The sequence below is a fragment of the Brachionichthys hirsutus genome, chromosome 8 (genome assembly GCF_040956055.1).
Source record: "Brachionichthys hirsutus isolate HB-005 chromosome 8, CSIRO-AGI_Bhir_v1, whole genome shotgun sequence".
NCBI classification, from domain to species: Eukaryota; Metazoa; Chordata; class Actinopteri; order Lophiiformes; family Brachionichthyidae; genus Brachionichthys; species Brachionichthys hirsutus.
This window is the reverse complement of record NC_090904.1, coordinates 4,658,648-4,730,736: the sequence shown is the minus strand read 5'-3', so window position 1 is coordinate 4,730,736 and position 72,089 is coordinate 4,658,648. Positions and strand designations below refer to the sequence as shown.

The 72,089-nt window shown below is 41.0% G+C and overlaps 3 protein-coding genes across 3 annotated transcripts; 2 read left to right on the top strand and 1 right to left on the bottom strand.

Moving 5' to 3' along the window:
• Window positions 1-18,633: 18,633 nt before the first annotated feature.
• Window positions 18,634-20,201, bottom strand: LOC137898856 (inhibin beta B chain). Its single transcript, XM_068742908.1, has 2 exons — window positions 19,823-20,201; window positions 18,634-19,415 (listed from the first exon to the last, which is right to left on the bottom strand). The coding sequence occupies exons 1-2, from the start codon at window positions 20,199-20,201 to the stop codon at window positions 18,634-18,636; spliced, it is 1,161 nt and encodes a 386-aa protein (XP_068599009.1).
• Window positions 20,202-38,894: 18,693 nt separating this feature from the next.
• On the top strand, window positions 38,895-57,136 carry LOC137898004 (R3H domain-containing protein 2). Its single transcript, XM_068742000.1, has 24 exons — window positions 38,895-39,053; window positions 39,618-39,659; window positions 40,383-40,469; window positions 40,651-40,771; window positions 41,227-41,305; window positions 41,766-41,825; window positions 42,340-42,480; window positions 42,795-42,903; window positions 44,000-44,095; window positions 44,284-44,333; window positions 44,909-44,962; window positions 47,318-47,551; window positions 47,945-48,113; window positions 48,520-48,618; window positions 49,397-49,663; window positions 50,288-50,423; window positions 51,161-51,318; window positions 52,643-52,782; window positions 52,980-53,080; window positions 53,253-53,422; window positions 53,615-53,750; window positions 54,431-54,525; window positions 54,847-54,931; window positions 55,673-57,136. Exons 1-24 carry the CDS (start codon window positions 38,895-38,897, stop codon window positions 56,032-56,034), a joined length of 3,150 nt encoding a protein of 1,049 aa, XP_068598101.1. The 3' UTR covers window positions 56,035-57,136.
• A 1,234-nt stretch (window positions 57,137-58,370) lies between these two features.
• Window positions 58,371-65,892, top strand: LOC137898463 (SH3 and cysteine-rich domain-containing protein 3-like). The gene is made up of 13 exons (XM_068742503.1): window positions 58,371-58,901; window positions 59,381-59,450; window positions 59,584-59,662; window positions 60,558-60,714; window positions 60,843-60,940; window positions 61,040-61,121; window positions 61,432-61,529; window positions 61,702-61,765; window positions 61,890-61,942; window positions 62,096-62,199; window positions 62,346-62,397; window positions 62,815-62,952; window positions 63,440-65,892. The coding sequence occupies exons 2-13, from the start codon at window positions 59,434-59,436 to the stop codon at window positions 63,536-63,538; spliced, it is 1,041 nt and encodes a 346-aa protein (XP_068598604.1). The 5' UTR covers window positions 58,371-58,901; window positions 59,381-59,433; the 3' UTR covers window positions 63,539-65,892.
• The last annotated feature ends 6,197 nt before the right edge of the window (window positions 65,893-72,089 follow it).

Here is a 72,089-nt window from a genome sequence, read left to right as displayed (position 1 = left end):
GACGCCGTTTGCCTGATGGGGCAGTCACCTTTGACCCACAGCAGATTCATGTCAGCGTATCAGTGACGGCTCGGCCTGCATTTGGCTTGCAATGGTAGTAAGTTATGTGCGCGCGTCACCGTGCATGTGCACCCACTTCCTGTTATGGCATCTGATCTGGTTAACGTGGCATCAGCAGGCCGCTGTAGATTCTCACAACTGTCACTTACTTACCAGAGCAGTGAAACAGGAATAGAAAGAGGTGCCGGCAGCTGAGCCGCAGAGGACGGCGATGAAGGGTGGGAACGCTTCTGAGGACGAGGAAGAGGAAGGAGAAACATTTGGAAGAGAAATAATAGAGGTCTTGTTTTTAACATTAACTTTATGCAAAGCAACAACACCGATGTTGTTTGGATCATTCCATTGTTTAACAAATCAGGTTTGTAAAAAACAAAATGTGGAGATGTTCTTCTTTTCATTTCATACTTAAACTCTTCATTTCTCAAGGTCTGGATTTGCTTTTTATTGTTAGATCTTAGATGTGAAATGAATGAGAAAACTCTAAATTTTTATCTTGAGCTCTTGAGAATTGTCTTTATTTTCACAACTACTGTACAATCTTGTTCTAAAATTACAAATCCTCTACAGTAAAGCTACGGACACTGTTCTCTTTGTGAGCATTGATTGAGGGGAATCCTTAATATGCAAACAAGTGGGTTTTTTTTTTACTTTTTGTTTTTATCGGAACAAAACATCTGAGACAGGTATGTAGGTGAGCAAATAATGAACTAAAATAATAAACAAAAACAATGTATTTATATATTAAAATAATGAAAACAACGTGTATTACTAATAAAAATAAATTAAATAAAAGACAAATAAAATAAACATTAAATAAAAAAACAATTTGCTGGACACGATGTGAGTCACTATCAGAACTGAAGTGGCATGTTTGAGCACATTTATCTGTGAGGTGTGCTGCATACAGCCCTAGGGACAATCATTAATGCTTGTTCTTGTTTAAATATCTAGATTCCTTCTGTATACATCAGGGAAACATTCTGGAATGTCAAACTGCAAGTTGTCCAAGAACATCTGTCGAGCCAAGGATCTTCGGATGTTATCTCATCTCAGACGATAGCGTTACTGTCTATAAACACATGAAACCTGGATGTGGCTCCACACTCGTTCTCAAACTGATGGGTGAGTCTCACTCTATTTCACTCTCTCTCGCTCACTTCAGAAATAATTATTCCAGCTGTAAAATATAACAGTCTATCACATAAAACAGTGCCGGAAATGAAGTGGCTTGCAAACAAAGTGTTAGAGAGTAACAGAACTTTTAACTTGGTGTATCTAATCTCAACGCAAAGTTAAAAGGAGAGAATGCACTTTTGTAGGTGGTAGAAATGAGAACGAAAACATTAAGTGTGCAGATTGAGAGACGCGTTTTCCTGGTTAGGGTCGGCGAACTCAAGAGGCTTCAAGACCTCATCGAATCTAAAAATCCAAAATGCTCAGATACCACGCAGCGTAAGGGAAACACAGGCCAGAGAGCTTTCCCTATTGGTGGACACCAGAGAGATGCAGGCGGTAGGGATGACTATCAGATGCTGTAATTACACGAATGATGGCAGCAGACGAATGCAGCGTGGCTATGGAAACCTGGTGAAATAACAAACACCGCCCCCTCTTGCTTTCTGCCTGCAGACAGGAGAGTGCACCGTGAGTCACCGGCGGCTGGGAACACACACACACACACACACACTGAAACACAGAAGCAGCTAAAGACAATCGCACATGCAGGTACAAAACCATGCAAGACTGCACGGGCAATGCATTCATCAACTTGAGTTCCAATCAGCAGCAAGTCAGTTAACCATTTCCAATGTAATGTTTTGATGCAACTGGGAAATGAGTAAGACTTGCGTGGGGTGTTTTGTGCACAATCTCACCTGGATGCTATTAGCGCTAGTTTGATTTCTAATATCAACCACATGAGACGAGAGTTAGCAGTTAGGAGGCCTAACTGCTTTTACACACAAGGTAACATATTATGAACCGCCACCCTCATTCAAAGGAGAAGGCGGGACGATGGGGGAGGAATGGACTCCGCCTGTTACACTCAGCTGCATGCTTAAATCTGCATCACACACGCAAACATATTCCCTCAGGCATGGGCTTATCCAAAAAACGAAATGCAGCCAACATCATTCTTGGTGTTCCTGCCGCTCCACATGTGACTCCTCCTTTCTTATAAAGCATTAATGGTATCAGTGTTGGTGGCTGAAAAACAGGACCAGGGATCTGAGTATAACTCATGGCATGTGGTCAAAGGTTAGGAATATGGTTTTGGGGGGGATTAGATTAGGGACAGCACAGTTTCCTTTAAAATAAATAAATAAAATGATACGTGTCATGCTTCAAGTCGTTTTTTTTTTAAATCACACAATCAACCGGAATGATTGTGTTTACTCCTTTGAAAGCAGCATATTTCCATAGCCTTGATCACTTGTTTTCCTTCCTTATAGCTACAACCATACTGTAGCCACAGTTCATTTGTCAAAATCACAATAGTTTGCTCACCTTCATCCTGCTGAAGTTGACACAGAACAGGGTTTATGTGGTGTCATCAGTGCTCTGAACGCTGATGATTTATGTGATGTCCTGTCTCGGGTCATTTCCTTTACATTTACAGCTACATTTTGTCTGATGTGTTTTTTTTATAGGAAAAGAAGCTCAAAATGACCACAAAAAGATTTTCCGAATAACTGCATTATATTTTCTTTCTATCGTGGACTCCTTAAAGCGAATACCAGTCAATCTTTCTGAACTTTGAATGTCGTTGTTGTCGCTCTCTCTCATTTCCCGCATGGTCTCATGCGTTCAGTGCCCTATTTATAAGGAGAGGGATTATCTAAAAGAAACATGATTGAAAATCTGACGTTATGCAAATTCCAATTACTGGCATACATGATCATTTGGGCGTCATGTGATATTCACATGGATGCAGTGGCGATAACTGAAACAGAATCCATAATACACTCCAATCTCAAAGACGTGTCGATGAATGATGACACACAACGTGAATAAAGCCCTGCTGCAGTTTGAAACCGATGCAAACTCAACCCGATGAACCAAAATAACCTTCAAATACCAGACCCTGACCCGCCGATCTGACTGTTCATGAGCCTTGAAGTGGGCCAGAAAAACTAGAAAACCGGGAGAGAGAAAAGTAGGAGGGGAGGGGGGGAATGCTTGTGCGTCCCTGCTTGCGTGTCCTTTGGAGCATCCCCAGGCCTGTCTCCTCTGTCCTCCTGGCGGCTGAAGCCGATCGGATCGGCGCTGTGAGCCTCCATGGTTTTAGCACAGACAGACAGCTGCTATTAAACCCTGATTGTTTCAGGTTCACAGGGTGTGAAAGGGTCTGATTGAGGGACTGTGATCTCAGCGAGGGTGGTCTTTCTCCCCCTCGCTCCTTCCCCTTCCTCACCTCCCTCTCTCTCTCTCTTTCTCTCTGTCTCTGGAAGGTGGGAGGAGGGCGTCAGTGCAGGGGGGGGGGGGGGGGGGGACATTGGGGATGGGGGTCGCAGGCATCACGTGACTCGTGTTTCTTGCTGAGCGGACCAAAATGGAATCTGGACTAAAACACACCCCTTGTTGCTGCCTACCTCTTGGTACCCGTGTGTCACGTTACCGGCAGCCCGCAGCACCAACGCAGAAATGAAACACGATGATCGTGTCGGTGAAACAACAACAGAGCGCCACACAAACTGCACGGTGGCAACTGTCATTGCTCACCTTGCCTCTAATGTGCATAATACAACCCACCTGAATCCCCCCACCTACCTTTTGCTAACTCTAACCCAATGGGAAAAGGAACACATTCCACTAAATCCAATTGTATTCGCTCTGAGAGAGACTTATCAGCAGCCTGATATGGTGGTGATAAAGCAGATCAGTCCTCCTCTGTGACTGGACAGGAGGACACTTGCTTCCTGAATGGCCTATTTGTTTAAGAGCATTCCCATTAAGGAGCCTTTTGGCCTTAACATGCTAGATAAAGACCAGAGAAGACAAGGAAGCCCCCCCGTAGAGCTTTTCACACGTGGCCAAAGGACAAGTGCACTTTCTTCCCTCGAAAACCGTCCCCCAGGGTTCCGAGTGTTTCTCGATACCAAAAATGCTGAAGCCGGGTCGCTTCCCTGTCATCCCACGAGATGTCTGAGGTGTTCTTAACAGACACAAATTAAACCTTCAGCTTTTCATCAAACATCAGATTTGACCACACCTTTTTCCTTTTTTGAGAAATGAAGAATAATGAATAATATAATAATCAATCAATTCAAATAAATGTGTTCCCAAAAATGTTTGTCTTTGCCTTTTGTGCTTTTGGAGAGTTATTAAGGCACAACTCTATGTTTGTGTGTGTGTGTGTGTGTGTGTGTCTGTGCAAATTGTGTTTGGGGCGGCCGTGAATTTGTGTACTTAGCACTTGCCTCTGTCACTTTGGGATAAATAAGTGTTTGGCTGTTCTATTGAGTCCAGTGTTAACACTCTTCAGTCCGCTGCCTCTCCTCCAGGTCTAATCTTCATACATTAACAGCTACAGCAGCCTCTTCCGAGGATCATCAGACTGACTTCAACAGAGTTTGTTTACAGGTAGATTACTGAGGGCTTGAATCCATGACAAATGTGTCAAAAACTCGGGTTCGGTAAGTTGATCTCTCATTATATTAGAGATTTAAGGACCTTTCTGCCTCAGGGATGGCTGTGCTGTCCTGACAGACTCACGCTTGGAAAAGGATAGTGGCACCTCAAAGTATTTCAGGTTACAAGAAACAGCTGTTCTCGGAGGTCCTGCGCCCCTCGACTGTGCCAGATGATTTTAAGATGTTGTTCGAGGACAGAATTCCAAAACGAAACGCTTGTCCGACAAGACGCGCGTCTCACGAAGAGAACATTTGGAATATGGACAAATAAAAGACAAGACTCGGGGCTAGTCTGCGTACAACAAGTCCGAAAAGTATCTCAAAGGCAGAATGGAAGTATGATGCGTACTATCCATTTTCTTACATGTTACCTGATGATATTTGGGCTGCAGAGGGAGAGAATCGCAGCATATTTAACGCGAGGCAATGCGTCATAGCGTAAAAGTCATGCACAATCACCTGAAGGGATGGATCCAAAACAAGGCAACTTCTGCCCCCCAACCATCCGTACTAAGAAAACGTATACTGCCCCCCCCCCCCCCATCAGAAATAACCACATTTGGCATCAAGTAATTAAACAGAACATCAAAAGCTTCCCAGCCACAGTTAAAACGTTCCATTTGCTGTTTACAAAAGAGGCGCACTTACCTCTCTCTAATGAACGCTCAGCATTAAACTCTTCACTTGATTCCCCGGAGCCGGTGAAAGAGCTCCAAGCGTCCACGCACTGAAAACTGAGAAGCCTCCGTGCTCGTTCCCTTTCAGACTCACTCGGATGGAGATGGCTGGACTTTACGCAGAAACTTTACGCGTTATCCTCCTTCAAACGCGCTTTTCCATTCAGTCTTTTTGATTTATGAATGTACTTATTTTTATTTTATTTACATCGGATTCACTTTACGCAAACGGTGACAAATCCGAACCCCATGTTCGGCTATGGAGTCCCGCAACGCGTCCTGGAGTTGGTTTGCACAGCCAATGTGGGAATGCGCACCCCCTTCTCCTCCTCCTCCCACCCTTTCTCTTTCTCCCCAGTCTGTGGACCACCCCGAAACAGGAAGTTCACTTTTTGTTTTTCTTAAAAAAAAAAGAAAAAAAAAAGGACCACGCTGCAAAGTTGCCATGAACCACACGTTACCCACCCAGCAAGAACTATTTAACATCCATCCATCCCTCTCTCTTCTCTGAATGTAGGTTCAAATGTAGTTTTGCCGGCACAATGAAGTTATATAAAGACATCACACGCACGCGCTTATAACATGCTTGTGTGCTCATTGCTTTGTCTATATAAATCGTGCTCCTATGAGGTTATTGGGATAATGCATCTATAAATGTTTGTGTTTACTTAAATGGTGTAACTTCATAGCAGCAGCTCGGACAGCGTGTGCATGTGCGTGTGCGTGTGCGTGTGTGTGTGGGGATGCTGCAGATTGCTTCTGCCTCGCCACTGAAAGTCCACCAGAAAACCTGGACTGGATTTTATTCTGCAGAGCAGGACCAGAGCCACAGGTCCACGGTACGTCGTTACTTGGTGGTCCATGTTTGTTTGTTTGTTTGCATCTTTTTTCTTTTTTTGCATGGTTGTTTATTGTTTGTCAACAAGAGAGAAAACAAACAAACAAACAGTTGTTAACAAATGTTTGGTTTTGTATTTAGCAGTATTTGCCCTTACAGATACTTAAAGATGCAACTAACTAGATGCATGAATTAATCTTAGTATGATCTGTCTTAAAAAGTGTTTTTGTTTGATAATATTTTTTTCCATAACCTATGATGGGAAAAGTGAAGTCGCATAGTGTGTACTACTACTGTACGTTCGGCTTGTCCCGTGAGGGGTCGCCACAGCAAATCAATGTTCTCCACTTCACCCTGTCCTTTGCATCGTCCTCCCCAACACCAGCCACTCTCATGTCCTGAGTGCGTTTCTCCTTTTCCTTTGTATTCCTTGATGTTTCTGCTGTTTGTTGAAGCTCTAGCATGAACAGGCTGCAACTTGTAGGGAAGTCAATTGATGAATTACCTAAAAATAATCATACAAACAGAATTAAATCTCAGAATCAAATTTTTTTTAGTTACTGTATAAGAAATAATGATTGCTACATTTTCACATCTGAAAAAAGGGGAGTAATTGTTACAAGATGTTCATTAAACATGTTACCAAACAGTAATTTATTTAATCAATTCCAACTAATGTGTTTCTCTGGTAGAAGCTAATCAACCAATAACACATCAATGAAGTCAAAGTCTGAACAGTTGGTGACCTAAACACTGGCAAGAGTCCATTGAGAACATACGGGCCAATGGTTCAATCTGATTTTGTCAATGAAAGTCTTGGTCTTTATTCCTATTATAGCTACTGTAGCAGCCAAGCAGGGAAGTCTTGGATGTAAATAGGTCCACAGATGCCAGGACCATATGCTTCATCTGACACCAACACAGGCTTCACTCAAGATTATCACTGAGAGGGGATAAAAGGTGAAGAAGCAAATCCAGAAAGCCCACTGGTCTTATTGGATCATGAAAGACGCAGGTGTCCGACTCATGTCTTATTGGCAGAATATCTGCGCAGCTTGAATAATTTATCAAATTTCTGTCATAAATACATTCACTCCTGTGTTGCATGGGTGGAGGATGATGAAGCATCCAAGTCTTAAAGGGGTATTTAAGGCCTGTTAGTGGAAGATGAAGCAAATCTGTCACTAAGACTTTGGGCAGCTGGACACCATTCTCTCGTGCAGCAAAATCCAGAAAAACTTTACAGGATTTGTTTTTCTTCCCATTGGTCCAGGGTCGCAGGCTGACAGCACTGCAAGTAGTACATATAAGTGTGCTCACCGGTGTCACCTCATTCTGTGCACACTGAAGAGGCGAGATAGCAGGGGAAGCAATGCAAGAGGAGTTCTGCACGGATGCTGGGTACCATCAGACACTGGATGGTGGACAGGTAAGGGATGTTTGTGGTTTACTATGTAGCATAATATATCATGCATTTAGGTTGCATTAAAGCAGGTGCATGTTAAATTGCATTGAATTGACATGACTGTTTGATAGCTACAGCTTGTATAGCGATACATATATCCCATACAAGTACAGAAAGATTATTCAGTGTTACTTTATCATGCTCCTGCATCCAGTTTTATAGATTTTCTCCCATTTATTTTGAGTCAATTGAAACATTATTGCATTATAATAAATTTAATCTAGTTCGAGATAGGAGACTAAATCACCGCACGAGAGACAATCATGTTTACAACCTAGATTGTAAAGTTGATTAAATCTCATGCAGTGTTCTCATTTACTTGCTCTAGAATTTGATGTCAGCTGATGATCAGTGTAATGTTATTGCTTCTTTATTATTATTATTTTTTCAATATTGATTATCTTGATCGGGAATAACTTACAACAAATTGAAAACAGACAACAGTGTGAGAAAACAAAACCATAACAGAGTAATTATGTCGCTATTAAGAGGAATACTATTGTATCCTTTGAAACCTGCTTTGTTTCTTTGTTTTCTGCTCCAACAGGAGTAAAAGTATCTAAACTCTCTACCAGTGTCTCAGAACAGAAGAAGCCTCTTGGATGAGAGGTGTAACATATTCAATCAAACTTGAACAAGTCCAGTTGATGCTTTGTTTTTTTTAATCTTCCTGATTTAGATCGACTTGGATGACTGAGAACACAGATACACATACTGTATAGATCCAGCCAGGAATTCATAATAATAATGTTTAGCTGAACAATATTATATTGAACATGCAAAATAATAAGACAATAATGGGGGGGGAATAATGTAATAATAATGTAAATGCTTTTTTATTATAACTTTTAATATAAAGAGAAGGAATAGAGGATGTATTTTTATTTGACTCACTGTCACCAGAGGGCAGCATAGTACAAGCCAGAAGAAAGAGCAACCCAGAAATGTGATATAAATATTCAAGTCCTCTCAGAGGACTCATATAAATTTTAAAATATGTCACACTGTGGTATGATTTACTGAAGCATTGGAGTAATTCTCTGTTGATTTATTTGTTGTCCCAACAGATATATGGTGTGATATCAAAAATAACCACAAATGTAAGAGGTTTTAATTTGAATTTAGGATTTAAAATAAAGCATTTATTACGTAAAGCTTCATTTTCCATCACTATAGAGCAAAATGTCTAAATGTTTTCGGTATTCATTACTCACATATTAGCTTCTGTTTACAGACACATGACTGCCGCCTTCACTGGTTGGAAGGTGATCTCTGCAAATCCTATTTTACATTACATTACATTGAATTACCTTTCATGTCCTGGGCTACGTACGCCATAAAAACTAATGTGCACAATAGCGATGGACTTACTTTTATTTATTACATTTTAATTCAAAGATACTAGTAAAGTTGACTAAATAAACCTATTTTTATGATCACATTTATATCATCTAACTATTTCAATTTATTACCTTTAAATGAAAGCTATTCAATCTTTAATAACATTATCTAACTTTTCTAGACAACTTATACCTTTACTCAAATTCAATGACTTTCACACATATTTATTATGACTCATGTTATTCAGACAGCTACATTTACATCCATCATTGTATGTGAACGTGAAATGAATAATATAGCAAGTCACTTTAATACAGCAAACACCCAGGGGGGGGGGTCAAAGCATGCTGCTGGTACATCTGTAAGCTGTCATATTTGCATAAGAAGCTAATTCGATGGCTCATTGACAGAATTCGATCGCCACAGCAAACTGTGTGTGGTAAGACTGGAGAGAGGGTAAAGGTGGAGCAACAAGGGCTCTGACATTAGTTCCCTGAGCTGTTCTGATGCAAGCTCCTACTGGATCAGGAACTATTTAAGTCAAGCTGCCCCTGTTTTTACTGCAACATGCAAAACAACAAACACATACTTGTTTGTTTGTTTGCTTATCAAAGAAATTATATGTCTACCTGAAGGTCATGAATGATGTGTTTTTTAATTATTTAATATAACTATTCTTTAATATATCTATATAATATTTTTTAGTAAATTTTTTTTGATAGTTGTCGTAGCAATAGCAGCAGAGTTGCTTCCATCTCACTGAATTTCTAAAGCCATTTTTACAGAGGTCATAGGAAATCTGACTTTGGTTCCCTCTGAAGGTGCTAAAAGCCTCTTCTGCCACCTTTTACCCACAGATCCAGTCACTGGCATGAATGGGCTTGAAAAAGCGCACATTTGCCCCAATATGGCTGAGTTTGCACAAATAGCACGTCCCAAACTGGGTTTAAGGGTTAAGTCTTGTCTTATTTCTCATTTCTGTCAAGTTTTGTCTGTAATTTTGGTACATTTTGTCTTTTGTTTTAGTTTAAACATGTGAACATGTCTGCCCCAAAAGCAATTACAGAATTCAATCTATATGGTGCCTCCCAGTTTTCATCAGGTGTCTTTGCTACATTACATGACAGAACAGGTTAATATCACATGAATCCGCCGACTGCCTGAACTATGGTGCTTAAAGCAGCTTTACTTTGAGATGAGTTCAGGTTCGTTTTCAGGACAGCTTTTTCGATGAAAAGACAAGACTCAGCAAGTAGTCAGTGAACAGCAAGAAGGAGAGTGTAGAAGTTGAAAGGATAATTCCCTTTGTGAGAATCCGCATGTAGCTACAATAGTGTTGGCCATTATTATCGTTAACATCAACCAGTCCAGACCCGCTGGTGATGATGATGATGATGATCAATATATTTATTAGATAGAATGTTAGAGTACAAGTACAGTCAAACAGTAGCATGTATTACAGTACAAATACAGTCAAACATCATGTCTAAGAGGAGCATTTCAAAAAAGCCCTTGCGGTCTTGTGTCCGTTGAAAGATAAATCATCGACATTTAACAATACATATAAAATAACAATAAATTACTCCACAGATGCAAAATAACAATAAATTAAAATTAAAAAGACACATAATATGTAAAACGTAGGTGGACAAAAAAGGTGGTGGGGGATTGATCCGGAGAGAGTCCTGATGACTATCTCCGTTTCTGCCCCCCTGAAAGGTAAATTTTTAGGGCCGTTTTGAAGGAGGCCAAAGAGGTGCATGTTTTGAGGGCAGGAGTCAAACAGTTCCACCCTTGGGTGGCCGTATTGTAAAAAGATGATTTACCCATGTTTGTCTTATAGGAGGGTGTAATCAGGTTGTTGTTTGAGCTCCCTCTAGTGGTGTGGCTGTGGGTGTCACTAAATCTGTGGAGGTGTTCCGTCAGGTATGCAGGGATTGAGGGGACTGAGGGCAGAGCTGCATTGACTATTTTAAATGCCAATCCCATTTTGAGTTGTTTAACCCTGTCTTCTACCCTGAGCCATTTTAGGCTCGCAAAATGTCTAGGAAGAAGGTGGGTCATGGGCCCCAGATTGAGAAGTATCCGAATCAGTTTGCTTTGGGAAGTTTGGAGCTTGGTTTTCAGGGACATTTTGATGTTGGAATACCAGGAGGTGCTAGCATAGTCAAAAAGGGGCTGAATGAGGGCTCCAGCAAGCGTCCGGAGAGCACTTTTGTTGACAAAAGTAGACATTCTGCCCAAAAATCTCGTTCTTTGATTGACTTTTTTGATCACCTTAGTTGCCATACTATCACCAGACAGGTATTTGTCAAGAACACAGCAAAAATAGGTAATGTCTTCTATTTGGGCTGTGTTCTTGACAAATACCTGTCCACTAGATGGATGCAATGTGCTACAGCTTAGATCTGTTTCATGTGTCCAACCAGTTCGAATGGATTGTTGGCACACTTTACTGACCTGAGAGCCCAAACTCTACCTAGTCGGGATTTGTCAAGAATTTATGGATGCATGTTTGTGGTTGGGAATAAATGCTCTTCAACGGCACTCGTTTTAGAGATTTGGGACAGTGTTTCAGACCGGTTTGGGTTTGGGTTATATAGTGTGCCATTTTTTTTTTTGCCATCAGCATGCATCATGCATCATGTGTATTTTTTATTTTTTTAATTTGTTTTTGCTTTCGATGTAGGATTTATAATTCTGAACATTAAGTAGATATAACAGAAGCCACACACACACTGAAGCGATAGCGTGATCATAGAACCACAACGTGCAAGTCCTCAGGTACACCCTAATCTTTTGAAATACTGTGTACGTGGTATTTTGTTATTACATGTTATGTGCCAGTAATGTGTTGCCTGGGGAGTTGAGTTGTACATGTGTAGCTTTTAATCGAATTTTTTCTCATGTTCAAAAGATCCCTGCGGGGGTGAAGATACTTTCAAGTATGAGACTTACAAGGTCTTCTTTTGCTGTCAATTTCTGAAATCAGATAGTGCAACTCTCTCAAACTAGCATAAACCTGTCTTTGGTAGTTGGGTGTGACATAATCCACACTGTTATTGCTCTCGGCGTTTTCAATCATGCATACTTTTGGTGCCATTGCTGATTTACCTGAGGCTTTTTTTGTCTTAACAATTATTCCTAATATCTTGCTCTTTGTGTAGATGAGGAGATAAGGACATAAGAGGGGTTTTCATTCTTGTACAAGTCGGGAAGTATCCCAAGTTCTGCATACTTCTACAAATCCAGTAATTTCATAAAACTGCTCAACCTGAAGGCTGGAAGGTTGTTCACTTTTTTCTTTTATGATGCAAAAGCTGTGTCTTAGTACTACCTGAGTACTACCCGAGTACTACGTATAGTGTGTTAAGCGAACAATAAAACTTACCTTTTAAGCAGATACAGAATTGACTGCAAACATCGACATCCACAGAGCCGTTGTGTTTTATGGTTTTACTCTTTTCTTCCAGCAGCAATCTCAGCCTTGTTTAAAAAGATCACAAATCTTTTTTTTTATGAGACATTATCCTGGCAGCACAAAGATAATCCAATTATTTTTTTTTAGCTACAAGCAGAGGCCTGGAACTTAAATCCTAAGTGGGAACCAAACAAAGTCGACGTGCTTGAAGGTCATCAAGCGTACAAACTTGACAGCCCTGATTGCGATCCAATCCTTAGACCCTTTGGAGGGATACGTATACTCAAATGATCTTGAAAAAACACATTTACTACAGCATAACCAACAAAAATACGATGAAAAGAAATGGGCGTTGGTCTGTTCTTCATCCAGTGGGATTATTTTGCTTGTTGATGTAGCCTGAATATTATTTTACCCCGGCGTGTAGGGTGTTTTCATTTTGGCATCTTACATTGTGCCACGTAACCAGATCACTATTAGAACATGCACGGATCAGCATTGGCCTAATTTTCTATAACTTTGCATGTGTTTACAGGTGGGCCCAACTGTTACGGGTGTTAGTTCTTACTTATACTATATGGAAGGGATTTTAGTTTGGTGTTATGCAGAACGTCATGATCTTCTCACCATCTTCAGCTTTATTACATGCAGTTTAAACCGATATAGTATTTTCAGACAGCAAGTATAGCACCCAATCTCAACAAACGGTAAATAACCCTAACTAAACTAGAGGATATTTACAGCCTTCTTTTTTCTAGCTGGCCTTAGTTCATTTAACAGGATACGCTGTGGTCAAGCAGCAGACAAGCTTGGATTGTAAAATTAATGGAGGTAAATGTGACCAAGTGGCAAAATCTCACTAAATCAGGAATCAGCTTCTTAAACAGGCAAAATTAAGAGGATTTTATTTCCAAAACACATTTTGATATATATTTATTCAAAGTACAAAGTTCTGAGTAACACAACAATCATTATTTGATCATGTGAGGAATAGAATACCTTGAAAAATCTACTAATTTCAATTTCTACTGAATGATATTAAGTTCAATTTTCTTTTATTACCGTTTGATGTATTCAGTGAGAACTACTGAAGTCGAATGGCCTCTTAACGGTGGAGACTACCTGATGTTAGAGTGAACAAGCCCGATGCCATTCTTTAACAAGCTGCTTCTGATGTAACACAAAGATAACCAGTAAATAGGTCGGAATGGGATCATCCTGTGGACTTAGACGTATTTGAAGAACTGTCCTTTCGAACGTTTGTGTACACAACATTAAAGGTCTCAGCTCTGGGAAATAGGGAACTTCACAACAAATAGCATACTGTAATCCCTAATTTATAAGGCCAATGCCTACATGGCATATATTTTATGGCGTGTCCAACAATATTTTACCTTTATAAGCAGAGGAAAAGATGCCTCTGCAGTGAAATGTACTTCACCATCATCTGCAATGGATACCAGTTCATTTTAAATCGGCTAGCCTACATCTTTGTTAATTGATTAACTCTCTTCTTTTTAGGGATTTGATACGACCAAGACAACAGCAAGTCTGACCTGACTCGATTCCCTTGTTTCTATATTTACTGTACATATTTAAAGGACATTTAAAGGAGTTCCTTTCCCCGGATGGTACGTGCCGTTTGGGAAGGTGTGAAAGCGCATCCGAACTCTGGTGAGGATCGAACAAGTCCGCCTGAAAACATCTCACCTGATCACATTAATTCTGAAGTGAAGAACCGTGTCCAGGCAGCATGAAACGGGTGGAGGAAAGTATCAGGTGTGCTCTGTGATAGGAGAGTGTCAGCGAGGATGAAGGGAAAGGTCTACAAGATAGTGGTGAGTACAGCCATGATGGATGGCTTAGAGGCAGTGGCTCTGAGGGAAAGACAGGAGGCGGAGCTAGAGGTGGCGGAGATGAAGATCCTGAGGTTCTCCTTGGGAGTGACCAAGTTGGATAGGATTAGAAATGAGACAATAAGAGGGACAGTGAAGGTTAGACGTCATAATGATTATTCTCCCTAAGGTTTGAGTTTCTCGTACTTCTGTTTGGAAGGAAAGACATGTTCTGTCATAATTCTGTAGTGATGGGTCAAACACACGTCTGCATTTAAAGCTCTTTGGTAAAAAATAATGTAGCTTCAAAATGTTCACAGTTACATGACATCATCATTGCAAAACACAAGATACTGCAAAACCCTAATGAGTATTGCATAGGCACCATTTCATCACAACATGCAATGAAGTAATATTTGTTTTCAAATTCTTGTCTGAATGACAATATCCATTTTGGGCATGAAATATGTTTGTATCCATATACTGAGTTAGTGGTAATGACTGGCATATAACCTGCAAAGTAAAAGGAAATAATTGTTCCACAATAACCTTTGACACCAATAATTGTTTGTTCAGTGTGGCGCAACATCGGATGTAGCAGGAGAGTTGGCAGATTTGAACAGGGAGATAAGGATGATCGATTTTTAGGACTTTCACTAAGAAAGATTTTAAACCATAAAACAATGGATTCTGTGAAAGAGTATCTTGTTTATAGTTCGTCTTATGAATGGAAGTCTTTATCTGTCATTGTTTGTTATTTGTTCGCAATAAAAAAAATATATGTCAGTGTGCTTGAAAAACTTAAAATGGGCATTCTTTACTTTACTTTGTGTCATTCTACAATTCAAACGCCTGCTACAATTTAATTTAAAATAGTTGATTAATATTTATTTATTTTGCGTCTTTGCTATTGTCTGAACTTCAAAATGTGAACATTAAATACTTGATTTAATGTTCACAAACTAAAGTACCACGGGAACTGTTTACACTATAAACCAGTTAAAGTCCAACAAGTCACTTCCTCTTTTTTGCATAAGCAAACAAGTTCTTTGCCTTTAGACAGTTCTAATGTGTTGACATAGATGAAAACTGGATCAAATGAAGAATATACTGACTGTGCATTTTTTAAAGAGGCAAAAAATACTTTTAACTTAAACCAATAAATCTGAATCTATGCATCAGTGTGTGTGGACTATTGCTGACTTTTAATAATGAATCAACATTTCAGCATTTTGTTGGAACATGTTTATTTATGCTGTGTACTGCAGAGAAAAACACATTGAAGGCAAAACTTTATAAACTAGAAAAGCACTCAGAGTGCAGACCTCCTCCAAGCCGCTCATTCCCCTCCTAATTGGATTTACACCATCCACATGGTGATCTGGATCATCACCAAAAGGTTCTTAATTCTTCTTTATTCTTCTTTATTGTTATTGGTATCTTTATACACCATCTATGAAAAGTAAAAGTGAATCAGAGTTGATGTGTATTTTTAACTGATTTTTGAATCCGTAAATGGAGATTTCAATGTTAAAATGTTATATATTTTCCTAACGTCATTCTGGATCCGATCCGGAGGAAACTCGGTGATGAGATAGAAGCCCTACATGATTGTGTTAAATTAACACATCGGTCAATAATCGACAGAGAAGCTATTGTCTGCAATGTTGACAAAAATTTCAAAATGATCCAGAATCCAGGATCTCTTCTGGATCATCAGTGAAATGTAATCATCTGTTCCTGGTAACATTCCCAACATTTCCTGAAAATGTCATCACGATCTGTGCAGAACCTTTTGAGTTATCTCGCTAACAGACGGACAGATTACATAACCTCCGCCCTGCCTTCACCTGCAAAGTATTGTAATTCAACTATATCCCCTGTAAAAGTGAATATATTGTTGGTTAAACATTTAATATAGTCACAGAACTTTATAGATTAAGAGATTATTAATAGATCAGATTAATTTCATCATGCGATGCGCTGGCGACACGTCCAACGTGTACCCCGCCTCTCGCCGATAGCAGCAACTCGGCAAAGCAGCAAGAAAATAGATGGATGAATTCATTTTTCTATGTTCATTCGGTTCCAAAGTGCAGTGTGTCATGACTGTGACAGAACAGGTGAAATACTATTGATAAAAATAAATGGAAATAACTGAGACGATTTAAAATATGTATTAATTTATTAAAAATATAATGTAATTATAAAATAGCATTTAATAATGACAAATGTTATATATTTATGTGGCAAATCATTCATCACTTATAAACTTTAGTATGATAAAGAAAAAAAGGAAAATAATTCAAAACTTTAATTGACACAAATTTCATATTCTGGCTGAATTTCCACCACCATTTACAATATTGAAAGATCCCTGCATTATCTGTGTGCTCCGCAAACAGATGCATTAGCACATATTTAACATAACTATGGCTTATGAAAATAAGTTAATTGATTTTTATTTTTGTTACATTTATTTATTTATTTTTTACATTGCAAAATACCATTCAAGCAAAGGTTTTTCCAAAAACACCATGGGGTAATAAAGTGCTTAATAACTTAAAAATGATGCCACCTCAATATCATATTTAATCCTTGGACAAGAGGCACTTACAAGATGAATTATTGAAAAGAAAAACTTATTGTGTTGAAATTAGAATTGGTTTAAACTATGTAGAGAAAAAAATGCAAGTACAGATTCTAGAGGCAGCAGAGAGAGAAAGACATATTGCTGGAATTGTTTGACAACATTTGTTTGTCTCTGATGAATACCTGCACTAAAATATATCTTCCTGATGTGAAATGACTCAAGGCATGTGCTGGTCGATGTCAGTCTTTGAGTTTGTGATGCTACTGCCAATATAATATTTGTGTATTTTGCAAGCTTGTGCATTTTATTTTCCAACTATGAACAGATCTTAAATTTTTGTTCTACATTATTGTGTGGCAATATGGTACAGCAATACCATAATATTGGTCTAAGTGACGCATGTTTTTAACATAACACTGTTTATACTCAAATTTAGAATTAATTATACATGAAGCAAGTGGGACTATAAGAATTGTGATTTAAATCCAAGAAAATACAATTTGAGATTTTTCTTAGATTAAAAACTTGAAGCTTCACCTAAAGTGAACATTAGACTTTCAAAGATATGCATGCCAAATCACAGCAACAGATGCCCATTGACCAACTGGAGCACAGACCTTCACATTACCTGACTGAAGCAATAGCTAAATGTTTGCTCACATTGCCAGTGCCAACTGATTTCTTTTGGTGTGAAAATAATACAGTAAATCATCGCAACTGTATGCAGACAGAACTCGGAGGAGCTTGAACATCGTTGAAATGTTAGGATTCTGTTTTCTTACATTATAATAAAAACCACAGATTGACATAATAAAGTTAAAACAATTATTTGATGCAGAGAGGAGAAGATGGTGCAATAAATGCTGTAGCCCATATGGACATGGAGTCACAGGTCCACATAAAATACATAATGTAATTAAAATGAAGTGATAAAGTTGTTTGCTTCTCTTTGGTGTTCAATTGTATCAACCCTCGATGTCTAAGTTACACTTAATGAGGAAGGCACTTTAAATCAGAGATTTATGTAATTTTTCAATCCTTGAAAATTGACGCATTTAGTTCGACTTTTCAGGGAATATATTTTTGTGGACACTGTGACTCTTTCATGAAACAGCTCTTCCTCAAATTTTCTGAAAACCATAAATCCTTTGAACTGAATCCCAGCAGTAATTATGACAGACATAATAAATAACCTATTATTGAAACAAAACAAAACAATAAAAATATTGCAGCAATAAAATTTAAACCACAGCACAGACTTTAAAGGAATCTCTTTCTGAGACCCGCCCCAAAAAATCAGCCCTGTCCCTATCTGCTCAGCATCACTATAGATGTTTAAGATGAATCTTTTTTGTTGCGCCTGCTGCCTTATATGTGATTGCTTAAATATGTAAATGAATATCTGTATTCAATCTCTGGGTAATCTTACAGCGACTCACTCATAGCCTTTCAGTATTTTCATCCTGGATCTTATAATATCAAGAGAAAATTTGAATGAATAACAAACACCGTAATTTCTTAATATATAATACAAGAAATCTGGTTATTGAATTTTGTATCTATTTCTAGAAAATACCTGAGAGGCATGGGACAAACTTATCCTATAATATTCTCTTTTCCTTTGTGCCTGCTATTTCCCCAAATCTAACTCATTCAGACAGAGAAGTCCCCTGATCACAACAATGTGTGTCTTCCTGTCTGTCAAGAATACACACGATGGTTCTTAACATCTTCCATAACAAAAAAATAAAAATACTACAATCAAATTTCCTCTATGTACACCCACAGGACTCCACTATCATGTCGGGGACATCCGTTTTGACAATGCTGTGCTGAGAGTTGAAGTACACCATGGAGAGCGGCCGACGCTCAGTGGGGACGCAGCACGAGGATGCGGCTGTGTCAATGCCGTTGACTTTCAGCTGGCTGAAGACGGTGGCGTGGAACGAGGATGCGATGCCTGGGGATCCAGACAGATGTTGGGGGCACTGGCCCATGCAGTAATTCATGTGGTAACCTTCAGGCGCAATGATCCAGTCGTGCCACTGGATGTCCTTGAACTTGATGTAGAAGTCTCTCTTGCAACACACGGTGACGTCGTCACCGCAGCGCAGCGCGCGCTTCCTGACAGAATGTTTGGAGTGGGGGTCACGAACACGCACCTGGGCCAACATGAATGGCTGATGGGGGTTGTCAGACGAGGCATCTAGAGAGCAAAGGTTCTTCCCATCTTCGTTGCAGCTGACTTCCAGTCTCAGCCGCTGCTGGCTGCCATCCAGGAAGGCCTGCAAGGTGCGTGTGACGGTGAAGGTGTGCCAGTTGCTCTCCCGGACCTCCAGCATCTTTTGTATTACCTGTGTGCGGTTCGAGTCCGATGCCCCACCGTCTGCAGAGAGGAAGACCTGTGCAGAGAGGCGGGAGTCTCTGTGAGGGTCCTTGGAGGAGTGGACGTAGATCCACAGAGAAGACTGGAGGACCTGAATGCTTTGGCCACGCTCCTGCTGAAACTGGAAGGTAAGGCTGAGCGGAGACTCATCACCATCCGCTGTCTCATCTGTGAATAAATGACAATTTAAGAACAGCAAATTAAGTTTACATCTTGGTGATTTCACACAATTCCACCAGTGTTACGCCAACAAATCTGGAATCGATTTTAAAATCCACTAAATCTTTATAGATTTACTTTATTAAAGTAACAAACGATCAAGTCGATCTTATTACGCCATCGGGCGTTGTTCTCATCTTATAGTAAAACCTACAGACATGCTGTGAAGTTTAAAATATTCATGACTAAATGCTGATATCATAACCATTTGCCACACTTTACGCAACAGCACAACAAACCGACGCCGTCAACACGCACGCGTAAAAGCTGATTTAAATTGCGTCTTTTTCACACAGATGCGCTTAAAGCGCCCTCGAAAACAAATTGACAGTGAGACAAATGAATAGAAAACATACTTATGTCCGCAAAGCTCACTATTTCATAGCCTTGATCTCTAGTCGGTTGGCCCAAATGGTTTTCTAGTTCCAGAGTCCCATCCTGTTTGACGCGCCCCGAGTGCAGTTTGCGCAGAGCGGTGAGGAGCGCCTCCCTGGGCAACGTCTGAGTGATGTTTGGTCTTTCTTTCAGGTTCAGCTTGTCCAAAATTTGCTGCTTGGCGATTTCTTGCATCAACCTTTGCTCGGCGTCTCTCCGCATCGCCGGCAATCCACAAGACGCGCAGCCTGGAGATCCACAGACTGTACCCAGCCCTCTCAAAAAGAAAGGCGCCACAACGAGGAGCGTTGGCAACGCAAAAGGCAGCGCCATCCCACACTTCAAGTTAAATAAACGCATCGTTGTGGTCGATGGAAGCCGCCGTGAAGCCTGGAGTTGAGAGGAATGACTGATGTTTTCACCTCCTGGTGAGCAATCCAGCGAAACTGGTGACACGTTGGAGGGACGCACCAATAAGCGCATCGGGGCATCGAGGAAATTAGTCACAAAGTCACGTCTCGTCCTGCTCTCTCTCACACACGCACACACGCACACACACACACACACACACACACACACACACACACACACACACACACTAAACAAGCACCCAAACGTGCACATGGATGGGATGACGGACTGGCACACAGAATCAACAAAGCTTCTGGCAAACAGCGCGTCTGCTGCGCATTCACAAACATGTCCATTTGAAAGCGACTTTCAGGATGATGATGAATATATTTATTAGATAGAATGTTAGAGTACAAGTACAGTCAAACAGTAGCATGTATTACAGTACAAGTACAGTCAAACATCCTGTCTAAGAAGAGCATTTCAAAAAGCCCTTGAAAGTCCTTCCTTAGCACATAATTTCTTAATTACAGGGTGAAACTGTGCTTAATTGCGTCGCCATGAGTCCGTCTGCAACTTGGACGTTTCCGGTGTCTGGTCCTCTCATCGTCCGGGTCTTGCTGGTTGGAGCTGAATGTCATCGCTCTTTAACCCCAAGAATCGTGCTCGAGGCTGCGAGGCGAGGACTTTGGTATTTGGACACGTCCCTTCACGTTCCCTGGCGGAGGTGACAGAAAAATCCTTGCTTCTGTGCGCGCGTGCGTGTGTGCCTGTGCGTGAAAAGGAAAGTTGGTGGTGGTGGTGTGTGTGTGTGTGTGGGGTGTTTAAGGAGAATAAAATACATGACTCACTGCCAAACATTCGCCCGCACAAGTTTGTATATGAGTGTATATGACAACCATCTTATCGATATTTGACATCGTTTGATTGATGGCACTGTGATTCACTGTTTCTGTAAGATAGTAATTTGCAGGGCGGCGTAGAGGAGTGTCTGATGAGAGCTAATGACTAGTTCTGTAATATGCACTTTAAAAGTAATGTGCTGAATATACTCTGTAACTGGAAGCAACTTCACCTGCAAAGTATTGTAATAATAAAAAAGTCGTTTCTTAATGTATTTTTTTTTTTACCTTATTTCACTAGAAATAAATATACAGTTAGAGGTGGCACATTGTTTGCTCAAGTACAAGTATTGATTCAACTTATTCAATCGTGTAAAAGTTAGAACACGTGCTCAAACTCAAAGTAGCCCTTTGGAAGACAATTCTACTGGCTGTTGAGCAAATCTAACTGAAACGCATGACTTTAACATAACATGAATTAAATTAACTGGCTGGCCATGAAGGTGAGAACAAGCTGAGAATAACCAATGTGTCAGGACTCAGGACAAGTTTTCTTCATGGTCGAATTTCTTTAACATGTTGTTTTATTACATGTTGTGTTGGGATATTGAGGAAACAAACAATGATGCGGAAGAAAATTGATTTCCAAAAGTGGTTTTGAAAATGTAAACACTAAGCAAATAAAATAAATAAATAAATAAACAAATACCGAAGCAAAGTACAAGTTCTCAAAAACTCTACCTAAGTACAGTAACAACGTATTTGCACTATACTATTTCCAACCTCTGTACAGTGTACAGTTTATTACTGTAGCTGTAAATACGCACTGGTCACACTTTTGGCTGTAAAGCTCTGTATTTGATTCTGCAGTGTATGTTCAGAATAATTAAAGAATAAGTGTATTCTGTACTCCTTTTTTTTTTAATGCTAAATGTATTTAGCATTCTTCTACTGTGATTTTCCTCACAAAGTGCTTCACAACATTCATTCTGGCATTCATTCATTCGTCTCCTCTTCAGTCGCTTACCTTAAATATGGGTCGCTGGTTCTGGCGACACCCTGGAAGAGTCGCCAGCCCATTGCGCGACCACACATAGACAAACACTCAACCATGCTCACATTCACACCTATGGACAATTTAGCATGTTGTTAACCTAAGATGCATGCTTCTGGACAGAGACACGGGAAGAACAAGCAAACTCCACACAGATATGCCACAGGTAGGAATCGCACCCGGGACCTTCTTGCTGTGAGGTAACAGTGCTACCTGCTTCAGCATTTAACAGAGGCTGCCATGCATGTTACAGTAAGGAAGCAGCTGCATATCAGGAGTGATATTATTCACACACTCACTCACACACCGATGCAGCGTGTGAGCTGCAAGGGCCAGCGAGCTAATCACCAACCTTCAAATACGTGGATGAGGATAATGTGTGATTTCCTAACATTTTGACAATGTGAGAATAAGAATGGTGACTCATATTGTCAGTGGAGGTTGCCTTATCAATGCAGCTGTGGTCCTTAAAACTGAGCAGATTTTAATTCTAACACTTTTCTTTTACTATCCCATGAGGTTTTGCTTTTCACATTGATGTTAACTGTATATCCCTGTAAAATCATTCCATTCCCTGAAAGTGCTTTAATTTTTTTTTTACAGTTTACATCAAAGTTTTCCAGAACAATAACATGCTGGTTTAAATCCAGCCTCAGAACTACTCTGAGATCCCGACATCATTTCACACCAGGAAATGAAATGTGCTTTGAAATGATTTTAAATCTATTTCTGCATAATGTTTAACAGTGTGTAACGTGTCCATCAATTTTTGTATTGTTGTAATGTAATTGTAGAACTTTTGATCTTACATCCCTCAATATGAAGCATGTGTCAAACTGTACACTTCTGTTTACTCAGAACCTGAACTAAACAATGTGTTTAAGTAATTAAAATACACACACTACTTGTTGTAATCTTTGTGTTCAGGCTAAATGTGTTAAAAGAATACATGAATATACACTATCATGCTCTTACTGGTTTTCTTTTTTCTTTGTGACACAAACATTGCATCAATGCACTTCCAGTCTGCACTTTATTCATTTATCATTGGATAATATTCACCAGTATAAAAGAGGACTATATATTTTCTGTATTTCTTTAAGGACATTTTAATCTCTTCGATTTTATGTGTCATGGCTCTTCAAGGGGGGCTAAGAGCAAGAATTTTGTCGCAAAGATTTTGTTTCACAATGCAATTCAAAACGAGGAAGCCTGAAAATAGATGAGAAGAATTTGCCTGCCGACATGTGGAGAATTTTAGGAACTACAACAAATGTGTGTACACCTTTGCAAAATGGAGAAAATAGAAATAGAAATCAGTAGAAATCAAAAGTTCGGAAATGAATGATTGCCAGCAGCCACAACATCACGAATGTGACATAATTTCTGTCAGACAGGTGGAGAAAAAGATTCGTTTAATATTGGACTTATATCGATTTCTAATTGATATATTATATAACAGTGAAAACAAACAATGAAGGAGTTTACCAGTGTTGCCCGAAAATATCTCTCTGCGTTTGATGTTGTGGGCAGTGACGTTTGATGAATCATACCCAAGTTAACTGTGCCCTGAACGCCTCTCTGCGACTGTGAAGTACGCCGCTGACACACACACCTAGCCGGAGCCGCGAAGGGGGAATAGTGTTTTATTTCTTTTTTTCTTTTATTTGTGTACTTTTATTCTTTAACGTTTGATGTTATTCAGCGGTATTCCTGCAGCGGATACGACCGCCTTGCTACTTAACGCTTGCTAGCTATCAGTAGCGTCCACGCCGCTGTACCCTCACGCGGCGCTATTTTGACAGTCGGGGTCGCAGTGAAGCGTCTAAAGCTAGTAGCACCATTAGCACTGGTAAGTCATTCGGAGAGCTAGCTAACACAACCAGTTAGCGCCTTCAATTGTGTGTCCTGACAGTGCTATTACGAATTATAAATAGGGATCGCCATATTGGTGAAACAAAGGTATATTGTTAAGTGATTAAATAATATGTATGCGCTAGATTTATTAACGTTGGTTGGCTAATGTAAACTTAACAGAAACGGCTCGCTAGCGGGCTAAGATTAGCTAGGTGGCTAATTATACTTGCCAGAGGGAACAAGCTAATTCCTTGAGCTAGCTATTGTTAGCGTGTGGGCAAGCCAGTGTTTTAAGTCGGCTCCTCAATTCCTTGCTTTCACCGTGTTACGATCTCTTCTCTACAGACACAGCCTGAAGCTTTCGCCACACCGCCGGCAAAACGGTGAGTTTTGAACATTTTCGATAACTCGAGATAACTTGCAATCAGCGATGAATGGTCTCTAGATGCATTTGTAACGCAGCTGCAAGCACCATCTTTAAAGTCTGCGTTCTCCATGCACGACACGAGATGGACATGGAAGGCGATGAATGGACGCGTGACTGTAAATGAAGTGCTTGCGTTAGCTTTTTGGAATAATTGCACTGAAATAATTGCACATTGGTTTTCCGCGGCCATATCATCAATCATATGGTGTTGTGTATGTGTTTTGTTCGCTGACGTTCGAAACGATGGCGAACAAGATGTAGCTGTAGCAACACGTTAAAAGTTGCCGACCCATGGTTTGTGGACATTAATGACTTGTTTTCCTTGCGATATGATTATATATCCTTGTTTCTTCCTAGCTAATATAGAAAGCATGGCCTCCGCTGTGCTTAATGCACTGGATTGCCAAAATTCGTATTGTGTTTGCTTTTGAAGGCTTCTTTGCCCCTCATCTGATTAAGGTATCTAACCTTTGTTCTAGGCCTTTTGCTCACTGAGAGATTCCTTATCTCAGGAGAAAGGAAACTCAACAAACTCGTCACGATTTTGTGCCCTAATTCAATATATAGTTAGGGGAGAATTCACATAAGAGATTAGCTTTTGAAACAACTGCTCGTGAAATGGTTGCCAGTCCCTGTATCTTTACTTTAGTGCTATGTTTTTACACTCGGCTGAAAATAGATGGCAAAACTGTTGTGTCAAGTTTAGGTGGGATCACAGCACAGACTGTTGGAGCTGTGAGTCAAACATCTGCTCTGGGAAAACAGCATGTGTGTCGGAAAGCATAAATATTCATATCAATTGGTATTGGCCTTTCTTGTAATACAGATAATTGGCAAGTGGCATGTTTAGTCATATTTGATGTTGAAAGTTGTTTAGAAATAGTTGTGAACTTTCTCCAGTGTGATATTATGGACAAGTAAAGCAAGGTACGTTCTCTGAATGGCTTTAACACTGTTTAAAGAACTGGTATGCTTGGTGATTCTTTAGGTGAGACCCCAGTAAAGGGCTTTTCTGTGCACATAACGTGAACAATGCAATATTGAGTATGTATGCTGGTGTAAGGGCAGTGTCATCATCGTAAAAGTGTGATTTTGATTGTAGTGAGTTACTGAATCCAACAGTCTTCTGTTGCCAAGGTCGGCAATGAGAAGAGGGCGTATCCTGGCTCCATATCACCGTGTTTCTCCTTTTTTCATCTGCAACCTGCAAATCGTCATGGAAACTAATTGTGCCATTTTGAAGTTTCAGTAGATTGGTTGTCTAATTTACATTTACAGTCAGTCTCACTATTAGTTGACGAGAGCAAGAATCGTTTAAGAGATTTGTGCCTGTTAATCTCTTTGGTTTGCAGGATGTGTGGGTAACGGCGTTCTTTATTCATATGCCGGCAGATCGTGTGGTTTTATGTGTTGGAGGTTCTTGCTTGTATTGTTTTCACCCTCTGCAATCAAATATTTATGAGGCAAGATGGTTAATGAAAATATATATCTATTTGTTTATATATATATATATATATATATATATACAGTGTTATGGGCTGATGTGATTGAGATAGTTGCAGATTATCAAATAAATCATTGGGTTTTGTCAGCCTGATATCTATTTCTTCACCAGTCTCTGGATATCTGTTTGCAGCAGCAGAAGAGTGTTTTTTCTAGAGAGATTTGAAGAGCTATTTATAGATCTCTGCCGGAGCACCAAGCCTGGTGCTGTTACTGCTGCTGCTATCTCCCTCCTCTGTTAGCTACTCCCGTTTCTTTCTGTTTCTACATCCATTTCCTCTCATCTATTCCCTCTGTTTTCCGAGCCCTCTTTCTATTGATGTCTTGCTCTTTCACTGTTTCTCAAATCATCTGTTTTCGTATCTTTCCTTCATTGCTTTCTTTGATGTAAATTATTGATCAGAAGGGAGGCGACTGGTTGCATGGCAGTAAATCAGGCTTCAGATTGGGTACTGCTCCCTGCCTGACTTCACTGTGATTGTTGCAAAGCTGGGAGGATTTTTGCATGACAGTTCAAGGAGCTAAAAGAAAGGGCATATATTCAAAATTCATCATGTGTCGAGTGAAATACATTTCAACACGTGATGGTTTCTCATTATAGAGTCCAAATAGGGATTGTGAGTATTTCTCTTCTGTTAGTTTTTCATGCTCATGTACATTTAACTATTGTAAAATTGTGTTTGAATGTTGTATTGTATTTTGGCCAGTTTGTATGTTTTCAGTCCAAATGCCAAAAATTCCAGGTTCCCCCCCCCCCCCCCCCCCCATTCATACAACATACTGCTTGCAGAGACTGTAGCGTAGCGTCAAGAGATTGTGTTCTCTTTCTCAGCTCCTCCCCTCTCTGTCCCGTGCTTTGGAAATCCTCTCTCTCCCCTTACTGTCCCGTAAAAGACGCTACCTGGCTGTCCAAATGAAGATGAAGCTTTTGGACTTAGTTTAACGCATTAGGTGGCATTAGTGCACGCCATCCCCTTTATCCCAGTCACATGGTCAACCAGAGACACCCTATTTCCGTGACTGTGCAAGGTTTGCAGTGTCATTTAACTTAAGTTTGCAATGTAGGAATAGAAGGTCACCTGTCTGCCCAAAAAATATTAAATCAAGGCAAGTAAACATGAACATCTCTATCCCAAAGCTGAAGAGCAGTGTTGCCTTTTCTACAATTATAATATTTTCTCTATCATTTAGTGGAAGATTGGAACTCACAGATTCCATGGTGCTTTTACAGGGATACAGATCCCATGTTAGGTCCCAGCATCCCAAATCAGTGATGTACACAATGGCTGATCTGAATAATGATGTAATTCACATAGTTTCATTGGTTCACTGTGACCTGTTTGCTTTTTTTGTCTGTAAAATCCATAAATGAGCCGCATCATTCCATAAGCCGCATTTGATCAGTTTAAGTAATACCGGTACTTAAACTCAATGTGTATGCTCAAAACTGTCCTTAAAAACACAGCGTCATGTTCAGTCACGCGCCTCCACCCTGTCCAACTACCAGAAATATGTGGGCCTAAGCTTTAGCACCACGCTTATAGCTGCACTGTTGATGGGAGTGCACAGAGGACACAGACTGTTTTATGCTGATGTACAACATGTGCGTTTTGGAGTTGGTTTCCCTCCCAACATCTAGACCACATTATTTTGTTTCAGTCTGATGTTCTGATGATTACAAATGTTAGTGAGTGGCTCATTTCAGATTGCGTAATCCCCCATCTCCTGAGGTGATTGTAGAGCTACTCAGTGTCATCAGTCCAGTTACCATACATTGGTAAATCATATATTTTAAAAAGAAAAATGAATGTAATACATGACACCATCTCAGAAAGTGCTTTAGCTTGATGAAAACAACCAAAAATGATGGTGTATAAAAGTCCACTAAATAAAATGAATCGCATCATATGTATTGCATCTATCCCTTGATGGTTCTCTATTGTGATATGTGAGAAGCAGGTGACATTATGCAACCTAAGCTGTTTGCGGTCTGCCAATAGACTGAAAGGAGAACATTACCTTAACCTGGGCTACTGTCACTCAACCTGTCTCTGATTGAAACATGGATAAGCCACGCCCTCAATAGTAACATCAGAGCAGTCAAGGCATTGATCAGGACAGCAAAACGCACAAAGATGCTCATTTTCTGCTGAAATGAAATGAAAGCGCGCCAATTCTGTAAGTATTTCTGTGGCTTTCTTTTTTGGGGGACTGGAGGTCATGTTGATTGGGTGGGCATTGTAAGGAAAACTAGAAAACGACAATCAGAGATTGCAGACCCTCGCCTCCAATCGGCTATTGGATCTTGTGAGACAGTAAACAGGGCTTCCGGATCAGAGGGGCCAAACCTGCTCTAGCTTGCTGCTCCGGAACGTACTACAAGACTCCTTCTGGACTCTTTTTCCCATCATGCCATTCGTGTCCCTCCCTCTTAAAGTGGCAGTTTACAGCACAGGCACGATTCCAGACGTAGAATCTGGATCCAGATCCGGATCAACGCCATTCTCGGGGAGGACCGAGCCACGGACAGAACCTTGCTTGTGTAAAAATTTTCAAGTTGATTGGGTTACTATTTTTTGACTTATGCGCTCGGACAGACAAACAGACAGACAGACAAACAAACAAACGCACCCAATTGCAATACCCTCGCCTCCTCTTCGGCGAGGGTAACAACGGTGACATACAGGCTTATCCAAGCAGCCCTTTATACAGCTGGGCTTCTTGTGAGCTTTGGGTTGGCTGTCATTGCAATTACCTTGCTACTCAGCAAGAGAGCAAACAAGATATGTAAGAGAGAGAGAGAAGAGAGAGAATCCACAAAAGGGAGGGTTGGCGGAGAAGGGAACAGTGTAAAACTGCGCATGATAGTGTAAGAGCATCAGGGAGAGACGGAGCCCACCAGCAAGGAAGGCTTTCTGTTTCCCTTTAATTCTTGTGCTTCATTCAGAAAAAAGAAGATGCCATCGAAAAAGGGATTTCTGTCCATTTTCATGCAACCCATTAAAAGAATCGACCTGTTAGGACTTAAAGCTAGGAGGGGAACAGAACAAGCACGAAGACAGAATTAGAATGAGCTGAAAGGAGTGAAAGAGGTAAACATCACTGAAACTTGATCTGACAATCTGAGGGCTGAAGCCTCAATGCTATTTACATGCTACTGGAAATGGCATTCTTTCGTTTGTAGTAGTTAACCAGCCAAAAGTCGTGTCAGCATAGTTTTGGTCCAGAGCTGCTCCTCCTGCCGCCGCTGCTTCTTCTCCTTCCTTTGATATTGTGTGTTTATCTGTGAGACACTTGATCCAACTTGGCCGAAGATCCGTTGAGCTAAACTCTAAATACAGTAAGCATGTGCTGTGTATGTACGTGTCTGTGCATATTTGCATGTTGTTGTTGGTAATTTGTTGGTGAGAGATGGCTGTGATGCATTTTAACTTGCTAACAGCTATTGCCACATTAGAAAAGTCTCTATTGTTGCTCTTCATAGAGTTCCTTTAGCACTTAATTGCAGTTTTCTTGTGGTATAATTATATTATTAGTGAGGTTATTTTTACTGCTTGTATAATTCTTATCATTATGCTTGTATGAGCCAGCTGAAACAAGAACCATAGTGATTAATATACATATTGAGTAAGATGAATGATGCTAATTATCTAATTTGCAATGAGTTTATTGAAAATTGTGCAACTAGTGGTCCATTATGTTTTTGTACGGCCGTTTACAACGTGTGTTTAGCGAGGCAAAAACTGAGGTAATGAGGAATTCCCTCCAACCGGGAGGGAGAGGGGTAGATGTAGGTGGCGAATCGCTGAGAAGTAGGTATTGCTCCTCAATAATGTCATACTGTGGGGGATGGACAACATAGCTTACATAAGCCTGCATGTGGGATGTGAGACCCTGATGTGAGGATGGCTATTAATGTGTTTCAGTGAGACCGTTTATGAATGCATTTGTTTTTAGAAATCAGAAGACTATATGGATTTACACTCCCTATCCCTCCGTGTTCTCCTCCTTTATTTGCGAAACAGTATGCAACAATAAAGAGAATAGAGAGAGAGGCAGCGGAAGCATGAGAGAAAGCACAACAGCAAAACCCTCTTGAATAAAAAATATTATTGCTATAAATAGCAAGCCGTCCTCGTGGCCTCAGCACTGTTTCGGGTTTGGAAGACCTTTTTTCATCTCTCTTCCGGTTATGTTATAACCTGGCTAAATCAGATCCACAATGCTCCTCATCACCTCGCCCTGTTTTTCGTTGTGTTCACCCAGCCCGATCGCTCTCGTGTTAAAATGGGTAGTATATACAATGACTGCCTTGTGTGTGTGTGTGCGTGCGTGTGTGTGTGTGTGTGTGTGTGTGCGCGCGCGTACGCACATGCATATTTCAGCTTTTGAATATAACAAGAAGCGTCTGTATCCAAAGCAGTGAACCTAATTGGACTAGCTTGATGTTGGTTTATAAAATGACATGGATCCCTCATTTGCACTAAGCAATCACTAATTTAAAATGCAAGAACTACGTCCCCATTGGATGAAAGCTGCTCGTTTGCTGTCAGATTGCTAAGGCTGTGTTCTGTTTAATGTCATTAAGTACACGTTTGTGCCTTGCCTGCATTACATGAATAGCTGAACAACATAAGCTAACTGTTTTGCCCACGACTCATTCTTTAGTCCATTCTCTTGTGTAATAAAATTGGTGCAGTGCGGCCGTATTTTTATACATTACTGAATGTTTGTGCATAAACCAGCACCTTGTTTTTGTTAATCTGATTTTGCTTACTTATTTAGTTTAGTTTGCTCAGGATTGAAGGATTAGCATAATTGTGGTTGCAGCTATGTGTGTTTATAAACCCCTTTTATACAAAGACTAAACATTTCGGGGTGTGAAATATAACCGTCAGCATGTCCATCCACTAGGGGTGGGCCATATCGTACAGTCCACACTAATACCGGTGCAATTATTAATAAAGTAAAAACAAAAATTGTATTGCGGTGTGTTGATTTGTTGACGTAATGTCTTACTCGCTTATGGAGCGCACCCCATGTGATTTCTGATGATGATTTAAAGGTCCCATATTCTGAAAAACTCACTTTTCCCATGTTTCTACACTGTTATGGTGATTTTGGGTCCTTATCAACCCCAACTCCAGTCAATCATTCGTATTTTGCTTAGGTCTGTGATCACCTACTGAAACGCGTCTGGAAGAAATCCCCCTCGGCTTGACGTCAAGCTGGGGGAACGTGCACAACATGCACGAGATGTACATGCGTGCGTGCGTCCCCGTGCCTTCGCTCTCTTCGCCATCATGGTGACGAGGAAGCTGAGCCGAAAGGCGAGGCTCTCCATTTACCGGTCGATCTCCGTTCCTACCCTGACCTGTGGTCACGAGCTTTGGGTAGTGACCGAAAGAACAAGGTCAAGGGTACAAGCGGCTGAAATGAGCTTCCTCCGTAGGCTGGCTGGGCTCTCCCTTGGAGATCGGGTGACGCTCGGTCGTCTGGGCGAAGCGTGGAGTCATCGCGCCGTGTGTGCGTGGGTTTATTGCCAGCTCGGCAGATCAAGCTGAAACCACACACGCTATTAGTTCAGATCTATAAGATATTTGTCTTGGTGTGACAAGTAGACTGCATCCACATTCTTTCATCTTCTTGAAAAGAAGACATTCGTCTTCAGGTGCTTATCCAGGTCGCGGGTTACGCTGAAGCCTATTCCAGCTGACTACGGGTGAGAGATGGTGTATGCCCAGGATAAGTCACCAGTTCATCGCAGGGCCACACCCCCACCGGAGTTACATGCATCCACATTGGTGGATCTGGAGTCATCACCAGATCGATGCATGCACAGGTTTGATCCTTGGCTCTTATCTAATCACATCAGGGTCTATAGCTGTGTTATTTTGTGTGTGTGTGTGTGTGTGTGTGTGCGTGTGTGTGATATTTCTCTTTGAAGTCACCAGACTAATTTACTGGAATTTCTCCAGCTGACAAGGAAATGGCAACAAAAAATGCAGATGAGGCCAGTCCAACCTTGAAGCAGCAGAATTGACATCTGTAAAAACAATCATACCTAGTTGTTGAAGTTTCCAGAGAGATGGATGCAGCTACAAGCAAAAAGGTGCCAGTACTAACGCCTCTGGAAATGGAGCCGAAACTAAATTCATTACTTTTTATGTGAAGGGACAAATGCTGACTTGTGTAATAAAACCGTCAACACAAAGGTGCTGCATAAGTGCAGTCTATTTAACCATTCAGTGTTATTTTTAATGTACATTTATGGCGCTGTTTGCTAAACGGACCATTAGACAAACAAGCAACATGGGCCAACGTTTAGATAAATTAGTTTATCTGATTTCTTGATTAATGATTGGCTTGTTGCCCAAGTATTTTAAGAACACAGCTTAGCTAAGGATTGTAGAAAGTTTGAGTTCAACCAAACTTGGCATTAACCTCACAGAGCTGAAAAACAATATTGTCACTGTGCAAGATGAGTTATGTCACCCACTGCAATTTAGTTTGTAAAGTTAGTCGACTCAATACTGTGGAATGATGCACTTTCATGTATGCTAACTTCTTTGTATACGTATTTTACGTCTAAGGGAATGGTCATTTCGCTGTGCTAGGGGTCACTTCCTGATTCTGGCAGTCTGTTCATGTGTCATCGTGGCAACATGGACCATAACAGTATGCGTCAAGTGTGTGAAGGAAGTCATCAGCAGTCGGTTTAATTAAAGTAACTGCGTGTGAAGATGACTCGTATTCTGATCAGTATGTAACGCCAGCTAAGTCTGTGTGCCTGAGCGTACATTTGCAAGCCTTGCTTGGTTACGTGTTCATGTCTGTGTAATTGAGCTGTGTTTTTATGCTACATGCATCACATGGGACTCACTCCTGCGTGCTTTGTGTATGTCAGTCCGTTTGCTGTTTTAGTTCTGTTTACCCAGTGATAAATGCACCAGGTCTTGTAATTGGGGGGGGAAAGAGGAGGGCTGTGAATGATAGGCAGAGAAAAATATGGGGGTGTTAAGGGAATGGCTCCTTTTCTCTAGGTGACAGAGCCGGTTGCCATGGAGCTGGTCCTCCCATTGGTTGAAGTCTGGTCCAATCGCTAAACAGCACAGATTGTTTCATCATTGAGAAGTTTTTCTTCTCTTCCTGTCTCACTAGCCACCCCTAGCTCCTCCATCTTTCTCTCTTCTCTCTTATTTGTCCTATTTCTGTTTTTCTCCTGTGCTGTCCTCCACAGTCTAACACACACATCTATACACACACAGACACACTCACAGTGTGACTGTCATGGATCTTAAGCAAAACCAATATTCAAATTAAATACACTTGTTACATAGTACTGTGCTATTTGAAAATTACATTATCTTTGGTGTTCATCCCTACACGTTTTATGTGGGAAGTAATATTCTACGTTATTACAAAACTCAAACAAAAAATACAATTTCAGCTTATTTACATGGACATTTTGGAATTTGAACACGTATTGAAGACACTATCCATGTATGTGATCATAAGTTGTCAGGAGCTTTTCTTTGAAGACAAACGTATAATTTTATGGACTCATGCCAACACTGTATATACTTTTATACTCATCAGGTCACATTCACCAACCCTTTCCTATCGCTCTGGCTCTCTACCAGAAATTGTAGCTCCAGGTGAAATAAAATGACCAAATGAAATGCTTCATTACCTACAACTGAGAATGCCAAATGAGAAGAGTGACTCCTGTGCTCTGTTATGAGCACGACGTCTCCCTACAATGAAAAGCTGTCTCTCTGTTGCACCATTATCCCTGGTGAAAGCCATCGCTGAGTGCAGGAACACACTCAACACAAGGATTCTCCTAGTTAAGGAAATTACATCAGCTATTGATGGGGGAAATACAACTAGATCAAAGGGCAGGGATGTCTCTGTTATTTAATGTTTGAAATAAATATTGTCAGTGTTTTGTTTTTTTTAAATAAGATTTTCTTTCAATCCAAAAAAGTCTGTAAATAACTGTTAATTTATTGTAAACCCCAAAATGTCTCTTTGTTCTTCTGGATCCCTTAGCTGACTGTCCAGAATTCTTGCTTTAATTTTTTTCTCCGTTGTCACTGAAATCCAGTACGTACAGGAAATGCGATTTCATCGTATTTCTTTCACATAACGTTTCTAAATCTGATATAATGTCAAGTTAAGGTTCATGGCTATTGTTTGTTGGTTAAAAAAAAAAATTCATCTTGATTTCAGATATTTCTTCCATTTGCTTCAATGAATATTAAAGTACTTATCTCATAATGCTAATTTACTCTGTAAATGTTGTACTATGTGGGTGGTATATGTTTCCTCCACCCACATTCCAGCACCTTTGCCTTTTATTAATAGTGCATACACGATCAGGATCTTGTTTCCCCTCCACTGCCATTTGTTCATTGTGCAGAAGGGAGATTGTGACTATTTGGCAAACATTTATCCTTCTGTCATTCACTTTTATCCTTTTTATTTCCTCTCTCTTCATACTCTCATGGCCCTCCCCACACAGCGGAAAATTATACATACTTGATAACTGTAGAGCGTAACGGAGGGGGGAGAGTTGGAGAGAGCTGCAGAAAAGGTAGGTAGGTAGGTAACCAGGGAAGGAGGGAGCGAATGAGTCATAGCTCGTCCCACAGGACTGAGTGGGCTGGCTGAGTGGAGGAGGATGGCGTCAGCAGCAGGTCTTACGATTTGAGAAGACATGTTAAAAGAGGAAGTAAAGGAGAGGCAGAAAGTCTAAGAGCTCAGAATGAATTGTCGTTGACTTAGAGAGAGAGAGAGAGAGAGAGGTATTGGTGGGAGGGGTTGATGTGGAGGGGGAGGAAGACGGGAAGGGGTATCCTCGTAACACTCAGAAACAAGAGATGTTGGGTGGGAAGGAGAATGACGAAGAGAGATGTATGTGGCTGCATTTGGTCATTGATTTCCCCTCCTTGGTGTATAAAGTCTCATTTATTCAAAACATGTACGTTACCATCAACTCACCCAGCTGTATTTTCTGAAAAATACAGGTGACTTTTCTATAATAATATATCCAGTGTTCCGGAGAGTCTGCCTGTTTGCCAGTGAGGCACATTATTATTGTGTGAAGCACAAATCGTTTTGGGCTGTTCCTTCCTTCGTGTTCTGCCAGCCCCTTGGCCCCCTCCCCTTGTGAGATCATCCAGCCAGCACAAAGGGGAATCCTCTCTGACATAGACAAACACTTGTGCATGCACACTGCAGCTGATATACAGGCACTGGGCTTGCACAAACTTTGCCGTTGCTGCACACAGGAGCCGCAGCTCTGAAGACTTCGTGTTGTTGTGAAATGGGTTGTGTGACGTCAAATGGGTGAATCCAGAGGAGCCTAATTAGATCGGTCTGCTGATATTTCTGTCCCGCTGCTGTCTGTGCTTGTACGTTGCTAGGTCATTTTGGTGTGGAGCGTTCCACTCGTCCATTCACCTTCATAGTTCATACAACCCCTCAGACAAAAAAAATGAACAGAAATATCTCATGGAATTTGATAAATTATCAATATAAAATGACAAGAATTGCTCATTCTCTCTCCTTTCGCACCCTACCTCTTCTGCGTCAGTCAGAACAGCCAGGGTAAATTAATCTGTCCGCCTGTCCCGTCTTTGTATTGCAAGATAGTATGCAATGCAAAACTCATCAATTTTTCAAATTCCAGAATGCTTTTAGTTAATTGCTAAAATAAAATAATAATAAAATAATTGCTTAAATTTACTTGCCATAAGAATTCAAGTCACCCAATTCATGTATTTGTGGCAAATGGCAACAGCCAGATGTATTTTGGCTCCAGGTGTGTGTTTCTTTAACTATGTCAATTCACCTGTTGTTATTATTAGCTAATTTAATCTCCCCAATTAGATTTTACATAAAAACTAAAGGCTAAAACTCTTATCTGGAGCTAACAAATCTAACCATCTCCCGCAGAGAAGAATTCCTCTCAATTCTTTGCTTTCATCCTATCTGTTGCCGAGATCCAGATCGCCATGTGGATGGTGTAAATCCGATTAGGACAGGAATGAGCTGCTTAGTGGAGGTCTGCGCTCTCAGAGTGCTTTTCTAGTTTAGATATAAACTGTATCTATACCATTCTCACTTGTACTCGTTCAACACAAATGGCAGCAATTCAGTTGAGAATGACGTTACCATCTCCTTGGCAACCCCGTGGGCTGCTTTGTGTATGTGTGTGTGTGTGTTGAGAATAGCGCTGAGGGTGTAGAGGAGAGAGTGGATGCAAAAGGAAAGACTGGGTAAAGCTGCTTTATTTACAAGCGGTCGTTCTGATTCATTACACTAGAATAATTCAGTCAGCCATGGCACTTCAGATCGTAGACTAATCCGAGATGAGGAAAAGAAAATCATTTCCGGGACTGTCAGGCATTTGGATCTTCTCGGAGATGTATTGTGTTCTAATGACTGGCAGGCTCATACACGCAGGGGGGCTGAGCCATGTGGGTGTCCTGCTCGGTGGAATGGTTTGATGCTGATGACGCCTTTGCTGTTGCTTTTCCTGGATTCTCCACACACTGGAAATCCCTGCCTCGTTTATTCACTCATCTCATCGATCTTGCAGCACAGCACAGCACAAAGATACAAGCAGGGACTTGCGTGAGTTGCACGCTGCATGCGTACAATCTGGCAATTGTGCTTAAATAGATCATTGCATACATGTTTGTGTATGGAATTTAATGCCTTTTAACTTTCCTCCAACAAGCACACTTTGGTTTTGCAGCTGTTGGCCCCTGTATTGACTGTTACAGGATTCTAGGACAGAGTATAATTCATCTGTGTTGTCTGTGTCTATTGGGCTTAAGACTTCAGAAGCCGAGTGAGAATTCCTCCCAAAACTATTTGTGATTCTGGGTCATGTTTATTGTCTTAGCTGAGAAGATGGGTTCAATGATGTAAATTAGAGGAAGGATGTGAGGGCAAGAGAAAATAATAGTCACGATGAGAGATCTCCCAGAGGGTAGCCAATTATGATGATTATTAGTCCATCAAAAGAAAATTGCATGCATAGTGTTAAATAGTTAAGTTGTTACAATACTTTTCCAATCAAAAGCATCAAAAATATAGGCTGGTTCGAGCTTTGCATTGCCGGGATTCCAGGAGTTGCTGCCTCTCCTTGATGTGCATTAAAATAAACGAGGAATCTTTTGGTCTTTGACCGTTGGCTTTACTAACGAAGCAATGTTAAGTTGTTGCTCCTTTGAAACTCCTAATTGTTTCACAATTTCTCCAAGTATAGCCTTATAATCAGGTACAAAATCAAAGTATACTGCAGCAGGGCGATGCAGATTCTCTGTTCGAGCTTTCTGCCGCCCTCCCTGCTACATCATCGGTAACAGCAGCAGTGATGAGTCACTCGGTGTGTGAAACGTGACGTCACTCGTGTCTTCCTCTTCTGGTCTTGGTATTCAGGGCTCCTGACTGGAGGACGGACCATGTTGCAGCACTGAGTCAGAGGGAGAGAAGCGAGAGAGGCCCAGTGAACGCTGAGGTAGTGTGACCCTCCCTCTTATCTGGCTGGCTAACTGCTCCCTCTTCAGTTCACTAGTTCATTCTGAAAATGCCTGCTGTTTTGTTGCGCATCTTTCTTTTTGTCCTGTTGTTTACTAAAGATGTGTCTTTTGGAGTGTGTTCATTACCAGGTGAAATTAATCGTCTAAATATTCTCTGAAATGGAAAATGTCTGCTCCATATTATTTTTCATAAAATAATCTAGGATTGTTACTGATGACAAATTAGTGAGGAAATTAATTATATTTGTCTTAAAATGTCATTACTCTCTCTGGTTTGATGCAGGAACTACTTATATAGGACATCAGAGTTATTTTCAAGCTCATTTACTTCTATGAAATGTTTACATGTGAGGAGAAAGTTTGGAGGTGACATTATGAATTTATGACATGTATAATTCCTGAAGTCTTCAAAGAAGGTCAGCTGCCTTTGGTCTGAAATTCAGTCAGATTCCACTGACGTTGCGTTACTTCACCATTATTGTTGTATTTTTTAATATCGATATTGGTAGTGGTAGTACTAGTATTAAGTATAATGATCCGCAAAGGTGTGAGAAGAGATGATACATTTTGATTGAATGCTTTAGTAGAATGGAATCAAGGTGCTGTTTTCATTAATTAAATACTTGACACGTTTTACCGTCCAACAGGATCTTGTTGAAGGAAACGCATCTAAACTGTGTAAAGCATTATTTAACATGCGGTGCAGTTCAGTGAATATACAGAAACCACATTGACGGATGAACACAATTACTTTTTCAGTTGTCATTTCATGATGTATATTTAGATTAAAATGTCAATTTTTTTATTTTGAACTCAGCCCTAGTAGTCACACGGGGAAGCAATGAACATGGAGGTAAATCACTTCTTTCTATTTACAAACTCCTTGTTATTTAGTGTAGCATCAACGAACCTATGGAGAATGTGTCTCTCTCCGCAGTTCTGTTTCAGTGGAAAATGAAATCTGTTTATATCGTTTATGTTACACGTTTCTTGAGTGGGGAAAATCAGGTCCCGAGTCATAAATTGCTTTATGTGCTACTGAATTGAGGTGCCTTATTAAAAACTCTAATAGAACCATTTGCAAAGATCTGTTACTGAATGTTGCTTTTCTCCCACCTGTCTGTTACTCACAGCCCCACCACTAAATTGAAGGCTTGCTATGGACTGCACTTTGCTTCCTGCTGCAGCCCGGCCCAGTACACATCCTTAGTGGATCCCCTTCATCTTTGTGTGTGGTTCCCATCCAGACTCACTCAACAGTCCATCACAGATCTGGTACCGCCTGCAGGTAGATAGTATAAACATTTTCAAAATGCCTCTTTCTCTTTGCTTTTCCTGTTTTTATTAATTGCCAAACTTTATTTTCCTCTATTATTCTCAGCTACTCCTGGGCTTCCACCCAACCCCCCCCCCTCCCCCCTCCCCTCCCCAACTCCCACTCTCTCCCCCTCCCTTAAGAAGATGTCAGTGAGCCTGACAACAGACATCCAGCCGGAGGGAGAGAGTGGGCCATACATTGAGCCCTGCAGTCGAGGCAAGACCTCCCCTCAACCTCAGGGCACTAAGGACGGGGCAGGAGAGGGCTTGGATCCTGAGGACAGTTCCACACAGGACCCACAGGTGGGTCAAAATGCTAATAGAAGGCATCTAACAGGAAATGTTGATGATTATATTGGATATCGCAGCAATTAACTTGACGTTGAAAGCATTTGGATGTTTTGAAATTACTGGCTATAGCAAAGGCAGCATTTGTATTTAACTGGTCCATAATAATCTATCTGTCCTTCTCTCTATGATTCTTTATTGGCATCCTAGATTAGCATATTAGTGTGCATGTTGACATGTGTTTGTGCATAAAATGTAACTATCCTCCCATCTACAGTATGGAGTACATTACATATTCATTAAGGCTCCTGAAATCAGAATCTAATAAATGCTGGAGTCCTGGCATGACCGTCCTAAAACAAATAGGTTGTTGCCCGGTGATGCTCAACTCCTGTACAGTTCTATTTCGTTCAGCCACATTTACAAACTCTGTAAACTGTAGCCTCTATACATGCTCAATTTCTGCAAATGAGGCTGCAATGTTTGATGTTAGTAATCTCTTCACAGATGCCTTTTCCTCTTTTTAATCTGCGTCCTACTCCTTATTTTTAGGATAAATGAAATAAATTTGTCTTGCAGAAACGGGCTCCGAATCATAGCCATGGTAGGAAACGGGCCAAGGTAAATTAGTTTTGGTTATTATTGTTTGTTATTCAGCTACAAAAAGATATCACCTTATCTTTCACCCACAGAAACCAAGTAACCAATATTCCAATATTACTGCGCTGAACCTTTCAGCTACAGTGAACGACCGTTTAATTGTCACCTTAAAATCATTGACTCAACTACTTTTAATTATGGCATGAGATTTGATTTTGACAATGTGGACAGCTCGGTAGAGGTTCCTGGGCATTTGTTTCTAGTACTGTGAGGCTGCTTACATCCGCTACAGATGTGTTATACATATACAATGCAACATGCATTGTCAAATATCAGAAAAGTTCAGTGACAACTAAGCTTTCTAAGATGACTTGACAGTCTCAGGGAAAACCGTCTGTCATTATTTAAAACGCCGCAGTAAACCTAAACCTTCCTATCAACACATGAAGTGAACTGAAACTTGTTGTCAAACACATACCTGTGTATTGTGGGACATTTTACTTTGTAATACTTGGTATTGATCAAAAAGGATGGTTCATTATTGTCACAGAAAATATTTGCTAGTTGTTTTTTTTTACATTATGATTTTTTTATAAACCTTGTCACTTATGTAATGTTATGTTATGTAATGAATTTTGGATGCATGCGATCAAAATTATTAGGATGCAGTATAGTTCAAATGAATCTACATTTAGACACATACTTTCTCAATGATATTCTCTAAGATGTGTGATTGTGTTCCAGTCTAATGCCAAACTAAAGCTGGTACGGAGTCTGGCAGTGTGTGAGGAGTCCTCTGGACTGTTCTCTAATGATGGACCTCCAGAATCGGTACTGTCCCATTTCTCTAACCCTTAGCCGCTTACCCCAGCCTGAGTCTGTTCCCTGCAGTTAGCTGAGCCTGCAATTCTTTCCGTGTCACTTCTGTATGTGCTCTGTTTAATAAACTAAACAAAATTAGTGTTGAAAGTTTTGCCATCACTTTTAATAGCAATGCCATGTCATTTTCCAGGATATCATCCAGCTTCACATCAGCTGTCCATCAGACAAGGAAGAGGAGAAGTCCTCGAAGGATGAATATGAAAATGAAGAGGAGAAGAAGGACAAGGCTCCTCGAAAAATGTTGTCACGTGGTAAGACATGATTTAAAGGCTTAAATGTATTATATTCTTTAAAGTCAGTTCAGTGTCATGCTTATTTAATACACAATAATAGTTCTATAGTTCTGTGAAATACATGATGGTGTATTTTTTTCCTCTTGATTTATTTGTCCATCCCATTGAAGTACCGGTACTATATATGCTGGGGCAAAGTTCCTGTCATCTCATGATATAATTTCAAACTAATTTCTCCATAGTTACATTGGATCCCTTCCTTTTGTTTTTGGTGTTATCTACCTTACTCTGTCACTCAGGCATCGTGTATTCATCATTTGCTTCGTTTGTGCTGCCTGAACCACTTGGAATGTCTTGGCTGACTTTTTAGCAGCTCCATTATGACTGTACTTTTAATAGTGTCACTCTCCCCACCTACTTTCTCCCATCTGCAGCCTTCTTTTGCATATCTGTTTATTTTATTCTTCTATTAGATTCCAGTCAAGAATACACTGACTCTACAGGCATTGATGTCCACGAGTTTCTGGTCAACACACTGAAAAACAATCCCAGGTATGAGGTTGCCCACAAATGTTGCTTGATAAGGACACACAATTATATTAATACAATACGCACATGAACAGTCCAACCTGTATACATTAACACAAATTTCAATGTATGTAAGTATATAACAACCCCATATTGGGATGCTGTGGAAAATCTGAAAAAGAATTTGATAATAAATAAATTAAATATTTAACAAAAATAGCACAAAGACATCAGATATCGAAAACTACTAACTGCCCTGGAGGTAGACTAGCCCCTTTCCAGCGACCAGCACACACTCCATGTTTCATCTGGTGGACTCTTGACTTCCCGAGCCACTGAGCCGCTGCCGCCCCATAACATTAGACATTAGAACCATTACATATTGCCTTTGATCTATGTGTGGTATGCTCACTGTATTTAAGTCAAGGACTTGCTTCCCCCCCCCCCCCCCCCCCATCTCACCCCTTCCACCCCGGACTTGCAGGGATCGAATGATGCTGCTCAAACTAGAACAAGATATCCTGGAGTTTATTAATGACGACAAGTAAGCAATGTTTTTCATAACCACTCTCTAGTGCCTAAATTTAGCATCGCCACATTCATTCCTCTTTAATTATAGACATGTGAGGGAAAAGGAAGCATGGCATGTTGTAGTTGATATTGTGAGACGAGTTTTGGCTGTGTTTCCACATAACCAGAAGAACTTCATTCGACTTGGGTATTATTATTTGAAATAACCATGGAAACAGTAAATTGTCTTTTACATCATTGAGCCAGATTAAGGGCCCCAACATTCTAGAAATCAAACATGATGTTGCAGGAACAATAATGTAGGGGAAAAGATGAAGAAAAATGGGAGAACAGTTTGACTGTCTGGTGAAAGATCAAGTGAAGTATGAATGCTATGTGCTCCAAGATCTTAAAGGGAGGATCAAGGTGTATGCATTAAGGGGAATAGGCTTTGCAGCATTTAACAAAGTTCTTAGTTATGAAACTGATTGCAGCGTGGTCTTGAAATAACATTATGTGATTAAAAACTTCAATATTATCCCCTGCAGTAATCAGTATAAGAAGTTTCCTCAGATGACTTCTTATCACCGAATGCTGCTGCATCGTGTGGCTGCATATTTCGGCATGGACCACAATGTGGATCAGACGGGCAAGGCGGTCATCATCAACAAAACGGGCAACACACGCATGTGAGTCTAGTTTCTGTTGCTATTGTCATGCACAGAGGAAAAGATAACGCAACGTATAGAAATGTCAATCCCCTTTAATGTCTTTAGTCTGGGTAGGGGGTAGTCACTTCGAGGTTTATTGGTAGACCCACAACACCTCCAGAGAACTCAAGAGCAACATATCGCATCCCAGTTGTACTCATGCCTACTTTTAGTTCTTTACTACTTGCCAGTTTGCAGACCAGTCGGGACCCTCTCTCTAACCAGTACCGGATATGTTTTGACTAATTTCAATGTCATGACACATGCACTTTGTACAATACTTCTTTCTACAGCCCAGAACAACGTTTTTCTGAACACATCAAGGATGAGCGCAGCATGGACTTCCAGAAGAAATTCATCCTTAAGAGAGATGACGCCAGCATGGATAAGGATGATAATCAGGTGAGAATGATTTAATGGTCCTAAAAAGGACAATAGCTCATCGTCTTCTAGGTTTGTGTAAGAGAATGTTGGTTGTGAGTGATTATTTTGCATGTGACAGACGTGAAATACTGCAGAAGAAATGGATATTTAACAATTTATAGGATGTTGTTTTACTAATAAAGATAGATCCCCCTGTGTAGGTTTTATTAGTCAAATTCTACAGAGTTTAAAGAACTGCACATATTATCTTCTGTAAATCTTCCATGCTTATGGTTTATGGGATGAGCGTAGGAAAAAGTTGGTCTCTGTCCGTGTGAACGGAGCTGTGGTCAGCGCCAGAGTTTACAGCAGAGTTGTCCGAAATTGTCTCGACAATCAAGAATTGCCTTGTCCATCATTCGTTCCGACCACATACCCGAAAACTTTGCTAGGTCATCTGATCACATGCTCTGTAATGCATGATGTTTACTTTCTCCTTTGTGAATTTTAATGGGTCTTTTTTGGGTTCCAAGAGAACAGATCTATTAACTCATCCAATGAAAGCCGTTTTCAGCCCAGCCGTACAGAGTGCCAGCCGTTTTCACTCATTTTGACCAATATTTCAAAACCCTATTGTGTACTATGGCTATGTAAACATCTCTCATATCACATGAGAGTGCATTTTTCATCAGAAAAAGTGTGTTTTTACTGTTATTGGCCATTGAACAGAGGCAGTTTTCACCATGATCAGCAGTTTTCAACAAGAAAACGAGCTTATTGTGCAGGGAAACATTTCAAGCAGTGCACTGACTTTGACTAATATTTGTTGCTTTAGTGACACATCAAACACCTCAACAGTTGTTTACTTGTAAAAAGAGTTTTTGATGTTCTAATAAATTTAATGCTAAACGTGGCCTTACTGATTCCAGCCACCGAACATTCATTTTACATTCATGCTGGTTCTGGTTTGCTTTGAAGCTTCGCAGCTGCTCTCTACTCTCTTGCTTCTGCTGTTAAATTGTGACTTATTGCTAGCAGGTTACATTTATCTTCAACAAAAGGAGCTTTATTTGTGAAGACTGTGTATAATACTGTATTTAAGTTTTTTGGGTATTAATATTTACCCATATGTTAGATCCGTGTGCCGCTGCAGGACGGGCGACGTAGCAAGTCCATTGAAGAGAGAGAGGAAGAATACCAGCGGGTGCGAGACAGGATATTTGCTCGAGAAGTAAGTGTTGGACCATGGCAGAGTCATACACTGGGAAGGACAAATCACCAATAGTATGTCATCACAATCTGTATGTCTTTATTTTAAACTATTAGAAGCATGGCCATGGAAATATATAAAACAAGTTGCAAGCAGAAAATATTAGTCTTAAGTATGCCTGGATGAATGAAGCATTTCGTAATGTGCAGGTGTCCTTTTTTTTACAGTCGTCTCAAAATGGATACATCAATGACAACAGGTAAGAAAATAATCAATTTGATAGTTTTCATGTGTGAAAAGAAACGGTTCATAAACCTAGAAATGTAACACATTTTGCACATTATACAATAATTTTCTTCACAAATCAAGAAACAATCGAGCCCCTACAAAGGTCAAGGTAGTCAGTGTTGACTCCATGTAACATCAAGTTCTAGAAGATAGTTCACATAACTCCCATTTGTGCTATTCATTATTTTGTTAGCCAAATAAGCAACATATACTTTGTCCCCTTATGCCAGAAGTATTTATAGGTGTTAGATTGAGAAGGACAAATTGTAAGAGACACAGCATCCATCCATCCAGCCTCTATTCCCGTGAATCTGGTCATCAAAAGATTAGGATTTAGTATCCTTAGAGGGCCAGTCTGGAGTATTAGCTTTCCAAAGGTCAATGATTTCTGCTTTGTGTGCATTATATAATTTTTCTTAATCTTCTCAGGGGTTAGAAGTTCAACCCTGTATCAACATCTATCGCCCACCCTCCCCTGAAACCCCCTTCTGTACTTCAATCCAGTCCTGTAACCCCAGCGTTTTCTCCTAATATTAACCCCAACAGACTTTCCACTGAGGGCTACTGCTCTAGCTCTCAAAAGAGGAGGCAGATCTTTAGGTATTGGGGTGCTGCTGACTTTGACTTTGGTGTTGCCATGCCCATTTTTTGACCGTGGTTTGGTGACTTGTGGTGATTTTTCTATCTTTGCTTGGCATAGTCGGCTGATTGATGGCTATTCCAGTACTGCATTGGGGGGGGGGGGGCTTCCCATGACCCATGCATGGCTGCTTTGTGGTTTTCCCGGACACTGATTGACTTACCCTTCCACTCATTCACCGTCAACTACATTATTATTGATAGTAACTGCATCACTTCCGGAGTAACCTGTTTGTTTTGTGGTTGACTTAGTCTTGTAGTTTATGTTTACATGCAACCTGTTTCAAAGTAGCGCATAAAATGTGTGACAAGTGTGTATGTGTATGTATATGTATATGCTGGTACACAGTATATATACAGACAGACACACGTCAGTGCTATTTATATTAAATCAAGCGATCATATAAAGTGTATTTGCATTCATCATTTTAGAATACATGCTATTAAAGAAGAAATATTATAGTACCGGTTCAATAAACCATAGAGTCTCTTTGTTGTTAATTCAAACGTCTGATGAAAACCGAGCGTGACTGACAGACACACTTCCCTGCCTCCTTTGCTTTGCTGCTTTGAGGAGAGAGTGAATAAATGCCGGATTCAACAACGGAACCCTCCATCGCTGTCCTCCTCCTCATCCTGCACTCTATTGCTTGTAGAGCCAAGGGAACAAATGTGCGCCTCCCTCTACTCAGAATGGCAGCGTTCCCACCCTTCCTTAAAATAGGTTATGCAGAGAGAGGACTCAAAATAGATCCCCCCCATTAATTACTGTCTTTCTGAAATATTGATCAGCTACAGCCACCTTCAAAACACCACTCACTACCAGCAGCATTTTACAACCATTAGCGCATCCTGGCTCTCGTCCCGGAGCGTCCCACAAACAGCCTTACGTTTTTAGAGTTTTTATTTTGCCCCTTCTATCTTTATACGGACATGCTCATCCCTCTTTCAGATGTAAAAAAAAAAAAGAGAGATGTTTTTGTTAATGACTTGGCTGTTTGCTTTTTAAATACTTGGCTGAGTCCTTGGTCTCTGTTGACCTGCAATGATCAAATCCTATCTACATTCAAGATTATGCCATATTATTATTAATATTATAGTAGTTTTATTAATTTATTCTGGTTTTTAAGTTACTTTTTGCACATTTTTATGCACATTTGAACTTGGTCAGTTTATTTTGTTCTGCTATTTTCCTGCTATGATAGAGGGTACGATTTGAGCACTAATAGTTTTCTTCAGCAGCAGAGGCATCTGTGTCTGGACACACATTCTCTCATTGAATTTCATTCTTATTTACGTTAGAGTTGCTTTGAGATGTGTTATAAATGGAACAATAATAATAGCAGACACAACTAAATTCATTTGTGATGGAGGGTTTTCCCCAAAGTGGTGGTTACGCTTACGGTGTGACCCTTTTCTTGGCAGCTACACTTATCCAGGGTGACAGCATCACAACGACACAATGAGTGTGTATACAGCGATACAGTATAAAGAACCGTAGTGGTGAACCAGTGGTAGCAAGTGGTTATTTTGTAGATAAGTGTGTGTGAGTCCGAGTGTTGATGTACATCTGCTCTTATTTTCCGAGTGATGATGTGCATCTGGTGTTATTCACAAGTGTCTGTGTTCCCATGCCATTTCCTGTCTGTAATACAATATATATTAAGTGCATGTGTTTATCTTTTATCTGTATGCAAAGTACTCATCTCTCAAGTGCTTTATGTGGATGTTGTCCCCAGACTCCGATGGTTTGTGTGTTGAATTCATGGGGAATTTTGTCACTTGAATAGCTTCTTAGACCCTGATGTTGACGGCATAGAGCCCCTTTACACCCTGCATGTATGTTTGTTTCATATGGATGAGTTTGTATGTGTTTCAGTGTGCAAATGTGAGCGTGGTCACATGTTTAAATTTGGAAATAATATTGTTTTGTGGTCTGTTGCCTGATTTTTGCATTGTGATGTCACTAAACCAGCCTATATGCATCTGTGTCGAATGCCCCAATCTAAAGCCTGTCGCACTGTGTCCTCTCCCTTCTCTTATTTTGTCTGTGGCTGCTTTCCCCTTCTTTTTCCATCCATAATCTCACAATCTCCTCCATTTCAAATTATGTGAATAACTTTCACTTTTCTATATACTCCTTACCCTGGCCACGTACGTTTTTGTCACTCTCCCCTGCTCGTTGTATCCATCTCTTGCTTACCACGTCCAAATTCTCCCCACTTTAACTCTTCTGTCACCTCATCTTTCCTACACCTGTTGCCATTTTCCCCTCCTTCATTTCATCGGTCTTCTTCCCGTTCCGTCTCCTCTCAGGGGCAACCGTGAGAGCTCCAGCCGGGCATCTAGCAGTCGTCAAAGCAGCACAGACAGTGACATGAAATGCCTGGAGCCACGGCCCTGGAGTAGCACCGACTCTGACAGCTCCAACCGCACCCTCCGGCCACCCGTCACCAAGGCTAGCAGCTTCTCTGGCATCTCCATTCTGACCAGAGGGGATAGCCTTGGCAGCAACAAAGGCTCACAGGGAAGCTGCAAAGGTTCTCGGTCTGGTAAGGACAGAGGTCGAAAGGGGAGCGATGCACTGGATTAGCAAAAGTATCTGTTTGCCTGCCTTCACGTGCATATGAAGAGTGGCCTTTCATTCTTAAACCATAGGATTTGATATGATGTTGGCCCACCCTTTGCAGCAAGGATCAGGGGTGTGTTTATGGAAAGGTTTAACCACTTTTCCAGAAGGGTATTTGTGAGGTCAGACATTGATGTTGGACGGGAAGGCAGAATTTTTTACAATTTGGTTTACATTCACTACAGGTTAAAACAAACACATTTATAGAGCCACAACTACATTTTTTTTTATATTATTACTCCTATAAACCCATGTACAGACACTACACACATATGTATAACATCTATGAATGAAATGTCTTCTTATGAATCACTGGGCCTGCCCCTTGTCAGTCCTGATGTGTGTCCTCCACCTGCAGCCTCCCAGTCTAGCCGTAGCCTGCTTCAATGCCCATCACAGCAGCCACAGCCTCAAGCTCCACCTCAGACCGCCCTGCTGCCAACCCCGCAGCAACACCCCATGGGCAACCACATGATTGCTCAGGTGCGTAGCTCCACTACCTGCATTTATATAAGCCGTATCGATAACAACAAAGACTTTTAAGTTTGAAAGAATCAAAATTAATTTGGTGATTAGTAGAACATCTGCCCTCGATGGTTACCTTCCAACTCCGCCACATGTAAGGAGAAGGTGCTTTGTGCAATAATATAAAAGTTCAAACTTGAGCCATTTCCCTTTTTCAACTGTGGCATGTAAAAAAAAACATACCGGTAATATAATTGCCATTTCTATCCTTCTGTTCATTAACAATTTTCCTTCCTTCTAACCCACATCTGTCCTCTTCATTTCTCTGTACTCCCTTTATATCCCTCTGCTTTTGACACCCTCCCTCTTGCTGCTGTGCACCACTCTCTCTTTATTCCCTCCTTCATTTGGGTGGTGTGTTTAGCCGGTGGCTTCTCTACAGCCCTCTCAGCCTGTCTCCTACTCCAGCCCTTCCTGCCCCCAGGTTCTCCTGCCAGTTTCTCCTCCCCAGCAGTACACCATGGTACTGACACCTGTTGTAGTTTCATCTCTGTTAGCCTAGTTAAAGACATTACTCACATCAAATTCAGATACTGCAGGTGGACCTCACTTAATCGCTAAACGGTTTCATTGTTGAGCGAAACCCCCGTTGACCGACAACTTGGCTGAGACTTTTCGTGGTCAAAATATTTACCCCGCGATGCGCAGGAGATGCTTCCAGGGCATACCCCACCTCTTGCCCATAGAAAAGGCTCCAGCAACACCCATGGCCCGCATACAAATAGGCCATTTATATATATATACACACACTATAGATATGAGGGATACCTGCACAGCACTCTTATTGTGCTCACCGCACTTTAGTGAACTCTGTTTCTCTGATCTTTCAGTCCTTACTGCAGCAAAATCCAAAAAACTAGAAGACACTTGCTCAGGGTACCAGCAGTAAACTGCTCTTCAGCCCATTTTAGACTCGACCTATAATTGATAACACAGATATTTAATGACAGATTGTAACCTCATATATTGCTAGAAGGTGCATACAGTAACGTGAGCTAACTAATTAATGGTATCATTTAAAAAGTGCAGGAATTAGTAAGCCGTTGTATTTTTCTAGCTTATGGTAAACATTGCCTGCTAGTTATGTGTGGCTTCATTAACGTTATGTAGTTTTTGATTTTATTACACACATATTGTACAGTATTCACTGTGGTGTAGTCCAGATTCTTACTAAGAATGTGGTACTTTTATTTGGTTAAATTGAACAAACACACCATTATTGTCGTACATATTCATCCCAGGGGGAGGAGCTGGCGCCCCAGTTCAGCCAAATGACGCTGAGTCGACAGGGATCAAGCGAAAACCCTGAGCCTCCCCCCATCTATCAGGCTCCTCCTCCGACCGGCTACATCATGGCTACCACGGGTCAGCCTATGCAGCCTCCATCTGGCTATCAACCAGCCGCTGGACACCCCCACCCTCCACCCCCACCACCTCCTCCATCACAGCCTGTCTTGCAGGCTCCGCCACCCCCACAAGGTTACATGCAGGCACCTCCACCTCAACAGGTATGACATTCACTACAGATTTTGAGAAGATTGATTTTAAAACCTGATCGTTTTAGATTTTGTTTGAATGCCTCATGCAGCGGTTCTCGAACGACTCGGTTTTTAACCAAAATAATGGAGATTAAAATGCCTCGGAAATCGAACTGATTTTATTTAACATAATCGGCTATAGTGTTGGGTTCTTATGAAGCTAATCTGGGCCCAGGAGTATCCAAATAAATTATCTTAGAGCAGCACTTATTTATGCAAACTTGAATCTTCATGCAAACCTACCATTTGGAATCTCACAAATAATTTTGTGTAAGATTCCAAGGATGTGAGGTTTGGAATCTTACACAAAATTAGGAAATGCATAAACAAGATACTTTTGTTTATGCAATTCCTCTGGAGATTTAAAGCTTTAATTTTAATTTTACATTTACAAACTTTGACCTGTCGACGTCGTGCCATGCCTTTTATCATCCTACACACCAGCCTATATTATCCTCACTCTTACATGGTCATAGTTGTGTGAGCAGCACAGGCTGAGAAAGTAAGATGTGCACTGTTTTTCAATGTGTATTCGTTGAGGTATTTCAGCTGATCTTCAATTACTTTAAAATTGTTTTTGTTGTTTCTTGACAGATACAGGTGTCCTACTATCCTCCTGGTCAGTATCCCAGCTCAGGCCAGCAGTACCGTGTGCCCCAGCCCATGTCTCACCAGGTGTCTTATCCTGCCCAGCGTACACAACCCATACCTCAGCCCACACAGCAGTCAGGTCAGTGCATGTTATGACGTACCCTCGTTAGCTCTGATTCTCTATGCATGAATGCATGGAGAGAAAACAAGTGCTTCTGAAAACGCAATGGCATTCCGGACAGGTTTTTTAAATACTCTAAAATACAAACTTACATGTTCCGAACACTTTCATTCATTCATTCTTTAGTTTTCTTTGCTCGAGACGATCATAATCGTCTTGTCTTCGGCTGCTTATCCGAATCAGGATCACGGGTTCACGCTGGAGCCTATCCCATGGCCATGGGCTATGGGCGAGGGGTGGGGCACACCCTGGACAAGTCTGCGGTTCATCACAGGGCCTCATAGAAAGACAGACACCCACTCACACCTACGGAGAATTTGGAGTGATTGGTTCACCTAAGTTGCATGTTATTGTGGTGTAGAGCTATTCCTTTTTTACTTTTTTTGATACTTATAATTAAAACAATTAGATTTCTGAGCAACCCCACAAATACAACTAACTTTCAAAATTATAATGTGTATATATATATACCTATAATTATAAAGTTAGTGCCCAATAATGTGTTTTTGTGTGCTGATATTCAGTTTACACAATAACATCGATAACGTCACCTGAACCTGCTAACTGTTGTTGTCTGTTTGTTAAAATCACCTCTTTCAAACCCAAGATCCAAGTGCTATTTTTATTTTTCTCCTTGTACTGTTCTCTTCTTCATTACTGTTCCCTAATTTCTTTGCTCCATTTTTAAATGTCAGGTCTGCAGACCATAATGCCTAGCCAACAACCAAGTTACCAGAACATGATGGGTGTGCAGCAGCCCCAAAACCCTGGTCTGCTGAATTCCCAAAGGGCAGGCATTGGAGGACAAATGCAAAGCATAATGGTTCAATACCCACAGATGCCATCATATCAGGTATGGACCAAGTTGGAGGATACAAAATACAACTACCATGTGCTGTGATCATAGATGACAATGTTCCACTGATCAACAGATTTTCACCAATCTTAATTATGGACGTCTCGTGTTCAAGAAAATGAATTATCTCGTATTCAGCCGCTTTTCCGAAGTTACGGGTCACAGGTTCTGCTGGAGCCGAGCCCAGCTTGCTACAGACGAGAGGCGGGGTACACCCCGGATGAGACAAACTCCATACAGAAAAACCCCTGGTGGAATCGAACCCGGGACCTTATTGCTACCTACTGCCCCGATTTTAATCCAAATTTATCATTTCTGTGAAGTCTAAATCCGTCTTCGATTTTGCAACGTATTTTGTGCAAAGAGGAAAATGAAATAACTTTAGCTCGTTTGTTAATGGACTGGCGATTGGATGAATATGAAGTGATTTAGACCATTGAGAGTACTCGTGGCATTCCATTTCATGAATTCACGGCGAGCACACAGAAGGAATTAAAGAGCAAGGCGGTGCAGAAGTTGGCAGAACTTGCGGCAAAGAGGAAGTAGTCAAACTAGAAGTACCAATATAGTGAACTGTAAATAGTGTAAATGTGAATATAACCTGTAGCTAGAAAACAATTCTTGAACTGTCATCTTCTTAGAAGCCTTAAGCGCAAAGCATTAAAGAAAATCAGTGACGGGGTGTATTTTCAAAATAGTTAAGTTTTCATTAAATATATGCTCATATGAAGTCTATGCATTTTATTTTTCCTATCAATAATTTTACTCTAAATTAGTTATAAATGGCTGAAAAGCTTCTCTTGACCCCTCCCCCAACATTAAAAAAATATTTTCCTGTTGCCATCCCTGTATTTTCAGATAGGCTTGCCCGGCAGTGTGAAAATGTGTGCGTGTGGATAATCTTCCCAGGTTTCAATAGCTCAGTCTGGTGCAAAGTTTAAAAAGGTTTAATGTTGAAAAGTGGCGAAACAAATGAAGGTGGTTTAATCAGTTAGTTGAAGACATAAGTAAACGAAGCCGTTGCCCTTTGGTTGTGTGATGTGAGCATGCTACACGAAGCTCTGAAACCTCATGTTTCTGTACAAAAAGAACTGAATTAATAAACCACGGTAACATTGTGATGTTTGGATTGAAAGGAAATGCACCTCATCATAAAAGAGGAACATTTTATTCACCATTTTAATGGTTGCCCTTCACCGGCATCTGTCAGATGATGACTCATGAGCACAACAATAAATGGCAGCTAGTGTCAAAGAGTATGTGCTAGTTTACATCTGTACCAAAATAAGTTATGCTGGATATTATTCTAAATTATTTCCAGGTGCCAGTGGGAAATGAAAATCAGCAGGTGGTGCAACAGCAGTACCAGCAGCAGGTGATGGTGCCAGTCAGCCAGTCTGTCCAGGCACCGATGCCGGTCTACTACAGTGTTATCACACCCACACAGCAGAATAGCACAAGGTACGTGTGTTACGGCTGCATTATACGCGCACCACTTAATTATGACAATGATGTCAATGCGACGGTGAAAAACTTTGCATTAAAGCTAAACGTCAGTGACAGAGATGGTCGTGGAGGTAGCGTGGAAAGTCTCTGCAACAGGGAGGATTGTGGCAGGATGCTCATGTTCTCCCTCTTTGTGTGTTGGTGTCTTTCAGCCCATCGGTAGGTTACCTGCAGCCCCCCAGCTCCGAGCAGTATCAAATCACTCAGTCGCCGTCCCCTTGCAACCCTCAACAGTTACAGCAGCAATATTCAGGTGAGACGTTTTGTCAAGAAGTTGTTAATTTGTCATTTGTAAAACAATTTTGGACCACCAGTTTTTTATATATATTTTGGTGTTCTTTAAGATGACATTCTGCATTTATCACTGTTTCAATTCTGTGTTTACTCCCATTTCATAAATCCCTTGTCTCTGTGTGCTATCTCAGGAGTTCCGCCTCCTGGGCCTAGCGTTATGGTCATGCAGCTCAGCGTCCCTAATGGACCGCAGCCTTCCCAGAACCCCCCTCTGGTCCAGTGGAACCCATGCAAGTACTACAGTATGGAGCAAAGGCCCAGTAAGCCAGGAGAACTCTACAAATCTGACAACACTCCGCAGGTACAAACCAATTTACCTCAAGGTCTTCTCAATCGGTGTGTGATGTATTTTATTTATGAGTCCCAACTCTCATCCTCTTAGAATTAATTATTAGCCTTTCTGTGTCCTTGTGAAGATGATCTGATGGGATCAGGAGGGCGGTACTCGCAGTATGATATCTCTTCCTTGTTTGTTTATTATTCTTGTATCTAGGCCAGCACTCAGCTGACGAGTCCGCTAGCCTCCCCCACTCAGTCCCCAACCCCGTCCCCCTCTGGCAGCGTCTGCTCTGGTCTGGGACCATTACCCATCATTTCCCAATTTTCCCGGCCAGGTGGACCATCTCAAGGTACAAACGAACAACTATAGAGAATTAAATATTTACACCTTGACTGGGCACAATGCTTCAAATAAAGCCTACAGACGCTCTCTGTATGCATAGGACGTTTAATTGATCTCAAAGAACAAAAAAGGGAAAGAGATGAGAAGTGAAATGTCTTCAACAAACCTAAAACACGTCCAGTTGACCCCCCCCACACACACACACACACAAACAGAAGAACAATTGTTTTTCCTTTTATCTCTGCGGATGTCACCACGACCCCAAGTCTGACTAATTCTCCAGACAAATATTGTATAAAACCTTTTAAATGTTGGCTCGACTACAAACAAACAAAACAAGAGTTGTAAAACATGATTTCACCTTCACTAACTTACTAACATTGTGTGCAGGAACCGTGTTCATGCACGTGCGTCACCCCAGGAGCTTCACATGGCCTGTTACTGTCCCAACACCTGACCGAGCTCCGGCTCATAATGACTCAGCTTCCGTCCTTCTCCGTTTTACTGGTGTCAGGGTTGCCTTGTTAGAGCCGTTTTATGTTGCCAGGTCTACATCGAGAGTAAATCCCAATGCGAGGGACACATTCAGGTTCCCTAAAGAGAAGACTATAGTGGGGTGGTGAACAGAGTCTCTACCTTCTACCTCAAGATCAATCATATTGATAACTTGTGATTCATGATGTTCAGGTGATGGGCGCTACTCTTTGCTGGGGCAGCCGCTGCAGTACAGTTTGTGTCCTCCTCCTCCTCTCATGCATGGCCAGTCCTACAACGCTCATCAGGTCAGCACTGCCAGGCTTCCGTACCGTCTGAAACCCAGTGTAACACACCCATCTTCTTTTTGATGTGATATTGAACGATCCTTATCCTTCACTGATGATTGCTAAAGTATTTATCATCAAACGGGAACTGTGGAAATTGTTTGAAATCTCTCTCTGCAGCGTGTTTTGTGACAAAGAGGTAATTTACATCACATTTTTGTGTAGTCCACAAGGCATGTTTTGTAACTGTCCCGGTTATCAAACTCCTATTGATTGTTTATACCCCATCTAGTGTCTTTTCTAGGAACTGCATTGTATTAGTAATCCTTGCTACCTGTTCAGGGCCAAAGCGGAATGAAACACGGGGCACGAGGGAAAAAGCAAACCCTCAAATCTGCATCAACAGATCTCGGCACTACTGATGTGGGTAAGTTGGAGATGATATCATCTCAGAACAGCACAAGCTCCGTGGGAATGATCATTGTTCTCTGGAAATTTAATACACGCCGACGTGTAATTTACATATTTTATAAGAATCCTTGTTGTTCAGGCATCGGAAAAATAGTTCTCAATTTTAGTCGGCCTATATTGTGATATATTTGTTGTCTTTGCTCAGAACTAGTTTAGCCCTGCATCTGTAGTTTAACCAAATTGGGTTTGTTGCTTGATTGGTGCTTTTAACTCTTTTGAAAAGACAAAATTGCTAGACTGGAATAGAAATGTTGAAATTGTGATAATGATTTAGAGTTAATATAGATTTTACAACCTTAATAAAATTAACCTTACCTTTTCTAATTTGTAAGCTAGTCAATATTACATATATTCATTCACATTAGTGATGTATGAATATCATGGAGTGAGTCATGAGAGAGCGAGAGAGTAAGGAAGCAGGTTGGAAGACAAAGGCTTTGTGAGTGGGTGTTTCACACCAGGGCTCAGAACGGCTCGGGTGGAAACACGAGCCCAATGGAGGCTGCGGTTAACACCTTTCGCATCATGCTGGGTTTAGCTTAGCGGCTGAGTTATGCTGTTTAGAACGAGTGTAGAACTGTGTTCTTGTGTATATCTTGATTCATTAGAGGAAGCGCTGTGTGATTTAGACCCCAGCATGGCTCTTATACAAGTACAGCCGGTATGTCTTATCTTTCTCCTGTATTATGTTTTCCAGTGGTGAGTCGAGTACTCGAGGTAACGGACCTGCCCGAGGGGATTTCGCGTCCGGAGGCTGAAAAGCTATTTAACCAGCTGTCAATGTGCGGTGCCAAGATCCAGTGGCTGAGGGAGCCCCAGGGTGTCCGGGGAGGCTGTGGACCTTGTCCTGGTGCAGGTCCATCTGGGGCCATCATGGGAGCGAAGGGGGAGTGCAGCGATCCTGCACACCTCTACACAGTCGTGGCAGTGTTCCCCAGCACCATGGCTGCCCAGAGTGCTTCCTTCAAACTTAACAACAGCGCGGCCGGCCTCTTCAAGCTGAGAGCTGCCAAAAAGAACTACGACCTGCGTGTGCTGGAGAGAGCCAGCTCTCAGTGAACAGAAATGGGAGGGAGGGGGGAGAAGCCAGAGAGACGGTAAGAAAGAGTTCCGACGGAAAAGGAAGGATTAAAGGGGGGTGGGCTGCACAGCGTGTACAATTTCAAAACGTAAAGGAAAAAAAAACGTGAGGTAAATCGTGTGTCAAATGTATAAGAGGGAAGAAGGTGTGAATCTTGAGGTGACTGGTGTTTGGTTGCAAATATGATTTAGTTTGTTTTTATTCCTTGTTTTTGTTTTGTATTTATATAGCAGAAGAGCACACAAGACACGTGAGCATTTGTGTCACTGTTGTTGTTGAATGTGTGCTGCCATTATACAAAAACACACACACCAGGAGACACGGACAAACAAACAGGCAACAGGGTCACGTAGCACATGACGAACACACTGGACAGTCGGCCTCAGTCAAATCTTTTCCTCCCACCCTCCACTCCGTAATCCTTTTCTGACCACGCCCTCTCCTGCCTCCGCCCCCCCTCAGCTGTTTGTCTCCCACATATTTATACATTTCCACACACACACACACACACACACGAGTGTGCTTTCCCCACAGCTCCCCATCTCTTCTTGCCATGTCTCCTGCTGCCTCCTGGCTCCTGCTGCTCCTCTGTACACTCTCGCTGCTCTCTCTTCTCTTGCTTTCCGTTTGCCTTACTGCTGTTGTGGGTTTCTGTATTGCGCTGTTTTTTTTTCCTCAAAACCTTTCTTTTGTTTTTTTGGAATTCAACATATTTATATAAGTGATGTAAGGAATAAGAAGAAATCTATATATTCAGTGATTCTTACCCCACCCGCCCCCCCGAGTGAAAAACGTTTAGGCCTTCCTTTATCCGTTAATCCTTCCATCTGCATCCCCTTCTCCTCTTCCCCACATTGGTTTCCTCCTTACTGCCCTCTACCTCACTTATTGCCCCATCCTTTCTCCCCCCACTCTACCCAGAAGCCCCTCTGTGTTTGCGTTTTTTTTTTTGTTGACAGCTGTGCAGAACGTATCAGAAGAAGAAAAGTGCACAAAGATTGCATATGTCTACTGTAAATTTTATTTAATCTGTTTTTTTTTGTTTTTAAAAATATAAAAGTCGAGAAAAAATTAAACGAATGATCTGTGTCGTGTGGTTTTTTCTTAACTGAACTGAAGCTGGGCGTGTTCTGAGCAGCACCAAGTTACAGATCACAGGGTGAATGTACAAAATGAAGTGAACAAATTCATTTCTCCTTTCGTTATCGTAAATGCACTTTACTTCAAAACTGGTGACTGCAGTCAACATGAATTTGAATCTGCACAGTGAATGAAATTGAATTTCGTTTAGTTCAAATCTCTATTATTAAACCACGTACAGTTGCCACCCTATTTCAGTTTTTTATTTTTTGGACTGCATCATCTCGGTAAACGTGAACTCTACTGAAGGGAGCCTTTTTTTTTCCAAAGAACTGAAACATTAATTTCAGTTGAAAAAATAGTTGATGTGGGAATTTCCATGACAAGCAAAGTCATGAGTTAGTCGGTAATCATGACCTAACCGGTCAAGTGAACACCTGATGCTGCTGCATCTGTTCATCTTTTTAGATTTATGTCATACACTTGCTTCTTAGTTCATCTCTCTTGGTTTCCATGGAAGCTTCTGAGTTCACTTTGTTTATTCATTAGAATACAGATTTGCTGCCACCAATGTCGGAATAGTTCTTCCTGGGGTTCACGCAACAAAATATTAAGAACATAACATGCAACAGATACTGAAGTCAAAACTTTCAGTCTTAACTACTCGGAAGTTCTCTCCCTATATGGAAGAAAGTGTTGCTTTGATCACTTGGTCTCCTTGGTGGCCATAAACTTGTTTTAACTTGACCATTTAAACTTTGTGGTCCAAATTCAGTGAAGCTCAAAAAGGTTGAATAGAATTGACATGTTTTACTGGCAAAACGCACAGAAATGATTTTGTTCAAGTCGATGACTTTCCATCCAAGCATAGATTTTCTGCACATATAATATAAAACAGTTTAAATATTCTAATGGAAATGTGCCAAAATCAGTGATTGTCATTCTGCATTGGTTCATTAAATTTGTCACTGCACCATCATTAATTCAATGTTTATCCATCGTCTTTTCTGCTGTCTGGATTGATTCCAAATGTTATTGGTAGATGTTTACGATTGGGGGCTTGTATTATGTGGGCACAATTCTAGAAATATTGATTGTAGGGTGTGTGCCCGAAACACCCTATGAAAATGAATTGATTCCGTTCACTGCTTTCCTCGTTCCTCCTTATCCACAAGTTTGTGGAAAAGTAGACGTCACCTTCTTCAAACACCAACTGCAAGAAACCCTTACTTTTCCACTCTTTATTTAATATGTAAACAGCAAATACATTATGGATATCCTCACATTTAATTGGCTGGAATCCGCAAATCTCTCAGCAGTCTTGGAATTCTTACGTTCAAGGGATATTTTCATGCTTCTTGCTCTTGTGGTTGATTCTGTAAGATCCCAAAACAACTGACAAACTCCACGACGTGTCTGCTAATGTGATGATATCCTAATGGGAGCAGACTGCTCAGATGTTTTAACCACTCAGTTGGGAGAGCTTCTCAGTTTTTAAAGTGCTCAGCTGTCCAAAACAGTCACATGTAATCCCCCCCCCCCCCCCAAGCAACACACACACACACAAGGCTGGGCCACGTTGGCTTGTTGGCAATACTCATCTCAATCTCCCACCTGTTGGATCCTCATTTGGAAAGTTTAGCATGTTGTGGACAGGACAACACGGCCCGTAGAAAAAGTCCCAACAAGTTTCAAGCTGCAGGGATCCTTCCTGAGTTTATCGGAACCGTCTGATTTCGAGAAGACGTGGAAGTCAAGTTTAACGGTCAGTGGACAGTTTTTACTTTCTTGAACTTGTGCCTTTGAAAGTAGAATAAAGATCTAGGTCCCCTTAGCCATCTTTAAGTCTGACCTGGATTCTGCTGAAGGTTTTCTTGTTCATGTCCTTAACATAGAGTGCAATCTGAGAAGCGGGACACCAGTCACAGGAGACGCACTCATCATAAACCCATTACCATATTGCAAGTGGATCCTGTTTCAACCCAGCAAGTTACCTCTCTTGAACTGGGTGCCGTGTCACTGTCCCTTGAAAATGAATGTTAAATTGATGCAGACCAAGAAAAGAGCATTAGTGAATTCACACAAATGTAATTCTTTGTATTTTTAGCCACATATTAGAAATGTGTGCAGATTTAGACAGCTCCAGGGTCACAGGCTGATCGTTAAGCTGAGCAGAAAGGAGAAGATTCATGATCAGGAAGCTGCAGTGAAACTGCAAAAATGATGCTCGTGTGTTTTCTGCAGCGCCATCTGTTGGAAAACCAAATATCTGGAGGAATTAAAGGTCAAAGGACACAATGGCAAATAATGACTCGTAAGTATACACACATCTAAAAACCTGCAAAGTGTGGTATGTAACATCTGAGGCAGTCGCTGATAGATATAATTTGTCTTTTCATTCCAAAATTGACTTGTTGATTCTGATTTTTATGATCTGATGGCGACAGGTCAGCTGACAAGCACTCTGTGGACATTCATGAGAACCCACCTCCCCCTGATAACGTGGTGAAAGAGGAGGACAACACGGTGAGACAACCCTATATCAACAACTGACCACGTGGCATGCACGTTTATAAACCAGATATCTGGTAAACTGATTTATTAGGACCAACTTTAAACAAAAAGTGTCAAATGTTTTACAATTATAGATGCGTTGCACATGCGGCCGCCAATATGACACCATTAAATACACGTGATACGAATCAAAGCAAAAAATAGAACCAATGACAGATGATCCGAGTGGTTGGGGTGAGGTCTGCGGAGTACTTTTAATGTGGGAACTGCCAAAAATAGTTCAACATTTCTCTGATTTGATTGCGCAAAAAAACAACAACATGCCATATATATTGCTATTTATAGGTGTGTTTCCATGTTAGATCCTTCCTTTCTGGTGGATAATCTGTGAAATGGCCCATACTGTTAATTTAAATGTTGTTTTTATTGACAACTGGCTCAAATGAAATGGTGAAATCGAGCTGCAGAGTGACGGCGCTGCACTTTGTCTTCAGTGTTATCAGTTATTGTGGTGTGAATCCACAGTCAGACATCCATAATCCTGCCAGTGACGAGGAGTCAGTCTGTCGTGTGTGTGGGTGGGTGTGTGTGTGTGTGTGTGCGTGCGTGCGTGCGCAAAGAGGTGAGCATTACTCTTTTGACATCGAAGGCCTTTCATATCATTCCACCTTCGTGGTCTACACTGTGTGCGCGTGTTTGTGGAAAACATATCATCTTAAGGTTGTCACGTTATTTGTGACTTCTAGTTAGATGACGACATAAACTCGGGATACGAGTCGTGAGATAGCGTGTCATTCTGGATCCGTATCCAGACCTGAAGGAAATCACTTTTTTTGTGTGTGTCTGACTTGCAATTAAATCCCATTTAAATTGTTGCCTTGAACACTTCTTCCTCACCTATCTCCAGGTGTATTTTGTCTATGAGGAGGAGGTGGAGGGAGAAGAGAAAGATGAACCGCCCCCAGTAGAACTCGTCAAACCAGTCAATGACAGACCTCACAAATTCAAGGATCATTACTGCAAGACACCAAAGTTCTGTGATGTCTGTGCACGCATGATTGTGTGTACGTCCATCCCCCCCCCCCCACGCACGCACACACTATTTATTACATGAGACATGAATAGTATTTTTATACATCAGTTAAATTTCTGGATTATTATAATTCCTTTTTTTTATTTTTTTATTCTTCAGTAAACAATAAGTTTGCATTAAGATGTAAGAACTGCAAAACCAGCATCCACCACCAGTGTCAGTCCTACGTTGAGTTCCAGAAGTGTTTTGGGAAAATTGTGAGTGTCATGCTATAAAGTAATTCTCACTGTATTTCTTAAATGCAATGCAATGTTTGTTGTCGTTTTGATATTGAATGTCTTTTTTCTCAACCTTAGCCTCCAGGCTTTAGAAGAGCCTACAGTTCTCCTCTCTACAGCAGTCAGCAAAACGCCACCGTCTCCCAGCTGCTGCCCTTCTGTGAGTTCAGCATCTGGACCCGTGTTTTTGTTTTATCGCACTGATATGCCTCGCATATAAATTCCTTCTAGAGTCAGGAGGGGAGGATAATTTCAAAGTCTAATTAATTTGTTTAAATATTGGTCTGAATGTCTTCTTCAGGTTTATATCACCGAAGGTTATTTCTTGATAAAAAGCAGACGTGGTTCACAAACTGGACATTTCATCCTTCGATGCAGCTACACAATAATTGTATTAAAATGAATAACTACTTGTGTCCGTTTTGCATTCATGCGTTCTCTGTTTATTGTCTGATTGTATTTGACTGCAGCACAGTCAAACCGCACTGACCCTGTATTTGAAACGCTGCGTATCGGCGTCATCATGGCCAATAAGGAGCGTAAAAAAGGCTCAGAGGAGAAGAAGAATGTGAGTTTCACCCTATATATATATAGTTCATCTGATTGGTTTGTATAATCTTTATTTTATTTTTAATTTACTTAAATATATGTAGTTCAATGGATTTATCAAACCTAATCAATCAGGTTCTCACCACACTGCAAAAAGTTTGAAAGCATGATCATTATCCTGGTTTGTTCAGATGATGATGATGATGGAGGATGATGAGTCCCAGCCAAGGCAGGAGGATGAAGGAGTGGAAGGAGGTACGATCCATCAGAATATGAAATGCTTTTTCTGATATTTACGTCAGAAATAATGTCAGTTATTCTGCGTGTGATGAAGCGAAGGTGAATCCTCTCTGGCCTGTGTCTGTGTCCTGTCGTGTAGCAGCGAACACAGAGGCAGACAAAAGAGGAGACAAGGCTCCTGCTGATGACAAGGTCAGAGATGGCGCCGGTTGTCATGAGGCTATCGGTCAAAAAGCGAGAGCGATGATGATGATGATGATGATGATGACAGACTGCTGATATTGAAGCTCCTCTCTGGATGACTGATGACGTTACGTCTGTGTTGTGTTTTGTTGCCCTCATCAGAGTAAAAAACTCCCTCCAGGAAAGATCGGCGTGTTCAGCCAGTCTCACTACTATCTGGCGCTGTACCGCTTCAAGGCCGTAGAGAAAGACGACCTGGATGTTCAGTAGGATCTCCTCACCTTCACAGATAGCCGAATGTCCTCTTTAGTTTTTAATGTTCCTTTCCTTCCCTAACGTCTCGCTTATGTGCGTTTTAATTCAATTAAACATATTTGGAATGAAAATCATACTCTCTTTTTTCCCCCCAAAGTGCCGGCGACCGCATCACAGTGATCGATGATTCAAATGAGGAGTGGTGGAGGGTGAGTTCGCCTTTCTCCTGCAGCCATGAGGACTTTAATCCAGATTTTCCTGTGTTTGAAAGAGAATTATGTTCAATATCCTTGACTTTGTAAATTCAATGCAAATTCAATGATTAAAAATGACAAAATGATTAAAAAGCCAGAGATAAAGATCTTCAGCTGTAGAAGTTGGAGTCAAATTGACTGTTTTTAAAAGTTACAATTATTTAATGACTCGGTTGAAATGTCTAAATAAATCTGGAAATGAGATCGATCTAATCAAACCAAACAACAGCAAAAGTGATCAATAATTGTTCAAGATTGAATTTAATGAATTTGTACAAAACAGAAGCCGTATCCCAGCGGTTGCTTCTTACTTTACTGTCTACTACCCAATAGTTTAAATGACACCTCACCGTTTTCCTTTTGCTCCTGCAGGGAAAGATCAGGGAGAGAACGGGATTCATACCGGCCAGCTACATCATCAGGGTTCGGGCCGGAGAGACAGTCTACAAGGTGACACGCTCCTTTGTTGGGAACAGAGAGATGGGACAAATCACCTTAAAGAAAGACCAGGTCAGCACACACGCACGCACACACACAGTAGAGGCAAAAATAACGATATAGATAATTTCAATGGGTTTACTGTGGTTGTTATTCAGTGCAGCATCATGAAGACTGTTGACATGACAGCTATGGAGGACAAATACTTATAAGTATTTTTCCGTGTCGACAGGAAGAACCGAATTGTTGTTGTACCTGTATTCTAGATTAACTTTTAACCTGGTCAATTTTAAAGCTGTTTGAATTGAGAAAAAAAAAAACATTTTCATTGAATGTTCATCTTTCCTTCAAGTTAAGAGATCTTAATACATAATGATATGTTATGTTATATATAATGATATGATATATAATTTATCTGCTGGTTGCTCTCATGGATTCACACAGATGCTCACTGTGCATCCATTGTGTGGCCAGAAGGAGAGCTTCCCAGTCCAGGCTTTCATACCACAGAGAGGGAAGGGAACGCCCTGATCTCTGCGTTTGTTGTCTGAGTCTCCAGATTGTAGTGAAGAAAGGTGACGAGGTGAACGGGTACCTCAAGGTCAGCACCGGACGGAAGCTCGGCTTCTTCCCCGCAAATCTCCTGCAGGAGATCTGATGAGGGTCCTTCAGGTGCCGGCCGACGCCTTTCTCGGTTTCATGGAACGCTGTGGCCAACACGCTTCCAGCAATCAGCGATGGCACTTCATACTTGAACTTTAATTTCAACACACTCTGGATTTTTGTATTTGGCATTTTGTTTATTTTGTTATCATCACAGATGACCAACAGCCTGTGTGCAGACAGTACTACGCATGTGGCGTTCAAGTGTTTCTTGTTTTGTTAGAAGTTTGCAGAACAAGGACACACGTCTGTGAAGACAGTTCATCATTGGTATTGATTGTTGTTTACTTTTCCTTCATGGATATCACCATACAATAAATACCTCGCTGTCAGACCTGATCCGTCTCCTCAGAGGACCGTGGTTCAGCTCGCTGGATTTCCTTCCCACAGGAAACACATCAATCTCTTAATGTTATTATTGCAGCCATATTTTGGATCTCTGATTTAGCTTAATAATTCATCACAATGCAACTGAGTTAATATGCAAAACACTCTTTGGATAACATAACAACACATTTGTGATGATGACCAAAGCTTCTTCACATTCTGTGGCATTCTCCGGCTCCATTTAATTAACTATTTCCATAGCAACCGTCAGCATGCAGCATATATTGCACATGCAGCGCATTTTATTATAACATCGTATCCGTCAATTCGACCTGACTTCTGTGAAAACTGCATAAAGATGTTTGATGGATGAAAATGCTGGGACATTTGACGTGTTTGCATGATGTATCAGGCTGAGCTACTTGTATTGCAGGCCCCATGAACTCTTCTCTCGGTTAGGTACAATAAAACTTGTCGACGCATGCACCTTAGCATTCATGAGCTGTGAGAAATGAGACATTTTAGATGAGAAAAATTGGCAGATTTATTTTCATTCTGCGTGGATATAAAGACGTGTCAGGGAAACAGCTGAAACTAATAATAAAATGTTGAATTTACTCTCGGCTTGATATCATTCAGAGTGAAGAGAAGAATAATTTAATTTCGAATAAAGTAGGGGAACAAATGAGGCGGCTGTATTTCCACAACTTCAAAGGGATGCAGGGATATTTTGGGTAGCTCTCCTGATGGCAGGATAATTAGCCTGTGGGGATTGCTTCCTATTTAAAGGAGCAGCTCCCTGATCAGGAATGCACAGAATGGCATCAGTATATCTGAAGAGACTCCATCATTGAGTAGTCCTGAGTTACACAACACACACACACACACCTGTTTACTCTGCTTTCTCCTTCCATACGCCTCTTTTTCCTCTATCCTTCCATCTCATCATTGGTTTAGCTACTATATTCAGTCCTTCCTTTAATTTCTGTCCTTTTGATTGGACTGATTCCATCACCCGTTGCCAGTCAGTGACGCTCATCCACTCACTGACCACGTCCAGAGGCTGATGAGGAGTCACCTGCTCACACCTCCTTCCTCCTCTGTTGACAGTCAAGGAGAGGAAAGGAGCAGAGTGGCATGAGCTGGTGGCTCCCCAAGACTTATCAGCTCTCTGATTGGGTGACGGGGTCCGCTTCTGATGCGGGTCACTTCCCCTGGGAAAACAGCCCCGGCTTCATGGTGCTCTGGATCCGGGGACAGTGTGGGGGAGATATCACAGCTGCCATGTTGTCATCCACCACCCTACGACCCTGCCACTCCAGACAGGCAGGATGGAGGAGGGTTGCAAAATGTTTGTGGATTTCTCTGGGTGGGTGGGTTTCTAAGTGTGTGAGTGTGTGTGTGTGGCAGTGAGAGGGCAGGGGCATGGAAGCGGTGATGCTATGACGCTGTGGCGATGAATCTCTTCATCTCAAATGAATTTCACTTTTATGGGAAAGTTCTTTAAATGTAGGTAAACTTTTTACTGACTCAGAATATAGAAGCAGTTTACAAATCAATGGCAAGTGCCACAAGTAGAGCTGAAAACAAGTCAAAGTGCAAAAAAAAACAAGTTTTGTTTTTTATAAATACGAGAAGTGCAAGCGATGCAATGAAAAGTATTTAAAGGAATGAGAACTGGAACATGCGCCTCTTTGGCCTCCTTCAAAACGACCCTGAAAATTCACCTTTCAGGAGGGCAGAAACGGAGATGGTCATCACGACTCTCTCCGGATCACCCCCCCTTTTTTTTGTCCACCTACGTTGTACATATTATGTGACTTTTTAATGTATTGTTATTTTGCATAAATTGAGTAATTTATTTTTATTTTATTGATATTGTTAAATGTTGATGAATTATGTGCCAAGGACTTTCAACGGAAACAAGACCGCAAGGGATTTTTTGAAATGCTCCTCTTAGACAGGATGTTTGACTGTACTTGTACTGTAATACATGTAATACATCTAATAAATATATTCATCATCATCATTAGCCGTGCAATGAAAGGTATTTAGAGGACTGAGAACTGGAAAATGTATGTCCAGGGTCACAATACAGGTTAAATTTCCTGCAAGCCGTTCAAATATGCCTAAAAATACAAATATAGGAAAACTACATGAACTAACTGAAGAATATTTAACGTGATGCGACAGAATTTAACAGGATCACAAATAAAGTGTCTTCCGCTGCAAGGGAGATGCGGTTAACTTGTAGTGGTGACTGTATCCAACAGAGGGCGCTGCTGTATTAGACGCAGCGCACAGCGCAGAGAGATCAGGTGAGTGTTCATTGTGAATAAGGATGGAAGCTCAACGATCACACACTTCAGAGAAAAATTTTAGCAACATTATTGTGATATATTATTGTGATATAAAAGAGGTGAAGCATCAGACTCTCTAAAAGTCTTTCAAACCCACCATATTCACAATCACATTTGGTATCTGAAACGCAGCAGGAATAATGGCATCAAACGATATTAGAGATCCTCTTTGCCTAGCAGAGATGCTATTGATTTTTAGAGAAAGGTTTCTCTTCCACGGGCCATTGGTGAAGCTGCTTCACGAATCCCAGTCCTCAAAGCAACAAAGCATTTCAACAAAAACTTTTACAAAGCTTTAGGGACAAGATTTTTTTTAAATAACCATATAGAATAACATTCCTTTTGTTTCCATTTTTCACTGAGGTGCTAAAATTAGGTAATCTAATCTGATGTGTGCGTTTCTTAATTTCAGTTTCTCACACCTTCACATTAAATGAACGTTGCAAAACAAACAGTGTCCATTTCTAAGTGGGAGTTGCAGTGAGGCGTGGACCTGGTTTGAGATAAGCTCGTAGCAGGGCAAGGGGTCAGACTTCTGGACACGGCAGATGGATAAAGAGAGGGGAACCGTTTCCTGTCTGGCACCATTAAACAAACGGAGCTGTTTATATGCACCGGCTGCTGGAGGGAGACCACAGCAAGAAGATGCTGGTGAGATGCTTGCAGAGTACAGTGCACGGACGTCTGTGTGTGTGTGTGTGTTTGCATCTTGTCTCCCCATCCGTTCGTGAGTGCAGGAGGAGACCACGGCAGAGAGTGTGTATGCGATTTCATGCTTGTGTGAGAATAAATTAAAGACTGTGATGAGACACACACACACATATAGTGGAAGACAAGTTTGTAGAAAGCCCCATAAACAGAGAGAGAGAGAGAGAGGAACGGAAGGAGGGGGGGAAAGGCTGGAGAGAAGACTGGAGGGTTGGAACCAATTAGGCAGGAGAGGCTCCCTCCACCTGCACTGTCAGGCCCCCGAGGGAGCGCCCCAGTGACAAGATGAGGGATCATCATCATTACAATTATTTATTTGCTAAGCAGAGGCCGACTCTGGGGCCAATCCTAACAGGATTTAGGAATCGCAATGAGTGTCTTGTTTTTTGAGGGCATGGGGAACGCTCAAGGGGGGGGGGTTTAATGAATAAAAAGCTAGCGTGCATTTAGAAAAATCAGCAGAGTGGCTGGTGCTAAAATAAAAGCCTTTTAATCAATTATGCAAACTTATAATGGGCTCCCAAACTGTCATGAATAAAACATGTGGCGTTCCTGGTCCTTTGGTCTGTGGTGACCAGGTAGTTCGTGTTTTCACTCTGGATCAAAAGGTTTCTCTGTGCAAGCCGTTTGTCTCTCCGTGAACATTTTCACCGCTAACTTCCAGCTCGTACAGTAATATTCTCCCACCAACACCTAAACGGAAAAGTTTTTCCTTTTTTAAAGGATGATATAATTTTCCCAGTAAGATTTCTTAAAATGTTCGGAACATATTTAAATGATTTCTGGATGATTCGTTATCACGGTGGGGGGGGGGGGGGGGGGGCAAAATAAAAGGTCTTTCTTAGTTTTTCTTGGACAATGCTTTAATAAAATAAAAAAGTTCCATGATGGGCATCTCCATAAGATCTACCATTCATCAAAGTTTGATCTGGATCCAAGTAATAATCCAGATCTGATGCTTAACGTCAGAGGCCTGAGACAGAAATGCTAATTCTCTACAGCCGTGTAACTGTAACTAAAACTGTAACGGTTGCTGTCCTCTCCTATTTGTGATGTGAAAAGCTTCTTTATTTTTATTTTTTCACTACCACTGACATTGTGAGTTTATTGTCTCGTAGAGGAATTACACCCTGCACCTCCGTGGCAGTGTGTTTTATCATCCGTGCAATATTAGACGAGTGTGTGTGACGTGCCTTTAATGCAATGGAGATGAAGAAACAATGTCAGAGGTCACAGCTCAAGAATCTTTGAATACTAGTGCAAGCAAAATTGTATGAGCATCAGATCATCTGTGTGTGTGTGTGTGTGTGCACGCGACTGTGATCCAGGTGTTGTGGAAGAGTGACTATAGTTAGTCCATAACTCATGATGCTCTCCATTCAGAAGACACCTTAGGGCCCACATTACACCCAGTGAGACTCAATCACAGCCTACGCAAAATCGATAATCCTGCTGGAGAGGGTTGGTGGGAGGGAGAGAATGAAAGAGGGAGAGAACGTGGCTGGGGGAGAGAGAAAAGGGAGGAGGAGAAGTCTAAAAGGAGACAGCAACTCCAGTGGGCGAGGGGAAGAACGGGGGGGGGGGGGGGGGGGCAGGATGGGAAGATGAATGATGAGGGCTGGCTTTCCCCACAAACTCCCGAAGGCCTCTTTGCTGACTGTGTTTTTATCTAAGGAGGAGAGGATGTTGTTGAGGTGAGGGGATAGAAAAAGAGAAGAGGAAGAGAGGAAGGGTTAAATGATTAAACAGAGAAATCATAAAGACATGAAGCAGGTAGATTTGGCCTGAGCAACGAGATGCCCTCTGGCTCAAGCACATTTGAGCTTTGAAGACTTTGCATAGCCTCATGTCAAACAATCGAACAAAGCTTGCAAAAAAATACAAATCCAGCTTGACCCTGTCGCGTTGGTCGGTGGAACTTTTTCTTTGGTTGCATATTTCTTTTCTTGAACACAAAACCCAAGCAGTAATTTGTCTATCTATTGTCTCCTGACTTCTCAGTGCGACTCGGCCCCAGCTCCACTCATTCCAACTAATAACGTAAACACTTTATAACGACAAGTCATAAATGTTCTGTTTCCTTTTTTTAAAAAGTAATTTCCTGAGGAAATGTTTCTCAGGAATGAAAAAGTACATTTGTCGGTTCAAACTCATCTAATTTTTGGATACGTCTACAGTGGCTGCATCACGCTGTGGCTTGGCAATAATAAAACTATATATGTTTTCACCAGCCTCTCTATCCTTTCATAACTTTTCACTTATTCTGAATGAAGAAAATTCTACTCGGTGTGGCAGGAAAGAACTAATAAAAGTCTGTCTCACATTCCTGTTGGTGAACTTTGTGCAGTTTATGTCTTTATCCTTCTTGGCACAGCATATGCATTCACCTCCGACCAAAACATTTAACACCAGGTCATCACTGGAAGAAATACATCCAAATTTAAGACTACAGCAGTAAAAAGAAAAAAAAGCACACAAAATTAATATTCAGGTTCATTTTAATGACAAAAAACAATTGTCAGTCAACATAATAAATAAATAAAGTGTTATGAACCTGCATTTTGACTCATGTGGTGTTTCTGTTGCCGCTGATCACATTCTCTCTCCTCTTGTCCTTCAGGTGTGGCTGAAAACAAACCAGCAGGATCCCAGCGAGCCACGCCTGAAAACCCTTAGTCATCAGTTACTCCTTAAAGCGATCCCTGACTGTTTGGACAAATCGGTGTAAAAACACAAGCATATACCTCTACTACGTAAATACATAGACAAAAATATAGAATTATTTCTGATAAGATATAAAATCCGTTTTGCTTGGGGGTCGCCACGGTTGTTTACATCGCAATTTCTGTAAGTTATTGCCGAGGGAATATCACACCTTCCTGAGGGGCCTGTCTGATGGCCACGCCGTTCTGGTGGGTTACTTTCCACGGGCCCACAGTCATGGAAGAAGTGGGCTCTCCAAGTCCACCTCCATCCTTCCTTCTGTCTCTAGGGTGGGGGCATGGAGCCCCTCCGTCTCTTTGCTTCTGTCTCTCCATGACTCACTGTTGTTTTTGAGTGATGTGCGGCTGATGGCGAATGCTGGCGATGACAGATGGATGTGACAAGCAGATGGTTTTGCTTGTCATCTTTAATCACACAAATTCAGTCGGCCGTGAAGCCAGAGCTCTGTCTTGTCAAAGCAGCACAAAGTAGAGACAAATTTATACAGATTTTGATACACACACAAAAAAAAAACGTGTTAGCTCCGGTAGAGGAAGCGGCTAATTCTAAATCTGGACCTCGCGCCGCGGCCAGCTCTGATGTTGTTATGATGAGTGTTCGCTACTGTTTCGTAGGAAGGCAGGAAGCTAAGCTTTTTTACAGCTATGACAAAGCATAGTTTGGTGACTCAGAAAACCAGATGTCTGATTCTAGAGGTCTTAGAATGACACGCTGCGAGCCTTCTTAACCCAACGAGAGAAGTTTATGCTACCTGGATAGAAGACACACACACAAGCTGGTGCAACTGCACATATCAAGTAATGAGAGCATGCGTTATTTACCGGTAGTTAAGGCTTTATTCCCCACATATATTCTACATTATAATATATAATGTGTTATATTATATATAACATATTCCCACATATAACATGTATGAGTCTAGAGAATGTTTTCTGTTCAACATATTGCATTGTCAGGGAAAAAGTGGGGATGTATGCGTCGAAGTGTTGGTTATGATTTCACATCTGCCAGATTTCTAACATGTCACAGACGTAGCATGCGCCGCTGACAACACGGAACATCTCTAAGGATTAAACCAAGCAGATGGGGATGTCTGTTATTCAGGCAAACTAATGCATTCACATTCCATCTCAACATAAATGGCATAAAACAATCGGAAATATAAACACATAATATTACGGTCACACAATGTCTGCCTCTGCCACAAAATCATTTTTTCCTCAATGCTATTATTACGTAATATTGGCTGGGAATTATTTTAAAACAGAGTTTTAGTACTGATACCAATATTTAACAGTTTACTTAGCTTATATTCAGGAGTTTCACCGATTACAAAATTTAGATGCACAACTAAATTTCAGTGATTGTAGTAAAAATATTTTTTTAACAGTACTGCAATATAATCCCCCCCCCAAGGGAAAAAACTATGCAAACTTTGCTGAATTTATTGTTATCTTAACAAAGCAGATATTGTGTTGAGTATCTCACGCTATTGTCTTCATCCAGCTGGTACATTAATCATCTCACGTCATCTTATCCTCCTCTGTGTTTAATGAATGCAGGCCCGTAGACCCAAGAGAGGAAGTCTAAGAAAAAAAACAAGCAAAATAAAAAAAAACTTTCTGGTATGTCGACCATTCAAAAAAGCACGGACAAAGGCGTTTAAAAAGTTGAGAATTTTCTAATTTACTGAATTTTAAGAATAATTAACAAATCAGCAAACAAATCAAAAATGAATTCAAATAATAAATACATAACAAAGATTTGGTTTCAATTCAATTAACACAACAGGGAGGCATGACACAATCAAGAAGCCAAAATAAACCAACTTAGATAAATGAGCACTTAAAGTAACAAAAGCAAAAATAACTATAACTTAACACAAATTAAAAAAGTGAATATTAAAGTGATTAACCCGACCCTCTCAGTTCAATGTGCCTATGGTTGAGTCCATGCTGTTAAAAATGGCTTCCACCTCTGGCTCTGGTTCTTTACCCAGCTCACAAGAAAAGAAACAAGTGTAAGTAAATAATTCAGACAAACATTAACCAAAGTGTGAAGTGAACCCTATTAGAAAATGTATGTCCAAATAATAAACATATTAATTTAACAAATCCGTATATAATCAAAATAGCTCTAACATGACATGGTGATAGACTGAGCCACCACGTGGTAGTTATACCTTCAGCTGTAAAAACATTTAGACAAGATGGTTGTGTGGTCTATCTGCACACGCACCGCTTCCCTCCGTCCCATCATCGGCCCGGTTCTGCATGCCCGGGAAGGTCAAATTGACTTTAAATGAATTAACTGTCAATTAAGGCAGTAATTCTTTCATACAAGGTGTGTGTGAGTGAGGCTGTCAGAGCTGGTTTAAGCCAATCAGGAGGCGAGCACGAGAGAGAGCGAGGAAGACACAGAATCCAG

Coding starts and splice junctions, on each gene's coding strand:
- LOC137898856 (XM_068742908.1), bottom strand. CDS start 20,201: ATGCGTTTATTTAACTTGAAGTGTGGGATGGCGCTGCCTTTTGCGTTG. Junction 19,416..19,822: donor AGTGAGCTTTGCGGACATAA/GTATGTTTTCTA, acceptor ATTTATTCACAG/ATGAGACAGCGGATGGTGAT.
- LOC137898004 (XM_068742000.1), top strand. CDS start 38,895: ATGTCAGTGAGCCTGACAACAGACATCCAGCCGGAGGGAGAGAGTGGG. Junction 40,772..41,226: donor TCGAAAAATGTTGTCACGTG/GTAAGACATGAT, acceptor TTCTTCTATTAG/ATTCCAGTCAAGAATACACT. Junction 54,526..54,846: donor AGTCCTACAACGCTCATCAG/GTCAGCACTGCC, acceptor CTACCTGTTCAG/GGCCAAAGCGGAATGAAACA.
- LOC137898463 (XM_068742503.1), top strand. Junction 61,530..61,701: donor GCTCAGAGGAGAAGAAGAAT/GTGAGTTTCACC, acceptor TGGTTTGTTCAG/ATGATGATGATGATGGAGGA. Junction 62,200..62,345: donor AAAGACGACCTGGATGTTCA/GTAGGATCTCCT, acceptor TTCCCCCCAAAG/TGCCGGCGACCGCATCACAG.